The sequence below is a fragment of the Onthophagus taurus genome, chromosome 3, assembly GCF_036711975.1.
Source record: "Onthophagus taurus isolate NC chromosome 3, IU_Otau_3.0, whole genome shotgun sequence".
NCBI classification, from domain to species: domain Eukaryota; kingdom Metazoa; phylum Arthropoda; class Insecta; order Coleoptera; family Scarabaeidae; genus Onthophagus; species Onthophagus taurus.
The window spans coordinates 1758633-1816385 of NC_091968.1; the positions used below are offsets into that span (position 1 = coordinate 1758633).

The window sequence follows — 57753 nt, forward strand, 5'->3', positions numbered from 1 at the left end:
TCTTAAGAGACGTACGGCTAAACCCAAATGTTTCTAGTTCTAGGTCTAATGTTAGTTCTAGCAATAGTGCAAGTGTAAAACTAGAACTAACACTATACCTAGAACTAAAATCATTCAGGTTTAGCCGTCTTTAGAGACGTGTGGCTAAACCCAAATGATTTTAGTTCTAGTTTTAATTGTTATTAAACGCTAGATTGTTGTATATTTTTGTTGTAACATACCCTGGTAACTCGCTATAACATGGCGTCAGATTTGGCGGGATACTGCCACTGTCACTTCTGGTTATTCTGTGTCTATACAAAGGTCTATACTAAATATGGAAAAAAACTCACCCTGTATATTGCAAGTAAAAATTTTCGTTTTAGCGCCACCTATCCATAACACCTTTACCTACATTTTTAATATGTGTTACAAAATTTGCAATGTTAATTTATATTATTTAACAATTATAATAAATTTAAATAAAATACGTTATTAAAATTAACTATTTAATACAAAAGTAACAATAAATCTATTTAATAACTTCATTTAACACAATTTAGTTATCTCTTGGTTTTATAAATAGATGGAGCTACGCGAAATCTGTCAAATTCAAGTTTTTAAGCATTTTTTCTCTTTTGTTTATAGTTAGTGTTAACTAAGTTTTATTTATTCAACGAGATTCCACAAAATCGATATAAATAAAGCAAATGATTATTCATCGACGGTAAATATTACATTAAAACTTATTTTTAATAACATTTACGAATCACAATAGAAACAAAATTTGTTAACTTTTTCTTATATTATTAATTATTAAATACGCAAAGACGATATCGTTTCTTTTGTATCAACTATATTTTGTTGGTTATCTTGATTTTTAAAGGATTCTATCAGTCCTAAAGCCTTCCGACATGAACCATATGATATCCCTAAAACAATTTTTTCATTTAGCTTAAATAAAATTAAATCAAATTAATTAACCTGTTATTTTAGCTATTTGTCTTATAGATCTCCTTGGGTCCTCTTCTAGCATAACCTCAAATTCCTTCAATAATTCTTCCGTTACTTTCGAGGCCTTCCTTTTCGGCACTGTTTTACAAACTCCTCCGGTTTTATTAAATCTAGACACTAATCTTCTTACATATTGAGCGAAAACATCGTAAACTATCTGCTCTTCATCCGGATATTTTAAATAAAACTCCGACTGGCATTTTCTTATATCGTACATCCAAGTTTTTGCCACCTTTTCGCCCGTTCTAAAATAAGCTTCCAAAAGAAATTTGTCTTGATCTATTGTAAAAGGCATTTATATAGTTTTATTGAAATTGTTTTGATTTAAAATATGCTTAAGAATTTAGGTTAGAATAAAATTGATTTTTAGGGGTTAGTGGATAACTTCATAAATGTATTGAATAAATTTTTCGTGGTGAAGTTAGCTTTTAATTAAAATTTTGAATAATCTTTTTCTTTCTTTTTAGGACTGATGAAGTTTCAACTTGCTACAACTTAATACTTTTACCTTATAGGATCAGATGGAAAAGAGGGCCGAAGATAGAGAAAGATAAAGATAACAAGGTATTCATCAAAGGTATCAAAGGTATTCATCAACAAATTCCTTTTCCTTCTCTCTGTTACTGCTTTTCGGAATCTGTAAAGGGTAGCGGTGAGAAGAATTGTTTGTGGGGAAGGGGGTTTAAATGGGGGGCTAAAATCAACCGTGACGCGCCGTAACAATAACAATTTATCTGTCTCAAGAGACGTACGGCTAAACCCAAATGTTTCTAGTTCTAGGTCTTGTGGTAGTTCTAGTTTTCATTCAGATTTAGCCGTCTTTAGAGACGTACGGCTAAACCCAAATGTTTCTATACTCTGTTTTTAAACCAGCAGGAGTATTTTAAATTTGTCACCAGATTGACCTTGCACGTGATTGGTTGAATGCGAGGAAGGTTCACACACAGGCCAAGGTTTATATATAAGAGGTTGTCTAGATTCGTACGCAACCATACTGCGCATTACGTCACATGTGGAAAATAATACCGCCAAGCAATTCAAATTAAACAAATGCATGGAGTACCACATGGCCATGAGGTACGTGCGCAATCCGTGATCGCTTACGTCACGAAAAACTCCTGCTCTTGCCCCTCGCCCACAAACTAAATCAAAGTATTGCAGCATAGGTACTTAGACAACCTTTAATATATAAACCTTGCACACAGGCAACTTTGAATTTTGATTTTGAATTTAAAAGTTAGGTAATTCAGCGCTCAAAAACTCAACACATAAACTTGCACACACTTGAACACTAACCAAATAATAAACAAATGAAGAAAAAAAATATATAACATGTCGTCCTCGTCATCGACAAGATAAAATGCGAATGCGATAGACAACGACACCTCAAGCCAAGCCAGACAAATACCTAGAGTATTTCCGTTTAAATGTGTATACGGTTGCAGACGATCTTACATCTAACGGCATATCATTGTATATTTTAGCAATTTGGTATGTAAACGATTTCTTAAAGAGCTGAAGGCTATGTATCGGGGGAGTCAGCGTGCCTCTAAATCTTACATTCAATGTATGCACGTCAGATCGGAATGTAATCTTATCATATAAATATGAAGGCTTCTGATAGGTGATAATCCTGTGATATAGACAAGCTGAGTGCAATGCCCGACGATTACACATATTCAACCAATTCAAATCAAGCAACCGGTGACCAACATGCTGTCGCCGTCTAATTCCGAAAATTAACCGCAAACACGAATTTTGCACCTTTTGTATCTTTCTTTTATACAGATAGGAAATAAAAGATGAATAGACAGCATCGCAATAATTGAAATTCGATAACACCAATGATTCACATAGCATAACTTTCGTTTTTCTATTTAAAAAGTGTCTGCTATTGTAAATTAATTTTAAATTACAATATGCATGTTGTGTACATTTATTAATAAACTCTGCAAACTTAAGGCCGCTGTCAATAATTAACCCAAGGCTTTTTACTACTTCGTTAAGAGGGACATATGTATTATCTACAGAAATTTTAAGTTGAGCAAGTATATTTATATTATAGCGTGAAGGAATGTTCGGTAAGGTTAGTTTTGTTTACAAACATTAATTATACCATGAAGTTTTCTTTGGCAATTAGTAATGGCAATTATAGCGTGAAGTTTTCTTTTGTAATGTCAATTATGGCGTGAAGGAATGTGAGGTAAGGTTAGTTTTGTTTACAAACATTAATTATACCATGAAGTATTCTTTGGCAATTAGTAATGGCAATTATAGCGTGAAGTTTTCTTTTGTAATGTTAATTATAGCGTGAAGGAATGTGAGGTAAGGTTAGTTTTGTTTACAAACATTAATTATACCATGAAGTTTTCTTTGGAAATTAGTAATGGCAATTATAGCGTGAAGTTTTCTTTTGTAATGTCAATTATAGCGTGAAGGAATGTTCGGTAAGGTTAGTTTTGTTTACAAACATTAATTATACCATGAAGTATTCTTTGGCAATTTGTAATGGCAATTATAGCGTGAAGTTTTCTTTTGTAATGTCAATTATAGCGTGAAGGAATGTTAGGTAAGGTTAGTTTTGTTTACAAACATTAATTATACCTTGAAGTTTTCTTTGACAATTATACTCTGTTTTTAAACCAGGAGGAGTATTTTAAATTTGTCACCAGATTGACCTTGCACGTTATTGGTTGAATGCGAGGAAGGTTCACACACAGGCAATTTTGATTTTGAATTTGAAGGTTAGGTTATTGACAATTCGACAGTTTCGTTCATTATTGTAACTTTTGTGTTCTTAAACCCTTCTTTATTATATTTTGAAATAAATACACTCATAACTTCAATGTTAATTTGTATGTTTAGTGTTGACGATAACAAACGAAAATAAATACAATAATAAGTAAATAAATAAATAAGAATAATTATTAATTTTAATTTTCCGCCAAAATATCTAGTGATATTTTCTGGTGATTTTTCCTAGTGTAAATCTGACTTTCGCGTTTACTCCTCCTGGTTTAAAAACAGAGTATAGTTCTAGGTCTTGTATTAGTTCTAGTTTTAATCGTCATGCAGCGCTAAACCAAGAACTAGAAACATTCGGGTTTAGCCGCACGTCTCTAAAGACGGCTAAACCCAAATGTTTTTAGTTCTAGGTTTTATGTTAGCTCTAGTAGCACTGCAAGTATAAAACTAGAACTAACACTATACCTAGAACTAGAATCATTCGGGTTTAGCCGTCTTTAGAGTCGTGTGGCTAAACCCAAATGATTCTAGTTCTCGGTATAGTGTTAATACCAGTGATGGGCGGTGGGTAAATACCCGGCGGGTAGGTATTTATAAAATGGGTATTTATCCGGGTATTTACCCAGGCCCACGGTAAATACCAAAGCAGTACATATAAAAGTGAAACAAGTAAAAATCTAACAGATTCAGAAAAAAATGTAGTGGAAGATGATCAAATGGGCGTTGAAGACCAGGAATTGTCAACGATCGAAGACTCCTTCATTCTTGCGACGATGATCCGCCCCGTTCCACTTGAGCTTTGCCACAATGTTGACCACATCATTTACACCAGTTCTTCTTCGTAGGTCTTCATTTCGTATGTGGTCCCACAGGGTTATACCCAGCATCGACCTTTCCAGCTTTCTTTGCGTTACTTTGAGCCTCCTGGTAATGGCCAGCGTTAATGTTAAAGTTTCAAAACCGTATGTCGTAACCCAACGGGGATGCAGGCATTGATTGAAAGCCTTTCTTTTCAAATATATAGGAATATCGCTCATGAAGATGTCTCTAAGTTTCCCGTATTATCTCTCGATACACGAACCTCATGGCCAAGATATACATAACTGTCAACCCTCTCAATCTCATTATCCCCAATGTTGATGTTAGAACTGGGAACAAGATTTGTCATAAATTTTGATTTCTCGACGTTGATCTTTAGACCGACTTTTGCACACCTCCTGTAAGTCGTTCAGCATCAGTTTTATCTCTCCAAAGCTATCCGACATAAGGTCTGTATCGTTCGCGTAGCGCAAATTACTTAGGTATTGCCATCAATGTTTATACCTTTTTGGGTCCAATCTAATTGTTTAAATGCACTCTCCAGGACTGTGATGAACAATTTGAGTGCAACATTGTATCGTCTTGTCTTACCCCACGCCCAATGGGTTTTCGGTCAGTACTTACATGCAATTTTACCGTCATTAAATAAGCCGTCATAAGTTTGGTGTATCGATAATCGACTCTGCATTCTTGAAGTACTTGCAAAATTGTCATCAACTCAATTTAATCAAATTTTATAAATACCTCTAACTACCCAGCTTGGGTAAATACCCCCGGGTATATATCCAGGGAATTTTCCCTTGAAAATAAATACCCGCGTATTTAACAACACTGGTTAATACTACATAGTAATAGTGCTAGTGTAAAACTAGAACTAACACTAGAATTAGAATCATTCGGGTTTAGCCGCACGTCTCTAAAGACGGCTAAACCCAAATGTTTCTAGTTCTAGGTCTTGTGTTAGCTCTAGTAGCACTGCATGTATAAAACTAGAACTAACACTATACCTAGAACTAGAATCATTCGGGTTTAGCCGTCTTTAGAGACGTACGGCTAAACCCAAATGATTCTAGTTCTAAGTATAGTGTTAATACTACATAGTAATAGTGCTAGTGTAAAACTAGAACTAACACTAGACCTAGAACTAGAAAGTTTCGGGTTTAGCCATGCGTCTGAAGAACTGTTTCTAGTTCTAGGTCTAGTGTTAGTTCTAGTTCTAATTGTTGTACAGTGCTAGACCTAGAATTAGAATCATTCGGATTTAGCCGTCTTAAGAGACGTACGTCTAAACCCGAATGTTTCTAGTTGTCGAATGTTCCCGAATGTTTGATGAAGTTTCAACTTGCTACAACTTAATACCTGGACCTTATAGGATCAGATAGAAAGGAGGGCCGAAGATAAAGAAAGATAAAGATAACAAGGTATTCATCAAAGGTATACGACCCCTTTTCCTTCTCTCTGTCACTGCTTTTCGGAATCTGTAAAGGGTAGCGATGATAAGAGTTGTTTGGGGGGAAGGGGGTTTAAATGGGGGGCTAAAATCGACCGTGACGCGCCGTAACAATAACAATTTCATCAGGTCGGTAGACGAAGCGAGTTCATCCGGGTCGATGGCGCCGCATCCGCCCCCATTTTACCCCTTGCTCCCCCCGGGGGAGCTTTACGGGGTGGAGGCGGTATGCGAGGCATTTCAATTAATCCGGGAGAAACGAAGAGAACCTTTTGGTCCTCTCTCTCTCTCTCTCTATCTGTAGGGCTCCGTAATGGGGGGTCCCCACTATAAAATGGAACCGCCTCAATCTGAAAATAAGGGCTAATTTGGTTTATTAGATTATTTTGATTTTTTAGTAAACAAAAAAAAATTTTATTTTTAAAATCGAAAAAGGTTATTCTCCTCCTTTAATTAAACGGTGTAATATCGTTTGGTAACCCTCCCTTATTTCACGTTACCGTAACTAATAAAAGAGGGGTGGTCCCAAAAATGCAACTTCTTCCGTTATTAACATAGTCAATCACTTCGAGTGACACCGCGTAAAGAGGGGGGAAAACCGAAAATTTTACTCGTCGAGATACTTGTCGCGATACAACCGCGACGACATATCATCCCTCGAATGCGAAAAGGGGATGAAATCTCGTTACGGCATTATTTCAAAAACAATATATGAATTCCTAAACGGGGAAATTTTTCCCGTCGCCGGCTACGGCGTTTGATGTGTAATTGCTTCGCTTCTTTTGTTGCGAAACCACCCCCCGGTTATAGTACCAACAAGAGGGTTCTTCTTTTATTTATTACTGTCTATGGGAATTTTTCGAAAAAAATATTTTTCTGAAACGGTATTATTGACGGTTATTGCTTTGGTTATGAGAAATTGGGGTTTTGAGGGAAGTTGAAGGATTGATCAATTGATTGTTTGGAATTTGTGTCCGTTTTCGTAGGATTGGAAGGATTTATGTTTCTGTATGTGGGGGAGTTTTGAGATTTTTTTTTGTGTCAGGGAGGAGAAATGGGGTTAAAGTGATGAATTTTTTTGCCGGTTTCAATTATACAATATAAATTATGCGTTTAGTAAAAACAAAAAGATATTTAATTTACTAAAGTTGCTTTTGACTCATTTTATAATACAAAGAACGCTTTAAATCAAGGTTTAAATTAGGAGTGTTGAGCTCTATATGAACTAGAAAATAAATAATATTTCTTGCAACGAATAAGACAAAAAGACTTGCAAAAAAAATGGAAAAGCAAAAAAAAACACTGCATCACTTAATATAGTTCCGTACATTTTCGGCCAATATTAACCCAGAATGGTTAGAAAATTTTAGATCGATCAGAAATACATGATGCTGGTTTTGAAGACTTCGTGGAGTATCTTCTCGAAAAATGGTGTTTAGCCCAAAATTCATTCTTTTCTATTTTTTGCTTCTCCAAGTCTAATTGCATAACGGCATCTACGAGATACACCAACGCGATTTTCAGCTGTATAACGTTCTGTATGGTCAACATTTGAAATATTGCTGAAAAAATCTTTGCTGCCTGAACGAGTTGATGTGAATACATCGACTGTTCGATCATAAAAATTTAATGGAGAATATAATTTATAGAATACAATTTTCTTAATTATTAAGATGAACTTGTTAAGATAACTCAAGTAGCTGGAATTAACGCTTTAATTAATTTCTCTTTGTTTTGATGAAAGGGTTACTTTTAACATGGTAATTACTAACCCTAATAAATTTCGCGTTTCTAATTATAATGTTTCGTATCTTAATACCTTAATAGTTACCTTTGTACAAGTATATTTTGAATTGTTACGAAATTAAGACATCAAACTGTTGATGTAAAATGATAATCGGTACGAATGAAGTGTGTTAACATTCATTTTATAACACAAAAATGAAGTCAAAAGATGACCATCATCTTGGTCGATAAACTTAGGTCAATTATTTTTCACCACTTGACTGTTAAGTTTAAGGAATATTGTGTGGACGAACTTACAAGGAATACTTGAAGCAAATTTCGTGCGGAATAAGCTTATAAATTTGAAATTTATATCGACACTGGTACTTCTTATGAGTAAGGTTGATCATAGCAGTGTATACACACACTGCTATGATCAATGTATACATTAGCAATTATGTGAATACCTCCTAAATGATGCGTGTATTTGATTATGACTAGAGATGAAAAATTCTCGAGAAAAAAAGGAGAATATTCTCGATTTTGAAAATTTTTTGAGAACAAGCTTTTAAATACAAATACAGCTCGGAAAATTCAGTCTGACGGCTGTAACGGCGCATGGTTCATATTTATGGGATTAATTACTATGGAGTAAAAAAAAATTTATTCTTTGAAACAAATCTCAAATTCTCCCTCTGTCTCAAATTATGGTATACATTTCTCTTTACAATTTTTCCCAAATTATGGTATATAAAACTTTGAAACCTGCTTTATTGTATTTGTAAAATTAGTAATTCAATTTGTAACTTAATTTAAACATACATTAATGAAGATTTTACACATTCAAACACAATTCAGCTGTTTCAATGGCAGTTTGGTTGCACGTAATAGATGCAGGTAAACACCAAAGTGCTCAATTTTATAGTTGTTGCCTCTTGAGGCCATCATGGTTCACTCCATGCACTTTCATAGTGTCAAGAATACGTTATCTAATTTTTCTTTAGTTAATGCGTCGAAGGCATTTTCAATACAATCTAGATTAATTAATCCATAGTTTTTAGCGATGTTTGGTGCTACAAAGACTGAATAGCATTGAAGAAGCCAAGGTCTAAAACATTCAAATCAGGACTATCTCTTAATCCTTCAACCAGCAATTTGCATCATTTTCATAAGAATGCGCTGTTACATTATCTTGTTGAACATAAATTGTCTTGGCTTTATGCGCTTTTTGGAATTTAGATCAAATGGCTGGTAAAACGTTATCGATAATCATCTTTTTACATTCTACTGCGTTAATAGACTCGATGTTTTTGATCACCATTGTTCCGGTTCTTACTGTTTCTCTTTGCAGAGTCCTATTCTGTGGTCTGATCACTGCAACCATAAACATAATTTTAGTTATAAACCGTTTGCTCTTACAGTGCCTTTCTGATTTTGCTTCGTCCGGCCTGATGTAGTATGACCTTTTAACTTGCGATAAGTAAAACTACTTTTCGTCTATACATATCCTCAAAACATCGATTTGATTTAACCTTCGACAAACAGAACTCTAGTCACGTTCTTTGTTATAGTCCGTTAATAGTGGCTTCACTGTTGAGGATATTCTTTTATAGTAGTCCCTCTTTGAAAATGCGAAAAACGGTCGATTTTGGAATGTTAATTGCAAACGGCAAACTCCGAATTGTGTCACGACGATTAAGTGGAGTTTCTTTGATTTTATTCAACACGTGGAAGCCACATTGACACAAATATTTCCTTCGCCCTATTCCATATACGTGTAATAGTTTCTCGGGCAACATCAAACTTCCTTGCAACTTGATCAATAACACAGCGCTTCAATTTGCTGTCGGTTTTGTGATGTAACAAGAACTGTAAAATTCCAGCACACTGTTCATACGTTAGTTGCTTCGTCTTTACGTCTCTTTTGTACATTTCTATCTTGTAATTGTCAGACAAATTGACATTTCTCAACTGACGCATGCATAACAACTCAACTGTTTTTAAACATGCCGCCTAATACTTTATTAGAAACACCGCATGTAGATTATATTAAATGGATAGAAACTCGTTAATTCTCCAAACTTTCCTTAATCCATAAATTTTAGAGAAATGTATAGCATAATTTTGGACAGAAGAAGTATTATTCTAAAAACAATCATTAGTTCGAATCTAATGAATTTTCAGACAGCTCTGGCAACGTTTCCAAATCACTTCAATGTCAGGAATGTCTTCATTGTCTTCATTAACCTCCACATTGGTGGCAGAATTTAATAATTTTAAATTGTGAGCAATGAAAGTTATTTTACCAGCTGTAAGCCAATTTCTTAGTATCTTAGCATACTTATAGTATCTGGACCGCTACGTTACTTAATGTCGACCCAAAACAAGTCCTCTTACAGCAAACAACGGGATGTAGTTTTTCCATGGATTTTAAAACATATGGTTTTCCCAATAACTGTTCTTTAGATCGATAAAGAGCCAATGGTAATGGCAGACCTCTGCAGACTCATCTGGGCTTGTTACAGTAGCCATATTGGCTATAAAGTCTGTTACTTGTATTTGTTCTTCTTTATTAAGATGAATTCCATTAAAATTTGGATCTAGAAATATTTGCTCCAAGATGGATTGGATTTATTGCCATTTGCTTTCTCTTACCTAAAAAGTTTTTTACTTCCCTTTCCTCTCGGTTAAGCTTGAGAAAAGGGCTGTTTCAAAATGACTTTCCAACTCATAACAGCATTCAGCGACTTGGTTTAACCTTGGTTTATCTCCTTCCAGTTGGGTTATGTATTTTTTGTAATTCGTGACGGTAATGAAAGCTATTACAGTACTCAAACGGGTGCTGTAATGAGACTCCTTACAGCGTCCGATGCTGTAAGGAGATTTTAGTAACATTTTATGGAACTAGTTCAAGTTGGTGACATTGGGTCATTAATTTTTCTAGTTGTCAATGTGACAATTTTTGTCTATGGAGCAATTTCTCTTATTTTGGGAGGTGTACAGGGTGTCCAAATTTCGACGGGTTTACACGGTATCTCAGTTATTATGAAAGATAGAAAGTTGCGGCTTTCGCGAACCTGAGCTACTTTTTTGTAAAACTTACAATGGCGCAAACCAAATTTTCATAGCCCTCTTCGTTTTTGATATACAGGAAGTGTTTCATAATTGACGATTTTCAGACACCTCCTGTATCTCGGCTATCCGGAAACATAATAACGGGTTCTAATAGATTTTTTCACGTAGAATCCAATGGTGCACGTTGAATTTTTCTAGTCATCACGGTTTTTGAGTTATAAAGAGTTAAGTATTTTAAAAGTTGAATAGTCAGTATTTGAGTTGTGTTTATAACTCAAAAACCGGGATGACTAGAAAAATTCTACGTGCACCATTGGATTCCACGTGAAAAAATCTATGAAAACCCGTTTTTACTTTTTTACTAAGTTTCCGGATAGCCGAGATACAGCAGGTGTCTGAAAATCGTAAATTTCAAACACTCCCTGTATATCAAAAACGAAGAGGGGTATGAAAATTTGGTTTGCGCCATTGTAAGTTTCACAAAAATGTAGCTCAGGTTCGCGAAAGCCGCAACTTTCTATCTTTCATAATAACTGGGATACCCTGCAAACCCATCGAAATATGGACACCCTGTACATGAAATATTTTTTTCAGGTGAATACATCTTGTGTTTTGGCAATTTTTAATTGTCAATTCAAATTTCTATTTTCAAATGTTACGGTGTTACCAACTGCTACATACCTATTTCCATACATTGTCAAAATTTACTTTATTTTTGTTAAAAACAAAGGATAAAAACGCGAATTACAAAAAATAGCTTAAAAAACACGTTTCATAAAACTAAAGCACTCATTCATTAAAAAATTCGTGGCCTCCCCACTCGTTTTTCAACTTGAACTTGTTTTTTTTTAATATACCATAACAACAGGGTTAGGTGATAAAAGATTGAAACTTGTACCTAAAAGATATCCTCATCCAATATCAACTTTGCAACTCGTTTATTGAGTATATCTTCAACTCATTAACAAACTGCTAATGTTTTTAGTACATATTGTGTATCAAGAAGACTTTTTAAACTATGAATAATTGATCCCCATCATGTTCTCACAGGTAATTTTAAGGAAATGGTTCCTTTGGTGTCATTTCTTTCAGTTTACATTTTTTAAAGTAGCCAATAAAATGTGAGAATTGTTAATTTCTTTGATGACAACCTTAACGAATTTCTTTTGAAGTTTGCTGGTTTTTAGAACTTTGTTGGTTTCACTACGCCAAAGCTTTAGGACTTTTAAACGGGACCAGATGATGGTGTGCAACTTTTGACTCAGGAATAGATGAAGTTTATAGAGCTCGTATTCAGTGTCATTAAGGTTCTTCCCCGTTTGACCAATTTCCTTTTTGAGAAGAGTGTTGCTGGCTCGTCTGAGGATGGCTTGAGTTTGTCAAGATCTGGTGTGCTGGGCTAGTCTGGTGAAGGTTGCCTGTAAGTCAGAGTCACGCCATCGTTTTAGGAAATTAAATACGCAAAGTAAGTTGGTTTTCTTTTCCCTCAGTCTTTCGCAGAGCTTGGTTTTTCTGTAGGTTTTTTCTCCGTAGAGGTGTATAATGTTAATGCGTAGTGCGGAACTTGGCAAAACGTTTTCCAAAGTCAACCAACAGGAAAATGGATGAAATCTCGGAGCGACCACAGCAACACATACTGCTCCATCCGTGAAACACTACGCATTAACAACTACATATTTACCGAGACTAAAGTTGAGATATACAAAAGCAATAATGATATATACTACGGAGTTGTGGGCAAACACCAAAGAGGTGCTGATTTTGAGACCAATCACTAGAAACACATCAGACAAGAAGCAAAGAAATTCACGTATATAAATAGATTGCTAAAATTGCTTATTTTCTGATATGTTTTCATTACATACAATGTACTTGAAACTTCAAACAACATAAATAATTTTTGTATCCAAATACGACGTATATAATATTGCCTCTTCTTTCATTTTCAACTGCTGATCTAGTAGAATCTGAATTTTCAGCTTTAGTTGGTACAAAAACTGAAAGAAGCAAAAATAGAAAGGAAAAGAAAAATAACTTGTTCAATAAATTTTATATTTTATTTAAAAACTCTAACTTATACAATAATCACAATATTTCATCGGGCTTTTTCGTTAACCCGATAAAATTCCACGACGGATTCAATAATTTAATAATTATTTTACGAAACAACCTCGTAATTTAGTAAGCTCATATATGACTCTTACTTTTACTCCCTGAAATAAAAAAAAGTCATTTCCCCCCCAAAATAATCATTTACTTATTTACAAAAAGATAATAACAACCACCAAGAAGATCCATTATTTACATTTTATACAAAAACTTTTTTTTTTCATTTTATATAATTTTTTTCTTAACCGTATAAATTTTTAATCTACATCTTCATTAGTAAGAAATTGATTTCAAGTATCTGTCCCGGAACTGTTTGTATCTTGTATATCAGCATTGGTATCATCCAGTAATAATTGTTGTTGTTTTAACGCGGCCAGTCGTTGTTGGGTCAATTCCAAATGGTGTTTTCGCCATTTTATCCGTCGATTTTGGAACCAAACTTTAACTTGGGCTTCGGTTAATTGTAAGGTATGCGCTAAATATAACCTCTCGGGACCAACCATGTATTGTTGTCGTTCGAATTCCGCTTCTAATCGTTCTAATTGTTCCGGCGTGAAGATCGTTCTCACCCGTTTACTCTTACACGCTTTTTTATTGGATATTACGGAATTTGTTAAATGTTTTAATCCACGAACTAAAAAAACACAAAGAAAACAAATTATTTATGATATTTATTAAAAATTTTAATAACCCCTGATGATGATTTTATAAAAATCGAAACATGGGATTTAATCAAAGCTTACTTTGAGTGTTGATCATTTCTTTATGGTGGTTGTGAATGCGTGGTTATTAATAATTTTATTAATTTAAAAAAAAAAATAAGTGAGTTAGTAGATTGAGTTACAAACAACCTCACTAACCTTCATACAGAAATTCTAGTTACACTCAGCTTCCCAAGAACAATACGGCAGAAACAATAAACCAACCTCCTAACTACTTCATTCACTTTAAATATGAAGATATACTCACCAGAATTACCGTGTCTATTTCCAGCGGTACTACAACCTCCAGTAACGTAATGCTGAAGACCCAAACCACCACTATTTCCTTGTCGAATCGTCGGTAATTGTAGCCTTGGACACCCCATCGACGAAGATCTTTCCCCAATATTTCCGGGATGATGATGATGATGAACACTTAAATTAACCACGTTCATATCTCCGTCTTTACCAAAATCACCGTCACCACCAACACTTCCACCTCCACCAGAACCAACAGCACCCGGTCCACCACCTCCACTATTATTTAAACCCAAAATTGCAGCTATTGTAAACGATTTATTCGTTGTAACTGTAGAGTTCTTCAATTCTTCTTCATTGCCCGCCGTTTGATCGGATTCTTGATTTTGATCGGCGTCCAATTGATGGTAACTTAAGAAATGCGATAGAGATTGAGTGTAATTGTAATGAAGCATTGTAACCGATGCTTTTAAGGAAATAAAATTGTGAGCTTAATAATTTTGTACGCGGTTTTGAATTGTTGACTGGTTAGAACGCGAACGCGGTTTGGGATCCCCGCGTTGCAGTTCGGTTTGTTGGTGTGGCGTGGAGATATGAGGGGGCTCAAAGTGGAAACTCCGCCTTGCGTTCGCAGGAAGAGGAGGCGTGGTCACTAGCTTTTATTGGGGAGAAACTCCCCTCTCTCTCTCTCTCTATCACTCTCTCGATTCCAGCAGGAAAGGTGAAGTGGCTTTTGAAGTTTTTTTTGTGTTATTTTCGGGGGGCCTCATGGTAGCGATGGTAAACGAGAGGGTTTTCGGTTGGGCAGCGGTTCAATATTAACCTGTGTTATGATTTATTTTTATTCCTTCTTTAAATTTATCTAATGTAAGAAATCCCTAAATATTATTTTTAAACAATCTATGGTTCATAAATCATTTTATCAAGAAATTATTGTTGTTACCAAAACTATTTAGATTCTATTCTCCAAACTATCTAAACTATCATTACATCAACCCCCTTTTCAATCCTCCTCCTTCCACATTCTCCGTCTACCTCAATCGTTTAGAGCCACAAATCTCTTTACGTTCAATTGTGTCTGTGCCGTCTAATCGCGGTTCAACTGTTATTCCGCAACCTTCGCAATAAATTACCCCAATTACCCCTCCTCTTATCTCCGTCTTTCCCCCGATTCACCCCTTCGCGAAGGAAATTAGCTTTTCCGGGGGCGATTTAATTAAGAATCCCAAATGGCGGTTTCCGTGAGCGCTTCCTCAACGTTTCCATCCTTCTCATTTCGAACTTTCTTCCTTTTCCTAGCACGTTGGGTGGAAACTCCGGTGGTGGGGGGATGAATCCACGACCGGAAGGGCGGTCGAGATCGACGGCGGCGTCGCTCAATTTTCCCCGGCCGAATACACTCTAATAACAACAACACCGGTCCGGAACTCTCAATGGCAGGAGATAATCATGCATCCCCCGTTCCGTGGGGGTGATAAGGGGGGAAACTCTCTCGGAAGCGCATCATCCCTTGCGGGCGATATGAGATATTGAATTCGGAGGCGGGGTTTTTAACTCATCCGGGGGAGCCGGGCGTGGTCTTAATACGAGGGTTGCACACAACATCTCCCCACCACGGGGGTGTACTCCAATCAGTGTTACCAACCGAACCGTCCACAGAATTGCCTACCCCCAGAGGATAATAATGTTTAGCGAACCGCCACGTATGTCAATAGATACAGGGGTTGGTTTGCCTTTTATTATTATTTTATTGGTTTTTTTTTTCGAGGGCAGAGTGGGGAAAAGGGTGTTTTTTTATGATTTCCCGGGTTATTGAGGAATTTTTTAATCGATGTAGCCTCAAACGATGTTATAAGGGAATTTTTGGGTTGCAACTATAAAAAGATTTTTTTATTTTTTTACCAAACATCACATTATGTTACACGTGAGATAAAAGCATAATTTTATCTGTTTAATAATATACAGTGTGTCCCCAGATAGGTGAAACGACTCTTATAAAATGTAAATTTTTTTCGATATTAATTGTCTTGGTTAAAGACTAATTTTGAACATATTTTCAAATTAAAAAAAACTAGTGAGTGTTGACACTGAAGCGAAAACTTCTTGTGTGTCAGGTAAAGTACCTTTTCTGCTTACAGTATGGTACAATACTACTAAGAAATTGTATTCAGAATGAAAAGTTATGGCCATATGCAAATTTTCGGAATCATCACCCTATTTTGATAAAACCCATTGTTTATTATTTTCGTCAATAGTACTTTATTACATTTTTTTTTTTTTGAGATTCAGATTATTCGGGAAAAATAAACAAACCGTTCTTAAAATGTTCACAAAAAATTAAGTGTGTTCGCCCACAAAAGAAAACAGTTAATCAGTTTCATCAGAATTACTTTTAGGGTGAATACTTGCTGTAAGAAATCTTTTGATTAAACGTCAAGAAGTCCTACTTTTAATTAAAGTATTAGGAAAATTTTCACTAAATAAAGCAATAACCATATTTATCGGTTTTTCCCCGGTTCCATACACTGAGAGAAAAAGTGATGTATATACACCGAATTTCTTCGTTGTAACAATGAAAATAACGATAAAATCCGTCCGATGAAAAAGTACGTTGACACAATGAACATTTTGCACAAAAGGATGAACTCGTTCATTGATTAATGTAAATTTATTGCATGAATGAATAGCGTACATTAGTTTATCAAATCACATTTTATTGAGTCAACAAAGTCGAACATTATAATTATGTGCAGGATTATCCTGCCAATGATACTACTTTATAGTATCGATTAAAAATGTTCATTGCTGCAATAACACCATACAATGTAATCATGTATGTACAGGTTTATCTTTCTAACGATGCTAGTTCACAGTATCAATTAAAACTGTTCATTGAGCCAATAACATCATACGTTCTTATAATGTACGTATTAATCCTGCTAACGAAGCTACTTCATAAAATATTCCTTTATCCAATAAATATTGTTCATCAACTACAAGAACACTGAATCACGTAAACTTTGTATTTAAAAAACACTTTAAGTTTACTAAATTACAGTTTGGCAGATTAACAGCAATTTTGTTTTTCCATGGCAGTCTTTGTTAGAAATAAAATTGTTTGATATGAATTTTTTCAAAGTAGGCCGATCATTCCGAAAATTTGCATATGGCCATAGTTTTTCATTCTGAACAAAACTTCTTAGTAACACTTTCACGTACTGTAAATAGAAAAGGTACTTTACCTGCCGTAAAAAAGTTTTACTTTTGCTGTCAAGACTGACTTGTTTTTTAAAAATTAATAATATGTTCAAAATTAGTCTTTAATCAAGCAGGGCTAAACCCCAAAAAATGACAATTAATATCGAAAAAAAATTCTCTTTTTTAAGAGTCGTTTCACCTATCCGGGGACACACTGTATATACTAAATCTTCAAAACTAAACCCAAGCATTTGGTTTGAAACGTGTACGTTTGTAAACGAAATAATAGTTGGCAACACTTCTGGTGATTGCAAAATCAAAATTAAACGTAAAATTTGTCTGTTATCAAATGGTGTTCGAAGTTATTAGTTTCTGAGTACAACAAACAAAACCATCTTTTCTTTCCATCTACTTCTTATTATATATCTAGGTACTTCTTTTGAATTTGCCCTCTCCAGTCCCACTGCTGATTTACAAGCGTTGTCTGTTCATACAAATCGCAACAAATATTACTCCAACCTCTGAATTTTCTACAATATTTGCAGAACACAACTTTGTAAGAGCTGCTACTACCAATACTCCAACTACTACCATATCTAGTAGTGCATCACAAAAACTGAAAATGGAAGGTATAAAAGATCCGAAGTAAATGCTCTTTACAGTATTCGCATAAGCTAATTGAAGTTGAAGATAGTAGAGTGGCAGCAATAAAACAATTAACCGAAGGGTTAAAACGCCATAACAAAATTCAGCATAAAGGAAATACAACCACGAGTCAGAGTCGTCATTGATTTCATGTGGTACTTTAGACTTTGTTGAATCTCACTTTATCACAGTTCCAATAATACAAAAGCATCGACATATCTATCTGTCTATCATTCTCGTTGTTGCGGGGTCGTTCTAAATTCTTAATTGACTTAGATTATAAGCGCTATATTGATCGTGTGCAGTGTTCTATTGAGTCGGATCCTAAGCGGTTTTGGTCTTATATAAAACGGCGCTGGCACCCGGCAAGGGTCTTGGATCAGATGGTACTCCTTCGGTCCTTATTATTAACTGCGCTGCTTCTCTTTCCATTCCTCTTATGAAAATTTTTAATTTATCCATCACTACTGTAGTCTTTCCCTTGACGTGGAAATCCGCGAATATTGTACCAGTCTACAAATTTGGTGACCGACACCTGGCCAAGAACTACCGTTCACTTTCTATTTTGCCCTTATTTGGAAAGGTATTTGAAAGCTTCATGTATTCGAGACTATTTTTCAGTTGAAAAATACTATTAATGTAAATCAAGACGGTTTTTATCCTTGCCGCTCAATCGAGACGAACATGTTCGAGTATGTTGACTTCCTGTATTCTTCCATGGACAACAACGTCCAGGTAGACGAGGTACTTTAGCAAAATATTTGACAAGATCATAACTTGTTATGCGGTAAGTTGTATCGCGCTGGTGTTACTGGGTATTTGCTGGACTTATTTACCTCTGACGTCTTGGAACGAACTCATGTCGCGCGATTTGATGGATTTTGTTCATATGCCTTGTCAATCTCTTCTGGTGTACCTCAGGGCAGCCATCTGAGGCCTCTGTTGTTCCTTCTTTACATTAGCGACATCTTCGGCTCCTTCTCCCATTGCCGCTGTCTCATGTATGCTGACCACCTTAAATTGTTTCTCCTTATTTATATTAACTTGTCGATCTTTTCTGTTCTGATAACTGTCTTGTTTTAAATATCTCTAAATGTGTAACTATAACGTTTACTAAAAAACAGAATCATATCTTTTATAATTATACACTTGGCAATAACGTCCTAAAGAGCAACTCATCTGTTCGAGATCTTGGTATCATCCTTGATCAAAAGCTATCTTTTGGTCTTCATATTGATGGAGTGGTGAACAATGCATATAGGACGTTTGGTTTTGTAATGCGTTCTTGTGACGATTTTACAAATCCGCATACGATCATCAGTATTTATAATGCTTTTATTTACAGCATCTTAAACTTTGATAATTAATACTGGGAATTCCAGACACAATTATTGTGTCTGGAATTCCCAGTATTCTTGCTATATCGACAGACTTGAGAGGATTCAGATGAAATTCTTAAAGTTTCTTTTTTATAAATCGCATCATGTTTACGAAGACTATAACACTGCATGTGGAAAGTATCGTTTACTCACCCTCCGTCAGCGGAGACTACTTGCGGATGCAATATTCTTCTATAGATTACTCAGCGGTCTCTGCGATTCTCCTTACCTTCTATCTCGTGCTATCTCGTGTCGATTTGACAATATAACCTCAAAAAATCTTTTATCTTTGTAAGTTTATAATATTTTGCTAATTGCTTGTAGACCTCCGCTGATGATCTCTACATAGAAACATGTCAGGTTAAATTAAAAGAATTTGAAAAATAAAACCAGTAGTAAAAACATTTTTGGATTTTATTCAATATTCCAAAATGTCACGAAATATTTTCAGAATAGCTTGGTATTAAAAATCTGTTGGGCTGGTGTGTTAAGTGACTTGAATACAGTTTTATTAATCTCATCAATGGTGGATAAGCAAAATCGCCTACCAGGTGCTTTTCGGAGTATTAGTAATATTGTATGATTTTTAAGGTTTTTTCAATTTGAGCTGTAATCTTGTGAACTAGATTAATGTTGAATTCGAACTCCAAACAGGTGGTTCGAAATCACTAGTTTCTAACTATAAGTGCTTTTTGAAGCTTTTTGAATAGCTTCGACATGATAGGAAGTAATGATATTGGCGTGTATGTTTTTTTTTGTCATCAGGTGGTTCACCCGCTTTCGGCAGTTTGATGACTTATGCTATTTTTAAAAAAAACCTCGATGTAACGGATCAATACGGGGAACGCAGTATCTGGATACAACATTCGGAAACCCGATACTTTCTAGTGCTAGGTCTAGTGTTAGTTCTAGTTTTACACTAGTTTTACACATCACTAGAACTAACACAAGACCTAGAACGCACGTCTCTCAAGATGGCTAAATCCGAATGTTTCTAGTTCTTGGTCTAGTGTTAAGTTCGAGTTGTGTACTAGCACAATCACTAGAACTAACACAAGACCTAAAACTAGAACCATTCGGGTTTAGCCGTCTTGAGAGACGTGCAGCTAAATCCGAATGTTTCTAGTTTTAGGTCTCATGTTAGTTCTAATAATAGTAATAGGTAGCGCTAATTACCATAACATATCACTATGTTGCATATTTTTATTGAACTAAAACTAGAACTAACACTAAAACTACTCCGAATGTTTCTACTTCTCGGTCTAGTGTTAGGTCGAGTTTTGCACTAGCACTAACACAAGACCTAGAACTCGAATCATTCGGGCTTAGCCGTTTTGCCTCAAAATATCAACGATATATTGGTAGCTGAGAATTTTCAGGTGGAACTCATTTTTGAATATGTTTCTTCATACGCAGCATTAGTCCAGCCATAATTACTTTACATGTTTTACATTGAGCAGTCACTGATTTTTTGTTATTATCTTTAACGACATCAAAATATGATCAAATGGCATCTTTCTTCCTTCCCGTAGACAACATTGTTCAAAAAAAGAACACCACAGGCACAAAGTAACTTACAGTAGACGTTATTGCAATAGCCAACTTGCAATGCGAATTTATAAGTGGCCTATGGTTTCTCCAGGCCAATAGTTCCTCATTAAAATTGGTTTTCTTATTTCGGGGATTCACCGACACAGCCTCACGGCGGCGGCGCGACTTAGTTCGTAACAGCTGATCGCGACAGTTTAGTACAGAGTCGGACTTCAAATAAGGTATCTATTATATAGATCAAACATTTTCAATTAATATTATGTTTGAAAAAATATGATTTAAACTATGTTTTTTTTTAAGTTTTATTTGTTTAAAATATAAAAAAAACATGTGTTTTGTATAAAATTAAAAAATACATGTTTTTTTTCAACCCTGTTTACAAATAAACAATATTTAAAACTACAGTGAAATTCCCCTAACTCGAATCACTAAGGGAGCGGAAGAAAACTTCGAGTTAGAGAAAAATTAGTAGAATTTCAACTCTAAAGAAAAAAAATAGAAATGTACTTGTTTAATAGGTACGTATATTTAAAACAGAAACCTTAATACTATTGTAAGTAGAAAATTAATCAAGTTTTTTAAAGTAATCCGTAATTTTCTTTCGGCTTAAAGTGGACAACCGCTCATTGTCGAAAAAATCTTCTATTAAATGTTAAGAATTATGAATATTATCTGGAACATTCTCTTTTGATAATACAAAGATTTCAAGCTTTCTAAGAGCTCCATCAAATGTAGGCATAGCGATAAGTATTTCATTTTCAAGATTATCATCACCCTCATCTGATTCTGAAGCAATAAAAACATTATGTTTGTTTTGGTTCAAGAGTCTGTAGTTTGTGAGCCAGAGTCTTTGTGGTTTGATTCTGTACTTAAAATTACTTACAGAGCGGATTAGAATATTTTATTCTTTGGTAAATTCGACTTATAGAAGTAAAAGTTGCAGAAATTCCATAGTAGTTCAGTTCGAGTTACAGAGAAATTCGAGTTAGGGAAATTCGACTTAGGCTCGTTACTACCATGTTCTGGCTAAACTATCTAAGGGATAAGATAAATTTATCTAAAAGATGGTAGTAATGGAGAGATAAAAACACATTTGAAACCTAGTCAAACGCTTGAGCTTACGAAACTTATTCGACTACCACTACTACCACTCATGGTTAAAGTCTCTGATAGCGTTATCTATCGGATAGCTTAAAAATTGGTTACTACCACTGTATTTATCTTATAGATACCGCTATCCAAGAGATAACTTTTGAAATATCTGTAACCCGTGGATTGGGTGTCGGATAAGTTGCTATCTAAGGGATAACTGCGGATACCTAATCTCAAATAGAATTTATACTGACGTATAAAATTCGAGCGTTTTACTATTTCAGTTAAAATAAGGAAAGTAATATAAACTTAGATAAAATCATCATGGATAATTTCTTCAACATTGGCGATGAAGAACAAATTTTTGGTGATTTTGGAAATGGATTACTATTGGGAGATGGTGGATACCAAAACAAGTAATAAAATTTAAAATATTATTATGATTTGTACATTTTTCAATTGCTGTAGGAATTATTTATTGGTACCACTCGAACAATCAAGGCGCGACGCAGAAAGGCTGTATAATGAAGCTCTATCTAGCGGTTAAATTTATCAAGAGGTAGTAAAAGTGGGACTTAGGGCCGGTTGTACCAACTCCCGATAAATTTATCCGATAGATAAATTGGCGCACTTAGGTCCATTACTACCATCTTTTAGTTAAATTTATCTTATAGATAAACACATGTACTAGCCAATCAGAACGCGTGAAATAGCCGTAACCATAGTAATAATCCCTTAGATAGCTTAACCAGAAGATGGTAGTAACGAGCCTTAGCCAATGAGAGCGCTTAAAACCGTTGTATCCATGGTAATTATCCGTTAGATAGTTTATCGGGAGGTGGTACAACCGGCCCTTAAAGAGATAAAAATACATTTGAAACCTAGTCAAACGCTTGAGCTTACGAATATAATTCGACTTAGGCCCACTTTTACCACCTCCTGATAAATTTATCCGATAGATAAGTCCAGCTCTTAGCCAATGAGAGCGCTGAAAACCGCCGTAACCATGGTAACTATCCTCTAGATAGTTTATCAGGAGGATGGTAAAAGTGGGCCTTAGAGGATAATTCGAGATATAGAAGTTCGAGTTAGGGAAATTTCACGGTATTTGAATAAAAAAAATTATGTAGATTTTGTCTACAAAAGATGTTTAGATACAAAACCTTTTAATTTAAATTTATTTTACTTTTATCCATAGATTCAGATTTTGCAATCAAAAACATAGGATCAAAAAATGGTATCGTCATATGGTTTCTCCCTTCGCACAGAACAACTTTGATTTGGTTCATTTTTATGTAAAATGAACCGTTTTCGAGATAATCACTTGTCTCATGTTAAATGGACCACCCTGTATATGTATATCCATGTTTTTGAAAAATTAATTATAATTTTGAAGGTGTTGTTGCGAGTGTATAATTATAATTATGTTATTCTCCTCTCTTAATGTTATTCTTTTCTCTTAATGTTATTCTTTTCTCTTAATGTTATTCTTTTCTCTTTATTTTAAACTCAGTCATTTTCTTTTCTATTAATTAACCAAAATTGTGTAACATGATTCTTTTCCTTACTTAGCAATATTGGTCGACAATCCTATCTTTCCTTTCTTTCTTTTATTCCTTGTCTCTATTTCGCAATTACGAATTTAGGTAATTTTAAGTTAGTTGTAAGCAAGTTGTTAATGTAATAAGAAGTAAGCACGTCAATAAACTGTGGAGCGTTAGTTCTGTCCATACTTTCAAAAAAAACCTCGTCAGCATCCCAAAATCTACGTTGGGTAAACCATCCCCAACATATTTTGGTGTCAGGTGTGGGGTGTGCAAAATATAAGAGGTGATACGAGGTATACTAATCAAACTCTTATTGGAGTGTGGAAAATTTGGTGGGACAACCTAAAGCAAGGAAAAGCGAAGGGTATCCGAGTACACCAAAAGGAGGACCAGAACTACGAGGGGACTCGTAAAAATCATCCACGTCATCATCAACGCCCAGGACGCATTATTACCGGAAGTTGCTGCCAACTCATCAACGACGCCATCATCAGCGCCACCTAGCATAACTTCATCAATTCCAGCCATCATCAGCGCCGCCTACTGTGAACGTCAATACCGAGAGACGCGCGCAACACCAACAGTAAGTCAATTGTTGTACTTTCATGAGAATATTTTGATGAATTTGCGAAGCCAAACAAAAAAGTTGAATTTTCCACCAGTATCTCAAAATTTAAATCAAAACTCACATATTGTTTCAAGGGTTTATTCTCCTCCGAATTCAAATAATTTAGATGACAATATGACCGAATCGAAACTCGACATTAATATGGCTCTTAAAATAATACCCGAATTCAGTGGTAATCGATCGGAATTTCATAAATTTGTGTCATGTTGTGATATTATGAGTACATCTTTAACATCCGATGCCGACAAGGCGTTACTTGCAAAAATCATAATTACAAAACTTTCGGGTCCAGCTTATCACTTGATTAAATACAAATCTGTTACTAAATGGGCCGATTTAAAGGTACTGCTACAAGAACAATTTTTAGAGTCCAGGTCAATTGCACAACTTCAATTGGAATTATTGAATTGTCGACAAGGCAATAACGAAAGCGTTAGAGATTTTGCGAACAAAATTGAACAATTACTTAACGACTTAAATGACGCATGTATAGCGAGCCAAGGGCCAGAATCCGCAACTCTTATTCAAAATTTAAATCAAAAATCCGCTTATCAAGCATTCACACAAGGTCTTAATTACCAATACAAAGTTCTTATTAAAGCTTCGCGATTCACTACCCTCACTGAAGCAATTTCGGCCGCAGTTGAGGAGGAACGTCTCAATAATGTATTGGGTCATAAAAAAACTGAGAATAAATCCACGGGAAGATCCAAATGTCATTTTTGTTCAAAACTAGGTCACCTAGAAAAGGATTGTTTTATTAAACGTAATCAAACTCAAGGTGCGCATGCACAAATTCCTAGCATTCCTTACAAGCGCGAAATAAAACAAGAAACTACGGTAAACACGATCACTTGTGCATATTGCAAAAAACCCGGTCATCACATTCGCGAATGTTATAAAAAGAAACGCGCTGACGAATTCAAACGTCAACAACCACGCGTAAACACGGTTGAAACAGATTCTAATTCGAATTCGGGAAACTTGATGGCGACGGCCGGAGCTTTAGGCAATCCGAGCCGTCCACATTATTAGAAGCCTATCCGACGTCATTAATTCAGAATTCTTCTATTCCTTCTTATAAAATTAATATTGTAACGAAAACAACCTTAGATGAAATAGAACTCTGTGCAGATATCACTCCTAAACCTTTAAAATTCTTAATTGACAGTGGTAGTCAAGTTACAATCATAAAAAGGTGCTGTGTAAAGGAAGACACTGTATGCCATCTAAAATACAAATCGGAATTAAGAGGCATAGGTGATAACCCTATATTCTCCTACGGCATATGCCATGCAAAATTCTTCATTGGAAACGAAATCGTCCCTCATACAATTCATTTAGTCCCTGACGATTTCCCTATTACGTCTTGCGGAATATTGGGAAAAGATTTTTTTATGAAATATAAAGCAAAAATCGACTACGAACGAAGACAGGTAGATTTTAAGATTTCCGTTCAAACTATCTCCCTACCTATGGTAGAAGTGGCATCGAATAATGTGGTAAAGTTACCGGCAAGAACTGAGTCGATAGTTCACGTCAAAACAAGTGCAACATCTGAATCTCTATGTCTTTCAAATGAAATTAAAAATGGATGTTTCATCGGAAACTGCATAATCAAACCAGAAAACGGTTATTGTTATGTTCCAATTGTAAACAGTAATGAACACGAAGTTCAAATTGGAAATCCTAATATTGAATTTATCGATCTTACTCAGTTTGACATACTAAGTTTTAATTCCTCTGATACTACCTGCGAAAGGCTACAAATCTTAAAAAATTCTATTCGAACAGATCATATGACTCCTGAAGAATGTGAAAGCATTCTAAAAATCTGTAAACAATTTCATAGTATTTTTCTTTTAGAAGGTGATTCTCTTCCATATACGAGTTTAGTTAATCATTCTATACCGACTCAAGATGAAATTCCAGTAAATATTAGACCCTATCGATTGCCTCATCATCAACAAGAACAAATAAAAACGCAAATTGATTCCATGTTACAAAATAACATAATCACTGAATCCCAGTCACCATATAATTCTCCTCTTTTGGTAGTTCCCAAGAAGAATGATCTTCATGGTAATAAACAGTGGCGAGTAGTGGTAGATTTTCGAAAGCTGAATGAAAAAACAATATCCTCAGTTCATCCGTTACCAAACATCACCGAGATTTTGGATCAACTCGGAAATTCAAAATTTTTCAGTTCATTGGATTTGGCTTCCGGATATCACCAAGTGCGCATGTCACCTTCGGATAAACATAAAACCGCTTTTTCCACGGCATATGGCCATTATGAATTTAATCGTATGCCATTTGGACTCAAGGGAGCACCAGCTACTTTTCAAAGATTGATGAATTCTGTATTAGTAGGGTTACAAGGAATCAAATGTTTTGTATTCTTAGATGATATAATTATCTATGGGAAAACACTTCAAGAACACAACCAAAAATTAACTGAAGTATTCGAACGATTAAAAAAAAGTAATTTACGTTTAAAACCGGAAAAGTGTGAATTCCTGCGGCCAGAGTTAATTTATTTAGGCCATATAATAACCGAAAATGGTACGTACCCGGATCCGACTAAAATTGATTGCGTTAAGAATTATCCTGTACCACAAAACTCCAAAGAAATAAAATCGTTTTTGGGATTAGCAGGTTATTATAGGCGTTACATACAAAATTTCGCTAAAATTTCTTTGCCATTAACAGAATTGCTCAAGAAAAATGTTGAATTCAATTGGTCACCCTCTTGTTTAGAAGCTTTTGTAACACTTAAAGAAAAATTAAGTACAGCTCCTCTTCTACAATACCCGGACTTTTCGCGTGAATTTCTCCTTACTACTGATGCCAGTAATTTTGCTGTGGGCGCAATTCTTTCCCAGGGAAAAATTGGGAAAGACTTACCTATAGCATATGCTTCTCGTACACTGGCTAGAGCAGAGAGAAATTACAGTACAACGGAACGTGAATTGTTGGCAATCTGTTGGGCTGTAAAGCATTTCAGGCCGTACCTTATTGGAAAAAAGTTTTGTGTCATTACCGATCATAAACCTTTAACGTGGTTATTTTCCGTAAAAGATCCAGGGAGTAGACTTTTAAAATTCAGGTTGAAACTTGAGGAATACGAGTATGAAATTATACATAAACCGGGGAAACAAAACACAAACGCCGATGCCCTTAGCCGTATTCCAACTCTTATTAATGCCATTACACGGAGTCAATCAAAACCCAACTACGAAGATTTTATTTCTAAATCAAATAACAGATTAATTTTAAACGAGAAAATAAAAGACAGTCATGAAAATATTGAATCCGCTTCTGCGTCTTGTGTACGGGTACATTTCATAACAACTAATCCTCGTGTAAACGGTATCATGTTCGAGAAAATGCAACTCGATGCAGAAACGATTGATAAGTTTAATTCTACAACTGTAGTACAACAATCCGTAACTCGAGTCAACATGAAGGATATTGAATTCCTATTAATAACGACAAAAGAAAAACTTACTAACGAAGAAATGTTTGATTCAGTCAAAATTCTTGCGGATTACGTTCAAAGAAATAATTTAATTAATTTAGCCTTGGTAAACTTCACTAAGTATCCACCTTATAATAATTTTAAAATCAATATCATACGATCAATGTTACGGTATATCTTTCAAACGATAACTAGCGTAACTTTAACAATTTATCACAATAATGTCAGTGACATCGGGACAGAGGAAGAGAAACTAATAATTTTTAAAGAATACCATACTAACCCTTTAGGAGGACATCAAGGTATCGCAAAGACTTATAAACGCATTAGAAAACATTACAAATGGCCCAAAATGTTAAAAGATATAAAGAACTTTATTAAATCATGCGGTAAATGTCAGCAAAATAAATCAGGTAAACATACGAGAATGCCTTTAGCGATAACAACAACATCTACTAAACCTTTTGAAAAGGTTTTCTTAGACATCATGGGTCCTTACCCGGAAACGGAAGCGCGAAACAAATATATTTTGACATTCGAAGATGATTTAACGAAATTTTGTGAAGCAATTCCCCTTCCAAATCAGGAAAGTTACACTATTGCGGAAGCATTTGTTACATCAATAATTTGTAAATTTGGAACGCCAAAGTGCGTATTAACAGATCAGGGTGCAAATTTTTTAAGTTCAATATTTAAGGAGACATGTAAAATTTTAAAGATTACTAAAATCCAAACAACAGCATACCACCCACAGTCAAACGGCAGTCTCGAACGTTCGCACCGAAATTTAACAGAATATTTAAGAAATTTTGTTGACAAGGATAAAAACAACTGGGATACATGGCTTCCTTATGCATTATTTACATACAATACTTCCGTACATTCTGCTACGAATTTTACACCGTTTCATTTATTATTTGGTCATGAAGCAGAAATTCCCTCTTCCTTAAAGAAAATACCCGAAATATGTTACAATTACGATTTGTACCAAAATGAATTAAAAGCTAGATTGCAGCACTGTCATGAATTAGCGAGAGAAAATATGATAAAAAATAAAGAAATATCTAAAACACTTTACGATAAATCAGTAAACCCATTGACGGTAAAATTAGGTGACAAAGTTTTGTTACGTAACGAAAAACGGAAAAATAAACTTGACAAATTATATAACGGTCCTTATAATGTCATCGAAATTAACTCTCCAGAAAATTCAACTATACAAATTGGTAACAAAAAAGTTAAAGTGCATAATAACAGATTAAAATTGTTTCAAACTATTAATCAAAGATAATCATTTCAGATGCTGATACTAATCCTAATCTCTATAGTGGTCGCCACGCCGGAGCAGGGATTTGAGATAAATCGAATAGAATCAAATCCTGGCCTCTATTTTGAACAAATACACGCCTTATCTCTTTACAACACTGTTTGGAAACTGTATAACTCAATAGATCTTAGAAGTTATAAAGAACTGTATCAACTAGTCACTGTTAGTTCCTTAAAAACCAATGAAATTTGTAATAGTAATAGAGAGGTACTTCCTGATCAATTTTGTTACACATTCACTTCTGTAATGAATGCGACTCTTGAAAGATTAAAACAGAATGATCTTCTTGTAGCTGACCTTTTAGCCACTACTAATAATAATGTAAGAAACAAACGGGGTGCAGTTAATATTATTGGCGGAGCAGCCAAATTGCTTTTCGGTACATTGGATGCTGAAGACGGTGCTATGTTCAATAAAAAGATTAATTATTTAGAGGAAAATCAAAATAAACTCATTGAGTTATCAAAATATCAAGTGTCGACTTTCGAAAGTGCCATGAATGCCTTGAACACTACTAAGAATAATCCTATTTACCGGAAATTACAAACTAAATTAGAACATATTACAGATTATATCGAAAAAATATCAAATTCTGTTAATAATGCCACCGCAAAAATAAAGCTTTATCAAACTATTGACGAAAGTGTACTACTTTTCGATTTACTTGCAAATCATTTTAGTCAATATCAAGGTAATTTACTAGAAATCCTTATAAATGCCCATCAAGGAATTATCCACCCTTTGTTATTAAGCCCAGCAAAATTAGTTTCGGAACTGCAGAAAATTCAAAATTTAATTCCCACAGATTCGACCTTTCCAGTCACTCTCATTTTAGCAAATTCTCATGAATTGTACAAACTTTTGAAACTGTCAGTATATCGAAATGGAGAAATAATATATTTCATAGTGCGTGTACCATTAACCAACCGCGACGTTTACGATTTAGTAAAAGTGACAAGTCTCCCAGTGCGTTTAGATAAAGATTTATTTAGTTTTATTGTGCCATCGAAATCGTATTTAGTAATAGATAATAATAAGCAACAATTTTTTCAAACTGATATAGATTATGTTAAGTCATGTATTACTTTAAATGAAAAATTACTTTGTGAACAAAAAGAACCTTTACATTTCGTAGCTGCCAGTGAGAACTGCGAAATATCAATTTATAGTAAAAGTAAAATATCAGAATCATGCGACAAACGATTAATACATTTATTACACCCTTTATTCGTAAAAAATGAAGCTCCAAATTCTTGGATTTTTGCAGCCCCTAAGGCGACATCCCTACAAATAAATTGTAAATTTAGTAAATCGTCGATTGAATTAAATAACACAGGAATTTTAAATCTACAACCAAAATGTGTAGCTTATGCTGACAATGTAATTTTACAATCATTTAACGAAATTAAGCAAATTACAAATTTTATTACTCCTTTTATTCCAAAAATTAATATGACTGAAGCGTTTTGGAAGTCAAAGATAAATTTTGCTAATGTTCCCAAGTACAATTATTCGTTAATGTCAAATAACTTAATAAGTTTAAGTAAATTTAGTGTTAGTTTAAGTCATTTAAAAGATAAGCAAAAAGAATTAGTTCCAAATGTTCACGATGTACATCATTATGTATCCATTTATGTATTATTGATAATTTTTATAATTGTTACCATTGTAATAATAGTATTGCGAAAATTAAAAAAAGAAAAACCTGTAGACGTAGTACAGCCTACTCAAAATTCTGCCGAATCCGTAGATACAATAGAAATTTGCAGCAACCCTTCCTACAAATTTCCTAATTAAGGGGGGACGTGTTGCGAGTGTATAATTATAATTATGTTATTCTCCTCTCTTAATGTTATTCTTTTCTCTTAATGTTATTCTTTTCTCTTAATGTTATTCTTTTCTCTTTATTTTAAACTCAGTCATTTTCTTTTCTATTAATTAACCAAAATTGTGTAACATGATTCTTTTCCTTACTTAGCAATATTGGTCGACAATCCTATCTTTCCTTTCTTTCTTTTATTCCTTGTCTCTATTTCGCAATTACGAATTTAGGTAATTTTAAGTTAGTTGTAAGCAAGTTGTTAATGTAATAAGAAGTAAGCACGTCAATAAACTGTGGAGCGTTAGTTCTGTCCATACTTTCAAAAAAAACCTCGTCAGCATCCCAAAATCTACGTTGGGTAAACCATCCCCAACAGTGTGCTAAAAGATATAAAAAGAAAGTCTTGGTATACTATAAAGATGGTGATTTTGATTAATTAAATTTAATTTAAAAGGATTACATTATTATATAAGTTAACTAATGATAAACTAAAATTCTTTTGTCGAGTTCCATTAAAATGGACTGAATGGTTAATAAGGTTAATGAGATTAAAGGATGTGTTATGTTGACCGTTGGCGATATCTAATGAACGGATTACGAACGTTACAATGTGTATAACAGCTAAAAGCAGATCTAAAGCTTTTGGCAGGTCAAAACCTCCCGTAATCCCCCGTTAGTTACACGTGTATTGATTTAAATTTATACCTCCATACACGAACTGATTTTAATCTTCACGTTTCGAAAAAAATAATTGTTGGTTATTAAAAATTTTGATTGCAAATTAAAAAAATATATTTCGATTAAAACTCTCTAAAATTGCTAGAGTTTCGTTCAAAAGCCTCTCTCGATTGGAACATTTAACAATTTCACTAAAAGGGTTCTAGTTCGCCTTTTCCAATTAAAAACGGAAACGTTCCCGTTGAACAACAACAACAATAGCGGCAACCGGGATTCACAAAGGATTTGCCACTCGACGCGAAATCGACAAAGCTTCCGCCCCGGTAGTAGAATTACAATTATTATTACAATTACGACTCTCGGCGGCACGGCTAATACGAAATGGGATTCGGGGTGGCCAATTAAACGTGCGGGGGATGCACGTTTGCGGGGACGCGATGATATTGGAGCTTTTACGCCATCAAAATAATGACTAAGGGGAAAGAGGCGAAATCGGTTATTAAATTATAAAACGAAATTGCGGGGAATCGACTATTCGTTCGATTTGGTCCGATTCCGAGTGAACCGGAAATGGATTTTTCAATATTTGATTGGAATAATGGTCGGATTATTCTGTATAATTGAAATTTGTAATCAGTTTTTTTGTTCCATTCGTTCTAATACAGTATTAAACACCCCCTTAATTTTAATCGGAAGACAGTAAGAGGGTGAGAGTAAACCTACAAATTACAATTCCAATAAAATCCAAGGACGTTTTCCACTGAATAACCACCTTTTAAAATTCCCCGTCCCTTTCTATTCTTTCATCTCTCTCCTTTATTCTGTTTCGTAACGTACAGACTCCGAGGGATTCCCCTAAATAAGAAGGAAAAGAGGAGTTCGAAACGGTAAAGGACGTCCGGGAGCAGCGGTGCTTTTTAGGGGGTGGGTTCGAAATGACGTCGGTGGAATGCCTTTTGTGTTTTATTAAAACTAGCTTTCCCTCTTCCACAAAACGTCCTCTTCTTCTTCCTGACGGGGGTTTAAACGACGAACCTAGATACTTGTATTATTTCGACGGATTAGACAGATAAAATCGCCGGGAATGTCTGTCGTAGTACTCCACGTTGACGTTCGTTTGTGGGGTGAAACACCCCCTTGTAAAGTCGTCGTCCTTGTAGGTTGATGAGTTAAGTGGGGGCTAATAACCCTCTTAACGCATCGTGTGTGTGTGTGTCATCAACATTTTTGACTTTGATCTAAATTGATCTGTACAAGAATACTTAAATAAATTATTTATTAAAAAGAGAGATTTTTCAAATCATATATCACTTAGATTTCAATTAGAACTTGACGCATGGTTGCAAAAATCGAATCCCGGAAAAAAATTCTCAGCCTCGACCGCTGTAAATCATCGCTAAAAATTATTAAATACATCGCGACGACTATAAAAGTCAAAGTGAACGTCCGTTAAATCAGTCGACGATGCGAAAAATGATCATTATCGTCGCATGAACGCTTCGAAATAGGTTTCATCTCCTATTAGAACCCAATGATAATCAGAATCGGTTTATAATGCGAAGAGCGCGGTTTGAACAAATATAAAAGGCGAGCACGCGATGTGTAATTTTAAAATTTTTTTTAGGGGTGGAAATTGGGTGATGTGTAGGAAAAGGGGTGAAAAGAAATTGAAATACGAAGAGATAGGGAAGGGATGTCTTTATTTAATGCTTTAACCCCTTTTTTTCTGGTAAGATAATGATCCTGAAGCGTTATAAATTATGAGATGTTATTATAAAGGGTTATTAGAGGTGAAATCACTTTATAATTCTTAGCAATATAAGCAAAAAAATTTTTTTGACCACTCCACAAAATTGGAAACAGCTAATTTTGTTGATTAATACTCGAATTATTCATAACAGTCCAAATTGGAACATTTATTTCTATGCGTGAAACATCAGCCCTTTACATAGGAAAATAATGAAAGAAATAACTAGAAAATGTAGTGGTAAAGTGCATTTGGTTCATATGTATTTGCTAAAAACAACACTATACTTTCAACAGATTGGTTACAATGTTTTAAAGAAAAGCACGAAATTAAAGAATTACAAATTCAAGATCAGTTTTATGCTGACAAAGTTAGGACTACAATTTTCAGTGTCACAATATCAAACGTGATTAAAGAAAGGGGTTGAGTTTCCGGTCAACTCTTTGATATACAGGGTGTTTCATAATATATGCGCAGGACTTACCCTCTAAAATGCATCATTTTCCAGATACAAAGATACAAAAATTTTATTTTACTAAAACGGTAACTTCATAAAAAAAAACAATTACAAATCATACACAGTTAAATTAAATGTTGGAAATGTCCGCCGTTAGCTTCAATGCACGCAGCAATTCTTCGACAAATTAACTGTCTAACACGCAGGAAAATTCCCAGATTTTTCCGAATTATGTCGCAAGATACAATAATGCGCTGTCTTAATTGGTCAACATTTTCAACTGGAGTAGCGTAGACTAGGGTTTTCAGATGGCCCCAAATGAAAAAATCTAAACAATTAAGTTTCTGAGATCGCGGTGGCCAAGGGTGCGGACCTCCTCGATCGATTCAACTGTCTGGGTATTCGTCGTCCAAGTATTGGCGAGCAACCAAACTAAAGTGGGCCGGAGCTCCATCATGCATAAAGTACATGTTTTGTCTTACTTGGAGCGATACATCTTCCAGCAGTTCCCACAGTACTTCTTCTAGAAATTGTCGATAATCTGCACCGTTTAATCTGTTCAGTAAAAAATGTGGGCCTATCAAATGATCACCGACGATGGCAGCCCAAACAATTATGGAAAATTGTTGCTGACGATGGCCTTCTGCAATTTCATGTGGATTTTCTTCTGCCGATATGTGGTTATTGTGAAAATTGAAAATACCATCCTTCAAGAAAGATGCATCATCAGTAAACAGAACTTCGGCATCAAACTCATGATTTTGAGCTATTTTGTCTTGCATCCATGTATAAAAAACCAACCTTGGCGGAAAATCTCTTGGCAATAATATTATATTGTATATCCATATTGCGAGAACTATAATTAAGAAATAGAAACTTCTTTCTCGCTAAATAATTATAATTTCATTTACTCAAAAAACCGGTTTTCGGCCATATTCAGGCCGTCATCAGTTTGAATCTACAAAAAACAATATAAAAATGCAAAACCATAATTGAATCAAATTACAATTTAAATTCTTTTCTTTATAACATTAAATAAATAATAAAATAAAATTTACAGTCAAAGTTTTAAAAAGAACGCCGAACCATGACAATTGCACCACGTAAAAAAACTATTTTTTTTTTTTTATTTTTGAGCACATCAACACAAGCCAAAAAGCGACAAAACAACGATAGGCCTAACGATATGATAAAATATTAAAACAATCCAAAAAACCCGAATATACATATCTTGCACATTTAAAAAACGTACGAAAATGAGGGCAGACAGAAAAATATCATAAGACAAGTATAAGGCTTGTAAGTCTTGCATAAGTCTTGGCAATACAAGATAATACTCTTTGGATATGGTAGGGATATAAAAGTTGTTTTTTCAAAATTCTCCAAACCGTCGAATGAGATAGGTTTAAGTTGTGAGCAATTTTGCTGATACTTGTGGTCGAATTTTCATCAATTTCGTTGAGGACAGCCTCTTCTACTTGGGGATTTGCAACTTACATCGGCCGCCCATTATCAGCAGTATTCCTTTTAAAACTTCCATTTTCCCATTGTCGTTGGTGAATGCGTAGAAACAAGTTATGGTGTGGTACTGGGCGATGAGGATGTCTTTCTTAATACAACCGCTTTGCTTCTGAGGAATTACCGCACGCCATTCCGTAAAGGTAATGCATTTCGCATATTTCAACGTTTGTGTAATTCATTTTTAATTTTGTAATACAAGTTTACTTTTTGCAGGTACAAACTAATTGTTATTTTGACAGGATGTAGCTTTTGTTATAAAATTTAAAGCCTACTTGTTAAAAATAAGTTATATAACCTTTACGGTTTGGAGAATTTTGAAAAGACAACTTTTGTATCATTTAAAATTTTTTTTTTATTTTACATTTTGGTATTTTTTCTAGTGGCGTAGAAGTTGGGGAGAAAAACAACCACTACAAAATCTTCACCAATTATGACTTTTTTTTCTTGCACAAAACTTAGCTTATTATGAGTAGAATATGCTTACAACCGATGTTTTCTGTACGATAAACGGTTCGATTTTTCTTATTAAATTTCAACACCCTGTATCTCGAAAATGGTGCATTTTAGAGGGTAAGTTGAAGTCCTAAAGCTCTAGCAATTAGACGAAAGCATGATTTGAGATCACAAAACTTTTCACAATCCATCCACAACATACGCTAAACGGATATGTTGTTATCCAGGCAACCCTATCTATTTATAGCATAGTTGAAATGTTAGAAAAAACTTTACTTTTGGCTTTCTTTGACAAGATTTAGTTAGAAAACCCCATCAAATCTGTTCGCATCAAAGTTAAGTCTGCATTACATGCAGATAAACGACAACGTAGCCAATTGGAACTTACTATCAGTGCTAACACCAAGTATACCAATTGATGTTATAAGCAGAATTTTAAGAACAATCTTACCACTAGTTGCTAAGATATGGACGTCATACCATCTAGCTATAAGTGGGTTTAAATAATTACCATCATTGGCACTATGAGAATGTTTGACAGTGTATATTTATTTTGGAACTTTTAAAAGATCATCACTGTATTTAAACTAAAACTAGAACTAACACTAGCACTATCACTAGAACTAACACTAGACCTAGTACTAGAAACTTTCGGGTTAAGCCGTGCGTTTTTTGAAAAAATGTTTGGCGTTTCGGATGCCATGTTGCAATCTTCTTCAGAAACAAGTTCGACGTGAAAGCCTTCGTACTTATATCATCACTGTATATTTCTATAGTAGTTTCTCGTAATTATGCGAGAACACTTTGGCAAGTCTTTCAGAAAACGTTCCTGCAATACAACTGATTCCCCACCGTTTATCCGTAACTGTAGAACCATCTTTGTTTTATGAATCAGTCTCTTCTCATATACAGGATTGCTGATATACGTGGAAACGGTCGGTTATCTCCTAAAGTAAGATAGCTAGCGAAAAATGTTAAGATACAAAAGTTTTAGTGTTTTTTTAAAACTATTACAATAAAGATAAATTAAGTATGCAGGGTCAGTCAAAAAGTTATGACGAAACAAAGTTACGTTTTCTTTAATGGAACACCTGTATATTATTTCATATTTCGGTTTATCTTCAAATTTTAAACAAAATTCATGTAGCACCTAAACTTAACCGTTTTCGAGATATTGAACTTTGAAATTACTCTTATAAATTACATAAAAATATTTTAGTCCATTATGTCCATAGTTCATCAAGTTACCTTAACATACAGGATGGATGTTTCCATTAAAGAAAACGTAACTTTGTTTCGTCATAACTTTTTGACAAACCCTGTATACTTAATTTTTCTTTACTGTAATAGATTTAAAAAAACACTAAAATTTTTGTAGCTTAACATTTTTCGCTACACATATCTTATTTTAGGAGATAATTGACCGTTTCCATACGTCATTTCAGCGATCCTGTATACATATATCGTCTTGTCATATAATTTGAGATGGTTTCTACTTTTTATCACTAAAGCTAGACCTCTCTACGCAATCGCGTCTTGATCTAAGGGATTAAATAGTACTCTGAATGTTCTGAACGTTGACCCTTAATTACTCATATAAACCTTAGAGCTCTTAGAATGTCTGACTAGAGATAGCATGATCTCAGTGGCATCCTAACCTTTAGCAATCCCCTAAGCTGGATGATGTTACTTCTTTTAAATTTATATTTTATGGTTTATACGTTACAATGTGTTTATCTTTTCACCTTTTTCTACCACGTCAATTAATTTTAACACTTTAAGTAGTGCGTTGACGTATTTATTTTTATTACTAGCTAGCCACTTTAGAAACCGTGATCGTCTAGTAACAAATCATATGGTTTGCGTACGGGCTATCGGGATTCTTGGCACAAGAATATTTTTCCGAAGAGTCCGATCTCTCCTGCAGAGGATACTTTAAAAACCGTTGAGTAAGGTTAGTTTTATATTGAAATGCAATCATCCCGAGAAGGAATGTTAGGATAGTAAGGCAGTTTTCTTTTGAAACGCTAATTATATCGTGAAGAAACCCTAATTATAGCGCGAAGGATTGTTAGGATAGGTCAAGTTTCTTTTGAAATCCCAATTATACCGTGAAGGAATGTTGCGTAAGGTTAGGTTTTTTTGAAATGTCATTCGTTCCGGTAATAGTATGTTGAGTTAGTTTAGTTTACAAATGTCAGTCATCCCAAGAATGAATGTTCAGTCCTAACATAACTCTTACCCTCGATGCAGAACTTGATTGAATCACTTTAAAACTTCTTCACCAAATCACAACCTCAATTCTGCAGCGGATAGATCAACAGATCCACCAGAATGTTTCCAGTTTTAGGTGTTGTGTTAATTCTAGTGATAATGGTAGTGCAAAACTAGAACTAACACTAGACCTAGAATTAGAAACATTCGCTGCAGGATACTTTCTAGTTCTAGGTCTAGTGTTAGTTCTAGTTTTAGTTCAATAAAAATATGCAACATAGTGATATTTTATGCCAACTAGCGCTACCTACCAGTCATCTTAGGAGAAATACGGCTAAACCCGAATGTTTCTAGTTCTAGGTCTTGTGTTAGTTCTAGTGCTAGTCTAGTTTCATTTGTTATTTTAGATTATTATTTGCCCTCAGACGCACGACCAAGTTCTAGTTCTAGGTCTAGTGCTAATTCTAGTTTTAATTCAATAAAAATATGCAACATGGTGATACGATATTTTATGGTAACTAGCGCTACCTACCACTGTCACTAGAACTTACAACTAGAAACATTCAGGTTTAGCCGTCTTAAGAGACGCACGGCTAAACGGAATGTTTCTAGGTCTAGCGTTAGTTTTAGTGCTAATGTTAGTCTAATATTATTTATAGTAATATATATAGGGCCGTTTCTAGTTCTATGTATCGTGTTAGTTCTACATAGTAATAATACTGGTGTAAAACTAGAACTAACACTATAAGTTCTAGTTTTACACCAGTACTCTGTTACTATGTAGAACTAACACGATACCTAGAAATAGAATCATTTGGGTTTAGCCTCACGTCTCTAAAGACGGCTAAACCCGAATGATTCTAGTTCTAGGTATAGGGTTAGTTCTAGTTTTATATTTGCACTCTCACTAGAGCTAACATAAGACCTAGAACTAGAAACATTTGGGTTTAGCCGTCTTTAGAGACGTGCGGCTAAACCCGAATGATTCTAGATCTTGGTCTAGCGCTGCATAACTATTAAAACTAGAACTAGCACTAGACCTAGAATTAAAATCATTTTCAGTTTTTAGTTGTATGTCTAGTGTTTGTTCCTTTGATTATATATAATATGGATTGAGCCAACGAGAGAGATAGCTTGCGCAAGGTGATCGAACCGAGATACACATAGAAGCGTACTGCCATATAATGGGTGTACTGATAGAAGTGAGATAGATATAGAAGCGTACTGACATATAATATATCTATCTTTGTTACACTTTCACATTATCGCTTTCCATCTGCGTCTATTCACCTTGAGCAACATTTTTGTTAGTAGATATATTCAGTTAGCTCAATCCATATTATATATAATCAAAGGTTTGTTCTAATGCTAATCTAGTTTTATTTGTTATTCAGCGCTAAATTGCTGCATATTTTTATTGAGCTATAACGGACACTGCCTTCCCTGTATTAATCCGTTATATCGAGGTTTTACTGTAATGTCAAATTGTATTGACATGTTTCATTTTATTTGTAACAAAGTAAATAGGTACGCCCTGGTTTCTATTGCAATATATTATAGTATATTGCATCATTAGTAAAATTCACTATGTAATAAACACTGGTGATATGGCTTACAAATTTTATTAGTACCACGATTTGGAATCAACACATGACATCTGTTGGTAGATACAAGAGAAAGAGAAACTAACGCCATCTATTTTTCATTAAACGATAATAAGTGTCCCCATCTATTGAGTATTTTTAAATATTTATTAATATTAGAGCCATCTTGTGATGAGGGGAGCAACTAATTAAGATAAAACTCCCTTTTTCACATATTTTTTTAAATAATGAAGTTTTTGTAATCGTATACAGACGTTTATTTTATTTATTATTACATAATACAATAATTATCATTTTTAATCAATAATTGAACAGAAATTGCAGATTAATTTTTCCTCTTTTATTATAATACTCATTATTTTTAATTTTTTAATCCTAATTTGAAGGAAAAAAATTAAAATTGCATCATTTCTTGTTTATCGTTTGAGTCTTGTTGTTTTCGAATTTCCATATTAGCCTCTTGAATAGCCTCCCAAAGTTTCGCCTCGGAGAGAATTTGTCTTGATAAATCTTCCAATCCCGGTTCGGAATTTAATTCCAATAGGTTACTTAAAGATTCGTCTAATATTCTTCGTTGTTTGTGTTGGGGTTGCCCGTATAGTTTTTGAAAATGAAACGGAAGTTCGGGTAAAGGTGGAATGTTTGAACGCTTTCTACCACAACCTAAAAAAAAATTATTACAATAAAATTGTTTAAAAAAGTAGGAATGGTTTAAAACCTGTAAATGCGTTACAAAACGGTCTCTTTTTTGGATCTAATATCATATCGGTTCCTGTATAATCAACTCCTTCCTAAAAAAAAAAATGTTTTAATCAAAAAAGTTTGAGTCAATTAAGAATTTGAATTATTACCCTTCTTGGGATAAATGTTGCTTCACAATAAACCGTAATAACAACGAATGCTGTTAATAAAATGATTTTTGAGTTCATTTTATTACCTAAAAATAAAAAAGTTTAAAATCTTTAGCAAAAATTAAAGCCACAATAACCACAATGTTAATAAAGCACGAAATGAAACAATTTAAAACTCATTACCTATTTTAATAGAAACGTCAATCAAAACTTATTTTAATCGTAGATGTTTTGAGGTTTCTCGTGTCATTTACAAGAAAATCGTTCACATTGAAATTTGTGGTTTTTGCAAGAAACGCAATTTGTTTAAATTGTTTTGTTTTTATTAAAATTTTGTATTCGTTTAACAACCAAGCAACAATTTCATAATAATTTTCGAAATATTTCCCCAACCCCCAAAAGAGAGCAAATCTCGTTGAGGGAGTGGGAATCGTTTGTGCCTTTTGCGTTTCGTAAAAGCGCCGCGCGGGGGAACCCCCTTTATTGGCGCGCATACCAGCGAACGTGTAATACTGTAAATACGCCAGCCGAACCCCCGGTTTTACCGCCTCCACTACTTTTGCTACTAATATTACGAAATGCGTTTGCTTCTATTTTGTTGTTGCATATATGTATGAAAAAGAATTTTTGAAAAAAATATAATATATATTTGAGGAATTATCGAAATCAATATTATTATTAATTTTGAATTGTTATTATTTAAAATATTTTTTAATTCATCAAAAATTAAGTTATTTAAGAGTTAGAGAAAAGATCGTAAATGTTCTGATACTAACCTGTTGCTCTTTGCTGCCAATCGGGTTGGTTGATGAAGCGGTGCTTTTCTTTGGAGGTCTCTATCAAATTTTCTCGTTTCCGTTGGAAACTGTAAGAACCGACTAAGTGGAATAGAAGCTGTTTACCAGCACTTATATATAATTCTTGCCCCACCCCATATCTCAGCGGGGCAGCTTTTAACGTCTCGTGTATCGAACAGGGTAATGGGTCCGTTATTGCCCGGGAAATAGGATTTTAAGGGATGCAAGAGGGTGGTGAATAGAAACAAGGAGGAAACTTCGAGATTTTCTTCTTCAAAGAAATTATTTTAATCATGAAAATTAATAAACCAACAAAGAACATTTTCTATTTTAAAACCAAAACCGATTTCAATACATTGAAAATATGATGATTTAGTGCCATACACTAAAAATATGTTTGTATATAAAAAATCTTTAAAATTTAAGGAATTGAAGAAAAATTCATTTTTACAACATGATAATAGTTGTTGAGGAAATAAATGTTACTCTTTGATTGCCATTTTAAATCATCTAATCCCTGAGTGTTTGGATTCATACACTTGTTGGTGTTCATTACACCATTTGTAGGATCACATCCTTCTGAGAACACCAATGGCAACTGTTAACTTTTTTTAATGATAATTTATTGTCTCCAGAAGATTACAATATTACAAAAAAAAACAATCCTTCCCCTTTTCCCAACCTCTCCCTGTCTCCCTACGTGTCCTTGCTGCCACCACCTTAGTATTGCTCTCGTTCCTTTATATCGGTAGGTGTCAAAAGAGCTTTACCGAAAATGTTGTGTCTTAGGCGGCCTCTGGCAATGTAATTACACAGAATATGTTCGCCGTTTCTGCCTCGTTGTTTCAAAATCGACAGCTTTGATCCTCAGCTTGTCCAATGTGGAAGAGGTGCTATTCTATCATGCACTTCGCTTGTCTGTGACCTGAATGTTTTTTCCAGCGTAAGGCTACCTTTGAGGCCTCCCAATTGTTGATTACATGTTTTAGGTGACTTTTTTGTAATCCACAACCGTGTTGGGGTTCAATGAAGGGCGTTTTCGCTGCCTCTTTGGCCAGGCTTGTCCGCCTTCTCATTGCCCTCAATGTCTCTGTGACCTGGAACCCACCATAGAGTAACATCATTGCTCCTAACGAGTTCTCTTAGGTTGCTGGTACACCCTCTGATCAGTGAGGAGTCACATATGTAGGTCTGAATTGCAAGAAGTACTTCTGAAGTTTATAGCAAGTACTTTTGCTTGAAAAATGGTTATGTGCGAGCTGAGGGACAATTCCGGATCCAATTGTCTTTGAAGCATCCATGTATCAGACAAGGAGTCCTCTTTTTGGTTGAGGCCCACCCTTCGTCCAATCATCCCTGCTTCTAAATATGACCTTATACGGCTGGTCGAAATTGTATTCTGTCGGTATAAATATTGGTTTTAATTTCAATCAAGTGATTTAGACATGGCTCCTTGAGCATTTCGAGGTGTCCTCTCAGGTTGCCCAGTATCAGCTTAAATAAAAAGCATGTTTTCAGTGATAAGGCCCTTAAAGATGCCTCCTTTTGTATACATAAATGAAGTGGTGTGAGACCGAGTAGGGCTTCAAAAGCAGTCGTCGGACAAGATCTCATTGCACCCCTTATATTAAGACTTGCTAACCGCTGGATTTTTGCCAGCTATTGTTGTGCTGTCTTATGATTTGTTTTTGGCCACCAAACCAGTGAGGTATAGGCGACCATGGGTATGATGTGGGAGTTCCAGTTTAATTTACTGTCTAGTATTACCCCTAGGTATTTAACTTCTGTTTTGAGATTAATAGTTCTGTTTTCAATGGAGGGTACACTCAATTGTAGCTTCCTTCTCAGAATGAAAGGGACCTACACCTAAACCTGGCTACCAACCCATTCCCCTCCTCATCCCCCTCCATCATCAGGTACTTTGGTAGACCCTCTACTACAATTTCAATATATTTTGGATTGTACCTGCTTCCTTTATCACAGTTCTTCTCTCTTACATTCCCATATTCCTGGTCGTGCTCTCCAGTTGTTTCCACATCTCAATTCTCTCTTTTCTTTTCCTATTCACTTCTTCTGTTGAATACCCCACCCTTTTGTAGTATTCCTCCCTTTCTCGCTGCCCATAACGCCCCTTACTTGCCTCAATCTGTCTGTAGCACTCTCCCAAGATTTTATAATGTCCTCTACCTTACACCCTCTCCTCAAAACGCACCTCTTACCCGGCCCCACCCTCACCTTATCTTCCTTCATTTCTTCCCTAACTATACAATGTCCGCCAAAAAGTCAGCAACGTCCGTTTTATGTCCATTTCATTACATCTACATTTTTAAAATTTAGTTTATGTGGAAGGTTCACATCAGGACCTTTCAATCTAAAGTATTTTTAAGATGGTGGCCACACAACTTCGTTATTTTAAATGGGATGCTATAGTTTTTATTGCACCTGTTAATTATATGCGCAAAAATAAGTTGACTTTGATAAAAGTTATTGGTACCTAGCGCTTTTCGTTTTCGAGTTATTTTGATTTAAAATATTTTTTGGCAATTTTCACCATGCTCTTTAAAACTCTATATCTCAGCAAACGTCTATTCATAAAAGCTCTAAATTGGCACGATTACTCTTCAAATGCTATCAAATAGAGTGTCATTTGCTGTATCACAGTATCTTGTACAGGATGGTCAAAAAGTGAATTACCTTTTTTCAGCATTCAATGGCAAGGAAGTGAAAATTTTAAATGGTAAGCCCCATATTTTATTAGCCCACCAGAAAGGGAATTTGCCGGGAAATGCCGGAAACCGGTTATATTTTCATTAAGACATGACAATTAACTTTGATTGATAATCTTTTAGTTCACTATCTTTTATTTACCCAAAATAACAAATAGAAAAAAACAAATAAATGAATCAATGAAAACAAAAATTAGGTTTGGATAAAAAATTTAATTCTCTCTCAGGTAGGTTAAAACAATTGCCATTGAATATGGGGAAGCGACAATTCAATTTTTGACCATCCAGTATAAGACACTCTGATACAACAAATGACAATCTATTTGATATCATCTGAAGAGTAACCTTAGCAAGTTAGAGCTTTCTGGAATAAATATTGGCTGAGATATGGGGTTTTAAAAGCATGGTGAAATGTACCAAACAAAAACTTAAAATCAAAATAACTCGAAAACGAAAAATGTATTTTTTCACATACAATTAAAAGGTGCAATAAAAACTATAGCATTCCATTTAAAATAACGAAGTTGAGGTTTACTTCTGGGAGACCGGAAGTGGTCAAAATTTTAAAAATACTATAGATCGAAAGATCGGTATGAACCTCCCATATAAGCTAAATGGCAGAAGCGTTGATGTAATAGAACAGAAATAAAACGGGTGTTGCAGACTTTTTGGTGGACACTGTATATCCCGGAGTTTCCCAACCCCAACCCAATACCCACCTCCAATACTTGGTCTGCACATCCTCTAAGAGCCCTTACTCCTTCCATGCCCATATTTCCACTCCATATTCTAGTTCTAGGTCTAGTGTTAGTTCTAGTTTTACACTATCACTGTTACTATTTAGAACTAACACTATACCTAGAACTAGAATCATTTGGGTTTAGCCGCACGTCTCTAAAGACGACTAAAGAATGGTTCTAGTTCTAGGTCTAGTGATAGTTCTAGTTTACACTCGCACTGTTACTATGTAGAACTAACACTATGCCTAGAACTAGAACCATTCGGGTTTAGCCGTCTTTAGAGAGGTGCGGCTAAATCCAAATGATTCTAGTTCTAGGCATAGTGTTAGTTCTACATAGTAACAGCGCTAGTGTAAAACTAGAGCCAACACTAGACCTAGAGCTAGAAAGTTTCGGGTTTAGCCATGCGTCTTATAAGACGGCTAAAGCCGAATTATTCTAGTTCTTGATCTAGTGTTAGTTGTGCTGTTAGTTTAATAAAAATATACAACAATCTTGCAGCGTTAGATATTTTGCACAGTTGAAGACGCACGGCTAAACCCGATACTCTCTAGTTCTAGGTCTAGTGTTAGTTCTAGTTTTACACGAGCACTATCACTAGAACTAATACAAAACCTAGAACTAGAATCATTCGGGTTTAGCCATCTTGAAAGACGTGCGGCTAAATCCGAATGTTTCTAGTTCTAGGTTTAGTGTTAATTCTAACTTTGCACTAGCACTATCATTAGAACTAACACTATACCTAAAACTAGAATCATTCGGGTTTAGCCGTCTTTAGAGACGTGAGGCTAATCCCAAATGATGCTAGTTCTAGGGATAGTGTTAGTTCTACATAGTACTACCAGTGCTAGTGTAAAACTAGAACTAACACTAGATCTAGAACTAGAAGCATTCGGGTTTAGCCGTCTTTAGAGACGTGCGGCTAAATCCAAATGATTCTAGTTCTAGGCATAGTGTTAGTTCTACATAGTAACAGCGCTAGTGTAAAACTAGAGCCAACACTAGACCTAGAGCTAGAAAGTTTCGGGTTTAGCCATGCGTCTTATAAGACGGCTAAGGCCGAATGATTCTAGTTCTTGATCTAGTGTTAGTTTTACTGTTAGTTTAATAAAAATATACAACAATCTTGCAGCGTTAGATATTTTGCACAGTCTGAAGACGCACGGCTAAACCCGATACTCTCTAGTTCTAGGTCTAGTGTTAGTTCTAGTTTTACACGAGCACTATCACTAGAACTAATACAAAACCTAGAACTAGAATCATTCGGGTGTAGCCATCTTGAAAGACGTGCGGCTAAATCCGAATGTTTCTAGTTCTAGGTCTAGTGTTAATTCTAATTTTGCACTAGCACTATCTCTAGAACTAACACTATACCTAGAACTAGAATCATTCGGGTTTAGCCGTCTTTAGAGACGTGAGGCTAATCCCAAATGATGCTAGTTCTAGGGATTGTGTTAGTTCTACATAGTACCAGTGCTAGTGTAAAACTAGAACTAACACTAGATCTAGAACTAGAAGCATTCGGGTTTAGCCGTCTTTAGAGACGTGCGGCTAAATCCAAATGATTCTAGTTCTAGGTATAGTGTTAGTTCTACATAGTAATAGTGCTAGTGTAAAACTAGAACCAACACTAGACCTAGAGCTAGAAAGTTTCGGGTTTAGCCATGCGTCTTATAAGACGGCTAAAGCCGAATGTTTCTAGTTCTTGATCTAGTGTTAGTTCTAGTTTTAGTTCAATAAAAATACACAACATACTGATATTTTATGCTAATTAGCGCAACTTACCATCTTAAGAGAGGTACAGCTAAACAGAATGTTTCTAGTTCTAGGTTTAGTATTAATTCTAGTGCTAGTGATAGTCTAGTTTTATTTGTTATTCAGCGCTAGATTGTTCAACTATAACGGACAATAAAAAATATTAATAAAACAATTCTTTAGAATTAACACTATTTTAAAATTTTTATTTTTATTTTACTTCCATTTTCAATAATTTTAATATCCAGCCTCTAAATAAACATAAACATTTATCACAACATCAAAAAACCTTATTAATTTTTGTGAATTTTCTAAACTAATCTCATTTTGCAAAATCATTTTTTTTTAATACTTTTATTTCAATGAAATTTTTGTTTCTTCAACCTTTAGGATGGAATTTGATCTTCTTCGGCGGCTTGTTTCAAAATGGTTTCTTCGAAACTTCGTTGATAGAAAGGACTCGATTTCGATTTGGCCAGCCAAAGTTCCAATCTCAAACTCGGATCCATTTCCAAAGGTAACATTTGCGACATACTCCTTTTTTTCACATAATTCAAACAGCAAATTCGATAATAAGCGGTTCTGCAAGCTGTTTCACACTCTCCACCGCATGATTGACATGATCTCGTTTCTATTTTACTTGATAAAACAATCCCTACAAGGAAAATCATTGCAACAATTATTATTATTATTAAGAAGAAAAATAATGAGAGAATCTGCCATCTATAATAATCCCCCAAAACTAATTAATTTTTATTTTAATGAATAAAAAAAGAGATCTTTTTAGTAATATTAATAAGAAATAATCTATGATCACCAAACAAAACTAAACGAATTATAATAATTACAGAAACCTGTAAATTTAATTTAAAACATTTTCTTACCAATAATAAGCAACAAGAAAAAAATTGTTCCTTTTGTCACCATCATTTCAAAGACGTTTTATTTCACTCAATACTTATTATTTATATTTAAAATATTTCACGATCTTTTCGAATCGCGATAACTTTTCTGTATGGCGCTCGAAAAAGTCTGCACGGTGATCTTATATAAAGGTCAGCGAAGGCAAAATCGGAAAGGGTGGGAGATGGTTATTTATTCAAATAATCTTATCTCTTTTAAAAATAATAAAGAGGGAAAAAGCCAATCAACAACTCAGCCGCGTTTGCCGTTCGTTGAAAAGTTAGATTGGCTTATGCAGATAGATGGCGAATCGCACTTTTACGTTCGAATCACGTATTTCGATTTTTCTATAAAGAGATTTTCGCCCTTTGATGAGGATCTTTTCTACTTGTCGCGACGTATAATATTGAAACGAATCTCTTAAAACAACAAATTATGTTTTTTTTTAAGTAGAAATAAAAAAGATTATTTATTACAATCTCGTTCTGTATTAACAGTTATATTTTGGCAAAAAAACACGGATTAGATATTAATAAACTCCAAAACTGTGATTTACAATAGCTTTTGTAATAACTTTTTATCTTTATTGTGTTTATGCAAACTTATATGATAACTTTATGGGATTTCATGTCATTTTTTAGTATGATTGACGTAATATTCAGATATTAATATGCTCTTTTCGTGAATAGGGTTATAAATTAACTCATATTCTTTTTTAATTTATAACCAACATAATCTTTAAGAAGTGTGAAACGGAAATAAATTGAGCTTTTAGAGAAAAGTTTTACTTATTTGACAGAAAGAAAATCTCTAAATCAATTCAATAGATGTCGCTGTTTCAGAACTTTTAGATTTTCTTTCAAAATAATAAATTTTCCTAAAATCCCCGGACGAAAAATGATCTCGCGAATAATTTGCAACGTCTATCTCGCGGTTTAGGTCGCAAAATGAATTGATATCACTATTAAAAAATCATAAATATTAGAATGTTGTCAATGAAAATGTCAAAAATAATAAAAAATTGAAATCTTGCGCTCTCACTTTTGTTGCAAATTGAATTAAACTTCCTTTTTGCATTTCAATCGCCAAATAAACTTAAAAACAATACAAAAACTCTAAAATTAGTATTAAAAATGGCATAAAAATCGGAAAAAGAAAAGTCTGAAGTGAAGTTGGAATTTTCTATCTGTTTCTGTCAAATTAATGTAATCTAGTAATGGTTTAATTTAACCCCTTTTTGATTCTGTGTTGATATATTGGATATATGATAAAAATAGTTTTACACTAGCACTGTCACTAAGTAGAACTAACACTATACCTGGAACTAGAATCATTTGGGTTTAGCCGCACGTCTCTAAAGACGGCTAAACCCAAATGATTCTAGTTCTAGGGATAGTGTTAGTTCTACATAGTAACAGTGTTAGCGTAAAACTAGAACTAACAGTATACCTAGAACAAGAATCATTCGGGTTTAGCCATCTTTAGAGACGTGCGTAGAACTAACATTATACCTGGAACTAGAATCATTTGGGTTTAGCCGCACGTCTCTAAAGACGGCTAAACCCGAATGATTCTTGTTCTAGGTATACTGTTAGTTCTAGTTTTACGCTAACACTATTACTATGTAGAACTAACATTATCCCTAGAACTAGAATCATTTGGGCAGTGGCGGCGCTAAACCAAACGTAGGCGTCGGCGACAGTACATTTACGAGGCCCTTTTCATATCCCACAAAATATTTGCTTTGATCGTTGGGACTGCACTAGTTGCCCCAAGTAGTTACTGCAGTATAAATGTAGTGTTTCAGTGCAGTTTTCGAAAAACTGACAGGTAACTGACTGTTCGAAAACTGCACTGAATTACTACATTTACACTGCACTGAATTGCTTCTGGCAACTAGTGCAGTCCCAACGAACAAAGCTATTGCTAGTTGCGTACTCTATTAGGCTAAGATTAAAACGCGGCTAGTTATATGATATAGTAGAAACCACGAGAGCTGGCAGTGACAGATCGCTTAAAAATGGTATGAATCAAGATATGGACGTAGGACTTAGATTATTTCACCACATACATTTAAATGTAGGTTATGTTAGTAATGGAGGTTATATGTCAAATATTGTCAAAATTATTATTTAATGATTTTCCTTTCAAAGAAAACATTTTCGGCTTGTGAAAACACTGACAGATTCATGACAACGCTCACAAGACGTTTCGATTTGAGATTATAATTATAGAGTTACATCCCTTAGAAGAACAGACGTACTTTTTCGACGTGGCCATTTGAATTGTACAGGAGACATATTAAAATAATGCTGTCTCTTTCTAACACACATTACTCTCTAGCGGTTTGAGAACTACGTATGGCATTTGTAAGAGCGGAAAATGATGATTTACTGCCATCTCTCGTGGCGTCTACTATAAGTATATTTTCTATTAATTAAAGAAAAACAATCACGCAAACGAACATAATAATAAGTAAAATTAAAGTAAACGAAATTTACGGCTTTTCGCCTCACTGAATTTTTTCAGTATTAATTCATAGTTTATATTTCGGCTTCAATTGATAAAATTGAAAGCGCAGATAATCTTTCTTGGCTCATAGTGTTTTTCAAATAGTTTTTTATTAATTTTAACTTTGAGAAGCTTCTTTCGCCAGAAGCCGTGCTGACAGGAATTGTTAGCATAATCCTAATAGATATGTAAACATTTGGATATATTTCCTGCAAATTATTTTGCATAATGTACTGTATTAGTTGTACTACATCTTGAACAGAGTCTGGCAAATTTGATTTTATAAGTTGAAGTTCTTCATAGAGTTCGAAAGGCTCTATGTCACTGTTCTCCCCATCCCTGAGAGTTGTACCAAGATCATTACAGTGCTTCAGAAGATTTTGTTTTGATAAAGATCTTAAATAATTGATGTCATAAATAAAACCAAATCGTTCGAAATATTCATTGAGAGATTTGAATCGACATTCTACGTCGACTATGATAGCGTCTACCATTGTGTTAAAAAAGTCAATTCTAAATCAAGTGTTAAGAAAATAATATTGATATAGTAATAGTGCAGCAAGATTTTTTTTAATCGACTACGAGGCCCCTTTGACCGCGAGGCCGTCGGCGATCGCCGACATCGCCGACGCCTATCGCCGCCACTGCATTTGGGTTTAGCTACACGTCTCTAAAGATGGCTAAACCCGAATGCTTCTAGTTCTAGATCTAGTGTTAGTTCTAGTTTTACACTAGCACTGTTACTATGTAGAACTAACATTATTCCTAGAACTAGAATCATTTGGGATTAACCTCAGGTCTCTAAAGACGGTTAAACCCGAATGATGTTAGATTTAGGTCTAGTGTTAGTTCTAGTGATAGTGCTAGAGCAAAATTCGAACTAACACTAGATTTAGAACTACAAACATTCGGATTTAGCCGCACATCTTTCAAGACGGTTAAACCCGAATAATTCTAGGTCTTGTATTAGTTCTAGTAATAGTGTAAAACTAGAACTAACACTAGACCTAGGACTAGAAACATTCGGGTTTAGCCGTGCGTCTGAAGCACGGCTAAACGATAATTTCCCCCGATACTTTCTAGTTCTAGGTCTAGTGTTACTTCTAGTTTTAGTTCTATAGAAATATGCAACATAGTGATATTTCATGCTAACTAATACTAGACCTAGAACTAGAAATATTTGGGTTTTCAGACGCACGGCTAATCCCGATACTTTCTAGTTCTAGGTCTAGTGCAAGGTCTATAGAACATAAGGTTACCTAATTCCCTATGCCTCTGTAGTATCGATTATTACCCCGTAGAATGACGTCACTGATTCGATACAGTCAGAGTAGAGTTGAGTAAAAGATAGCCTATACTGTGGTACAGTCTATATAAAATATTTAAACCTCGCATCGTGTTGTGTTGTTCATCGAACCAGCTACGTCACTGACCCACCTTGCCCCTTAGAGGAGGAGAATCGGCATTGGGTAACTTTATGTTCTATAGACCTTGGGTCTAGTGTTAGTTCTAGTTTTAATTCAATAAAAATATGCAACATAGTGATATTTTGTGCTAACTAGCACTACCTACCTTTTCTAGTTCTAGTGCTAGTCTAGTTTTATTTCTTATTTTAGATTGTTGTATATTTTTATTGAGCAATCACGGACACTGAGTTCCCTGTATTGATCCTTTATATCGAGGTTTTACTGTAATGTCAATTTATATTGACATGTTGTACTTTATGTGAGACAAAGTAAGTAGGTACCAGAGACCTGCGACGAATGGCTCACATGTCGAATCATATTAATCGATTCGCTGCTAACTATGTTTCTTTCATTCGTCAATAGAAGTGTGAATCAAGTAGTGCCGTGCTCATTGAAAAGCAACAAATGGTTTAGAACTATTCGCGAAAAAAAAAAAACTATCGGCCTATTTCCATATTGCCGGCTATCTCAAAAAAGTTCGAATCTTTATTAAAATGTAAATTGATTGATTATATGGAAAATAACAAGTTGTTTAATAAAGTCCAGCATGGTTACCGCAGTCAAAAGTCTACCACCTCAGCTCTGACAAGCTTAATTGATGCTGTGGTACGAGCGTTCGACGAGAAAGAAGAGGTTCAATTATTATGCTGTGACTTATCAAAGGCATTCGATCGTGTCCAACATGAGACTCTATTAAGTAAACTGGAACATTACGGTATAAGAGGACTACCAAATCACATGATCCGTAGTTATTTAAGCAATAGAATGCAGTGCGTGCAATGGAAGGGTCGAACTTCAGAAATTAACAATATTGCTTCTGGTGTTCCACAAGAATCAATTCTGGGTCCAGTACTTTTCATTATTTATATAAATGACCTTCCCGCTAAATGACGCTGATGACACGTCTTTCATGCTAACTTCGAAAGATAAATGTGAGCTTGAAAAAAAAAAACTCAAATTATTATGGCTGAAGCTGTGGAATGGTTTGAACTTCTACTAACAACAAAACTTGAGGGACGGTAGCAAGAACCAATAAAATTCCTAGGGATTTCCGTAATGCCAAATCTAAATTGGAACTCTCATGTTGAGCATCTTCAAAGATCTCTAGCTGTTGCGATTTTCACTATCAGGCGTATTAGAACAATAACTGGATATGAGGCAGCTAGGGCTACGTACTTTGCGAACTTTCATAGTAAGGCATCATATGGTATATTAACATAACAATTAATGTTTATAATAAATAGTATTGTTTCTCTTTAAGTAGATAGCACTTTTTCTTTTGTATTGTTGCTCGTTTCAATAAATTAAGTCTGTTCTGATTAGGCTAAAAATGCGTTAAGTAATGAAACCAGTGCGGTAATGAACTTCATTATGTAACTTAAATCATCTCAAATGAATGCGGTAATGATGACTTATCCAAGCAGTCGTAGATAATAGTTATGTATATTACAAGTGGGCTAGATACATAATTACTGTACGAGTGTGAAGAATTGCACGACGAGGTCGTAGACCGAGTCGTGTAATCACACGAGTATACCCAATGTATTCTCTCGTATCTTCTTATGCCAAATATGAAACGAAGACACGCATTTTGAACCCACTGAATTCGGCGAATATCATCAGTATCGATGCATGAATTGTAAAGTGCATCGCCAAAATTGAAAACAGAGAGCACTAGTGCTTCACATAAGTGAGCTGTAAGTCGGTGGTGTAGCATATGTCGATTGTTATAAAGCAGTTTAAAAGTGCAATATGCCGAGTTAACAAGCCTACTAGCATGTTTTTTGAACCTCAGACGAGAGTCCATAATAACACCAAGATTGCGAGTTTCAGAGGAAGTCGGTAGTCTAGCGCCTTGCAGAACCAGATGAAAATTGTTTGTCAAAGGTAAGTCATCCATCAATCTGCCACCGCTGGGCCCAAAAATAATCACTGAGGATTTGGAAGGGTTTAACCGTTAGACAAAGCCGAGAAGCATAAACCTCTAAATTCACTTCATCAGATTTAAAGCTATAATATATTTGAATATCGTCAGCGTACATATGATAATCACAATATTTTAAACAGGAACAAAGCTGAAACGTATAAATCAGGTACAATAAAGGCCCGAGATCAGAACCCTGAGGTACACCCGACACAACACTCAAAAAATCTGAGTATGAACCATCATGGATCACGCACTGAAATCGATTACAAAGATAACATCTGAGCAAAGAGATGGCTGAATCAGATAACCCTATATAATGTAAGATCGAAAACAAAGTTTCGTGATGTAACGTGTCGAACGCTTTTGAAAAGTCCAATAAGACAAGTGCAGTGAGACATCCATAGTCTACTTTCCTCAATATGTCGTTAGTGGCATCTAGAAGTGCAGTGGTGCAATTGAAGCCAGGGCGGAACCCAGACTGTTTAGGTGGGAGGATATTATTTTCAGTGACATAAGCTGTTAACCTCTCGGCAATAAGCTTTTCTAAGATTTTTGATAGAATGGGTAAAATACTGATGGGCCTAATATCTTTCTAACCTGAAGGGTTTTTATTTTTTGGGATGGGCATTATCAAAGCAATCTTCCATTGGTCAGGAAACACGGAAAATTCCCAACAAAAATTCATGATGTGACATAGTTAAGGAAGAATTGTTGGACAACATAGTACTAGCATTTTTTTACTAATTTTATGATTACCATCATTTACATTTAACATTTTATTATTATTGAATGGAATACGACGACAAAATGATGAACCTACTGGACCCAGCCACCTACAGGAAGATCAAGAAGGACCTCACAGACAAAATCGTAAGAAAAATAAAGGAACTGATAAAATCCACAGGAATTCCAGCAGAACAGCAGAAAGGTTTGTTTGTGCAGACGCCGGTACCACCAAGAATCTACGGACTACCGAAGATTCACAAACCGACGTCCCCCTCCGCCCTATCGTCAACGCCATCAACTCCCCAACATACCAGCTGGCCAAACATCTTGCAAATATTCTGTCTCCCTTTACAGGTAACACGGAATCGTATGTCAGGGATTCTACACATTTTGTGGAATCGGTAAAAGGTGTAAAGCTGGATGCTAGGGATATGTTGGTAAGTTTCGATGTGGAATCCCTTTTTACTAGGGTACCAGTTAAGGATGCTGTAGAGGGTCTTCGCCGAAAACTCATTTCGGAGGGTTTACCAGAATACGTGCCAGATCTGGTGGAGTATTGCTTATCGTCGACGTATTTCAGCTGGAATGGAGAATTTTACGAGCAGTTCGAAGGGGCAGCCATGGGATCTCCACTATCGCCAGTTATAGCTAATTTCTACATGGAATTATTCGAAGAGGACGCTTTGAAGAAGAGCCAGTAGAAACCAAAACTATGGCTCCGATATGTGGATGACACGTTTGTGATATGGCAACATGGTCAAAAACGGCTCCAAGAGTTCTTGGATCACTTCTTGAACTCTCAACATCCTATGATTAAGTTCACCATGGAAACAGAAACTGCCAAAAAACTACCTTTCCTAGATGTGTTGGTCACCAGGACGACAAATGTAGATATAGAACTTGTGTATACCGAAAGAAGACCCATACCAACAGGTATTTACAGGCATGTTCACATCATCATCCCCAACAGAAGAGGTCCGTGATCCGTACATTATTTCAGCGAGCAGCGAGAGTATGTGAAGGAAAGAACTTAAAGAAGGAGCAACACTTTCTACGAGGCGTGCTGCAGAAGAATGGATACACTTGGAGGGACATCAACCAGACCATCAAGCAGCGAAAGCAGAAAGAGGACACGGTAAGTACAAAACCACTTGGATTTATCTATCTTCACCTCAAGAAGAACGACATTGTAGTGCGGTACAGCACGGTCAGTAAAATTCGGAACACACTCCCGATAGCCAAGGACAAACTAACTCCATTAAATGGAGTCTACCGACTATCGTGTAGTTGTGAGAAGGTTTATGTTGGCCAAACTGGACGCAACGTCGAGTGCCGCATCAAGGTGCATGAGAGGGATGTAAGGCTGAAGATGATCCAGCAGTCGGCGGTTGCGGAACATTGCCATGCAGACGGGCACCGAATAGACTTCGAACAAACAAAGGTGCTAGTTAGGGACAACAGATACTACCAAAGACTGACAAGAGAAGCCATAGAGATCTACCGACATAAAAATAACGTCAACAGAGAGGATGGCTGGGAGCTTAGCAGAACATGGAAGATGGTGGTGAACACGAAGACCTCTTCCCGTCTCACACCGGACACGACGCAATTAGTTAATAATTAGCTTGTAATTAGCGTTAACTGATTATTAATTAGTTTTTCCGACTTATATATAGTTACCGATTTTAGATCTCGTCGCTTCGAACCAGTTTCTGAAGAAGGTTGCAACATGGCATCCGAAACGTCAAACCTTTTATTAAAAGACGCACGGCAAAACCCGAAAGTTTCTAGTGTTAGTTCTAGTTTTAGTTTAATTATTATTATTGATTCAGTTTTAATCGAAATTATTAACTGAGCAATCTCCTCTTCCGATGTCAAGGCAAAACTTAGAGGTATAGTGACAAACAACATTCGATGATTGTTATAGAAATCCTGCAAATCACGATCACCCGAGGAATTAACCTGTCTCGATTGAAAATAACAATTCATTTGATTAGGTGCACCCAAAGTGTCCGAAATGTTTGGACGTCTGATAGGAGTAACACCCAGGGATTTAATAGAACTCCATAATTTACGAGAATCGTTTCCAGCAAATAGGTGTGTAAGAAAAGCGCGCATTTCGCGAAGCACGGACGAGTTGGTAAAATTTCTCAGAGATTTATAATAATTGAAATGATGTGGATTTTTAGTCTTTTTAAAATTTAAGTAAGCTTTATCTCGAAGTCTCATTAACATTCTGACATTATCAGTAACACCAGGGCAGTAGTGTAAGTAACGAAAGGGGGCATAAAACTATCCCATTTTCAACAATATACACTACTCTCCAAAATTATTGCACCACCTAAATTATGCATTAAGTTTAAAGATGGATTTTGATGATTCTTTCTTCACGGTATAGGTTGATTTTTATGGAAGAAATGGTGAAACAATTGTCAACGTTTTACCCATATACGGGGTGTAAAAAGAAATGTATGTTTTTTCTTCTAATTTTGCAACACCCTGTGGAATTTATCAGAAAGAACCGCTACATTCCATTTACATTACGTTAGAATGGCAACCCTTCTCTACATTTTCGTTCAAGAATCATCTCGATATCTCTTTTATCAAGGAAGATACACATTTTTTAAGTTTGACTTAATTTTGTTGAAATATAGTCCTTACTAATGACACAAGCAGGCTATGAAATATCAAACAGTTTGACAGAAATGCTTGTCAATTTTATTTACGCATTTAGCAAGTTGCTGCTTTGTTATTAAGTGTTTATTTGACATGGACCGTATTTCAAGACATTTAAACCGCGATGAGTGTGTTGAGGCAGTTACTTTAGCCAATGAAGGAATAAGTTATCGTGAAATAGATTAGGAGTTTCTCATACAACAATATCACGTGCCGTTCAACAATTTCAAGAGACAAATGATCATACAAGACGACCTGGACAAAGAAGAAGGAGAATCACAACACTACGCCAAGATCGTTTTATTAGACTTCGTGCTTTAAGGGAACATTTTGTTACAATGAGATACTTACAGATACAAGTAGCAGATGTTCATAATATTCGAATTAGTACTAACACTGTACAAAGGCGTCTCGCCGAAGGTGATTTGCATGCAAGGATTCCTGCCAGAGCACCAAATTTAAACGCAAATCGTCGTAGAAGGAGATTGCAATTTGCCAGAGAACATCTTGACTGGGAACAAGTACTGTTCACAGATGAATCAAGGTTTTGTTTATATAGCTCAGATAGACGTTTAAGAGTAATTCAACGGCCCAATGAACGCTATGCACAGTGCAACATACGACCGACAACTTTATTTAATGGAGGATCTGTAATGGTTTGGGGTGGAATTTCGCTTACAGCACGAACAGACCTTGTTTCTTTGCAAAGAGGTTCATTAACAGGTGAAAGGTATATTACAGATATTTTATCGGAACACGTCGTACCCTTTGCTCCTTACATAGGAAATAATTTTTTATTAATGCATGATAATGCAAGACCTCATGTTGCCCATACGGTCCGTGACTATTTGGATGAAGTTGGTATACAAACCATGTACTGGCCACCCTGTAGCCCTGATCTCAATCCAATAGAGAATTTATGGGATAATATTGATCGTCAGTTAAGGGGCCGACATCCACCACCTATCGTTTTGGACGACGTTGAGAGGATGGTAAGAGAGGTTTGGGATGCAATTGATCAAGATCAAATTTGACGCTTGATTTTAAGGATGCCTCGTCGCTGTGAAGAAGTGATACGTAAGAGAGGCGGAAATACACGTTATTAGGTGATTTTGAGAGAATTGATTAAGGATTATGTAGTGTTTTTTAGTTTTCACCTACTTGTTTAAAATGTTAATAAAAATTCGTTACATTTAAACTTGTGTATCTTCCTTGATAAAAGAGATATCGAGATGATTCTTGAACGAAAATGTAGAGAGGGGTTGCCATTCTAATGTAATGTAAATGGAATGTAGCGGTTCTTTCTGATAAATTCCACAGGGTGTTGCAAAATTAGAAGAAAATACATAAATTTGTTTTTACACCCCGTATATGGGTAAAACGTTGACAATTGTTAGAAACCATCAACACATTTCTTCCTTAAAAATTAACCTATATCGTGAAGAAAGAATCATCA

The 57753-nt window shown here is 35.1% G+C and overlaps 4 protein-coding genes across 4 annotated transcripts; 1 reads left to right on the forward strand and 3 right to left on the reverse strand.

Annotated features, from left to right (window-relative positions):
- Nucleotides 1-627: 627 nt before the first annotated feature.
- On the reverse strand, nt 628-1449 carry LOC111420727 (uncharacterized). The gene is made up of 2 exons (XM_023053767.2): nt 964-1449; nt 628-911 (listed from the first exon to the last, which is right to left on the reverse strand). The coding sequence occupies exons 1-2, from the start codon at nt 1286-1288 to the stop codon at nt 796-798; spliced, it is 441 nt and encodes a 146-aa protein (XP_022909535.1). The 5' UTR covers nt 1289-1449; the 3' UTR covers nt 628-795.
- An 11405-nt stretch (nt 1450-12854) lies between these two features.
- LOC111420739 (homeobox protein HMX1) lies at nt 12855-14386 on the reverse strand. Its single transcript, XM_023053778.2, has 2 exons — nt 13886-14386; nt 12855-13550 (listed from the first exon to the last, which is right to left on the reverse strand). The coding sequence occupies exons 1-2, from the start codon at nt 14328-14330 to the stop codon at nt 13207-13209; spliced, it is 789 nt and encodes a 262-aa protein (XP_022909546.1). The 5' UTR covers nt 14331-14386; the 3' UTR covers nt 12855-13206.
- Nucleotides 14387-23139: 8753 nt separating this feature from the next.
- LOC139429400 (uncharacterized) lies at nt 23140-30849 on the forward strand. The gene is made up of 2 exons (XM_071195127.1): nt 23140-23870; nt 28697-30849. The coding sequence occupies exon 2, from the start codon at nt 28697-28699 to the stop codon at nt 30518-30520; it is 1824 nt and encodes a 607-aa protein (XP_071051228.1). The 5' UTR covers nt 23140-23870; the 3' UTR covers nt 30521-30849.
- Nucleotides 30850-39448: 8599 nt separating this feature from the next.
- On the reverse strand, nt 39449-41030 carry CCA (Crustacean cardioactive peptide). The gene is made up of 4 exons (XM_023053773.2): nt 40847-41030; nt 40071-40156; nt 39938-40010; nt 39449-39882 (listed from the first exon to the last, which is right to left on the reverse strand). The coding sequence occupies exons 2-4, from the start codon at nt 40146-40148 to the stop codon at nt 39614-39616; spliced, it is 420 nt and encodes a 139-aa protein (XP_022909541.1). The 5' UTR covers nt 40149-40156; nt 40847-41030; the 3' UTR covers nt 39449-39613.
- Between the last annotated feature and the right edge of the window lie 16723 nt (nt 41031-57753).

Coding starts and splice junctions, on each gene's coding strand:
- LOC111420727 (XM_023053767.2), bottom strand. CDS start 1,288: ATGCCTTTTACAATAGATCAAGACAAATTTCTTTTGGAAGCTTATTTT. Junction 912..963: donor ACAAATAGCTAAAATAACAG/GTTAATTAATTT, acceptor AAATTGTTTTAG/GGATATCATATGGTTCATGT.
- LOC111420739 (XM_023053778.2), bottom strand. CDS start 14,330: ATGCTTCATTACAATTACACTCAATCTCTATCGCATTTCTTAAGTTAC. Junction 13,551..13,885: donor AAATAGACACGGTAATTCTG/GTGAGTATATCT, acceptor GTGTTTTTTTAG/TTCGTGGATTAAAACATTTA.
- LOC139429400 (XM_071195127.1), top strand. CDS start 28,697: ATGCTGATACTAATCCTAATCTCTATAGTGGTCGCCACGCCGGAGCAG.
- CCA (XM_023053773.2), bottom strand. CDS start 40,148: ATGAACTCAAAAATCATTTTATTAACAGCATTCGTTGTTATTACGGTT. Junction 40,011..40,070: donor CAACATTTATCCCAAGAAGG/GTAATAATTCAA, acceptor TTTTTTTTTTAG/GAAGGAGTTGATTATACAGG. Junction 39,883..39,937: donor GTTTTGTAACGCATTTACAG/GTTTTAAACCAT, acceptor ATTTTTTTTTAG/GTTGTGGTAGAAAGCGTTCA.